Here is a 72,089-nt window from a genome sequence, read left to right on the forward strand (position 1 = left end):
GACTTCTTAGCAACTTGGATTTAAATAAGATTAAGCCTTTCATTGCCTGCAAGAAAGAACTAATGAATTAGTAAATAGATCATCAAAGCTGCATTTAGTTAATTGATCAAACCACTGTAACAGTAGAGTATTCCTAGAACAAATGGAATCCAGGGTGATTCAGAGTAAGATAAAAAAGAGAAGAATCCAATGACAGAGCACTGTCCAGGTGAGGAAACCTGTCATAGTCAGGAACTAAGAGTAAACAAGGGCAAACATGGGAATATGGTGTGATTGTTTACAGTATTGAGAAGAAAATTCCAACAAGGGTAAAGAATGCATAAAGGAAGGGCAGAGAAGACCTAAGTGTGAGCTTGAACACTTTTATACCATTTTGCCTCTAGCTTACAGTTAAATTGCTCTGAAAATAAGTATCCTGTGCTCCTTGCAGATTAGAGGAGGCAATCATGGAAACATACAAGATAGGAGGATGTTTGCATGACATAGTTAATATCTATTCCCTGACCAGCCCAATATTTGCCTGGCTTAGAACTCACTCTCCCTTTTCCTCTCATCTGTAGTTCACATGTGTGTGGACACCAAGCCCCAGGGATTAAACTGGGTTCAAACCCGTCCTGGCCACTCCTCAGGCAGAGTCCACAAACCTGCAGCCTCAGAGGTACTGTTGACAGGGAATTTTGGAACCCTGCGTTCTCAAACCTAGTAGAGAAGGATCTGGGCCCAGGAGGACGTCCTTTGGCCATGTGAACTCCTCTCATGGGGAAGGACAGGGCAGGGAAAGGAGGGCCAGAGCTACTCCTCATCTCTTTCTCCCACAGTGAAGAAACACATTGAGCAAGCTCACAGCATTCATAACTAGTGTTGAAGGGCACTTTGTAAAATCATTCACATTCCCATGATCTGTCTGTATCTACAACAAAAACATTTCTACAGGCCAGGAGGCAGCCTGGTGGGGTTGCAAGACAGCGGCGCTCAGCTCCCACCGCTAGGCGGTCAAAAAGCGCGGGCTTGGCGGACCGGGCGGCTCCCAGAGACCAAGAGGCCACCTGCAGCAGCTGGGCCCGGTGGCGCGCCCCTCGGCCGGCGGGGAGCCGCGCCGGTCGGAGTCCCAGGCCCAGCACCTTCTGCCTCGCTCCCAGCGTCCACCTGTCCCGAGTGCAGCCAGCGGGCATGACCGATCACCCGGGCGACGCCGGCGCTCGTGAAGAATGTCGGTCCCCGCTCCACGCGGAGCCAGAAAGTGAGCCCGGCCGAGGAGGTGACCCAGGCGGAGGAGGCGGCCCTGACAGAAGAGGTGACCCGAACCCAGGAAATGGCGGCAGCCGAGCTCGGCGTGACCATCACCCACAACCGTGTTGTGTCCGACCTTCAAGTTACCCCACGGCAAGGCAGCAGTGAGCTAGTTGTCCAGGACCCGGCCCAGGTTGTGGAAGAGGCCATAGGGGTTCCACTGACTTTTCAGGAACTCATATTTAAGGGAAGATCTTTGAAGGAAATGGAGACACCGTTGTCAGCACTTGGAATACAAAATGGTTACCGGGTCACGTTAATGGGAGAAAAGAACAGACCAGAGGGAGATGAACTGAAGAAGCTGAAAGATTTGGAGAAGTCAGTGGAGAAGACAGCTGACCACCTGGAAGATCTGAATAAAGAACTCACTGGAATCCAGCAGAGTTTTCTGGCCAAGGATTTGCAGCTGAAGCTCTCTGCAAACCTGATAGGAGAGTAAGAGCCACAACTGAACAGTTTATGAAGATCTTAGAGGAGATTGACACCATGACCCTACCAGAAAATTTCAAAGACAGTAAGCTAAAAAGGAAGGGTTTGGTGAAAAAGTTCAGGCGTTCCTAGCTGAGTGTGACACAGTGGAGCACAACATCTGCCAGGAGACAGACTGGCTGCATTCGACAAACTTGGCCCTTGTTGAGTGAGGAGCAGTGGAGAAAGGTGCTGACTGAAGAACAGCTCTTTCCTTTCTGGAACAGAAGTTGCCGGTTTCTCCAGGGCTGTTAAAGGCAACTGGCCAATTATCAATTTTCCTACTCCCACACCACTTCTCAATGAAAAAGTACTATCTTTGCGATCTTAAGTAGAGCTCCTGTTTTTTTGTTTTTGTTTTTGTTTTTGTTTTTGTTTTCTGTTTCTGTGTGGCTATACAATCCAGCAGGTGCTCTTTTGACCTTCAGGTGCTTACTTTAGGCTGGTAAGAGCTCTTGGGTGTACTGAGTAGGTCCAGGTTTATAGGGCACCCTGGTCTTCAGACACTTAAGGACTTTCTTGACCTTATAATTCCAGAGTCACATAGATGTAAAACCAGAATTATTAGTCAGGAATGTTGAAAATGTCTTGGAACAGGTGTTTTACACACAGGTAATCCACAGTGTCCCTTGTGACCTAATTCCAGAACATCTGACTGGATTGTTGGTTTAAAGACCCTGTCCTCACTTCCCAGTGACCCTGCCCAACCACAGGTCTTGAGATACTAGGGATCCATTCCTGGTTGGGTTGGTTGGTACATGGACTTCCTTGCCCCTCAGCATATCTTCAGTGTGCTAAAGTATTGACTTGAGTCTTTGCTTGAAACCAGGCTAGAACCATGGCTCAGGAAGGGCAAGGACGGGGAGCCAGAATAAATCAAGTAGGAAGGGTAGAAGCTGAAAGCTTCTCAAGAGTGTCATGTGCCTCCTTCAAGGATGTTTCCATTAACCATACCCTTCTAAGATCTTCTAGGCTGTTCTCTTCATTTCATGAATTTCCTCCCACCACCATTGCTATTAAAACCATTATAACTGTTCTCAAAAGAATGTTTTTTCTACATTTCAATCACATTACAACATGTGGCTGTCGCCATTGATTACTGCACAGTAGTCCCGCTGTTCATCATCTCCTTATAGTTATTTGGTCTTGGAAAGTGGGAGAAACAGAAGAGTAGGTGGGATCAAATCTAAGCATCTTTCAAAAATAGCAAATTATCTCATCTCCCATTTATTAAGAGAGAAGGAGTTTTCAGCCATTTTAGAATCATGACTTCATATCATAAATCGCCCAGTGCTGATCTCAGTTGGTGACCTTGTGTAGTGTTATACTCACCTACTCACCCTCACAATTTTCACACTTAACATTACTTCAAATTTAGTTTATGTATGAGACTTTATTAACACCAAGCTGCTTATAAAAATGAAACATCTCATTAAGAAAGAATTGTACTGAAAGATATGCAAATATGGATGAAAATTTTTATTTCTTTGGGAGAAATTTACTCTATTAGTCAAATGTGTTAATCTCTGCTCTGTGGATCATAGAAGAACTTCATGTTTAGAGCCTCAAATTCGTGTTTCATTTTACAGATGAGAAAACAGATAAAATGAGTTTAGATCTCTGGACAGTACCTTGCATTGGTATTTGCTTAAATTATTTGTTGACTGAAAGAAATAGAATTCAAGGTCAGAGCTAGTAGCAGAGTCAGAGATAGAAGCCAGAAGGATTCCTGAAGAGTTGCTTTTCCAGTACTCATTATACATTTTCCCTAAGTATGTTCAGCAATACATAGAGACATAATCCATGTAGGTCTCATGGGTCCACTATTCAATCTGTGGAGGGAGTGGGAGAAGCAAAAATAAAAGCCCAAAGAATGTACTGCCAATCACAGAAATATGTCCCTGTGCACTTCTAGGTAAGGTAACTAAAATGCCAGTTCTTTTAAGGGGCATAATATAATGTCCTTGCTTGATGTGGTATGGGCACAAGACCCTGGCAAACAGGAAGTCATTCTTACATTCGGCTCAAATGGGATCAGAGGAAGTGTTTCAGCCACGTTAGCACAGATGCACACCTCCCCACCAAAAAAAATGTACTACAGTATATGTAAGTAAACCTAAAACTTTTCGCCTTTAAAGAATAACTAAACAGTCTGGAATATTAAAACTACCTAGACACCTCAGCAAATGGTCTAAGCCGATTTTATTTTATAGTATCAAATATTTTATGTAACTACAGTAGTTACTTGAGACAGAGAACTGGATTAAATGAATCTTTTATTAAAAGCTCATTTAAAAAAAAAAATACAACTGCAGAGCTGCTAAAAGCATAGAGCCATTCCCTACCAAACCAGTGCTCCAAATGTAATTCCATCTGCCTGGTACTTTGACATTTTAGGTCTGGAAAATCACAGGGTGAAAGATGGCAAAGAGGAGGAAAATTTTAGTTCATAAGTGCAACAGCTCACTTAGAACTCAGCTTTAGGAAAACAGAATCCAAACCACTGTGACTAATACATTTTTCAGATTTAAGTAGAAAGGCTCAGAGGCAAAAGAGAAACAAGAAGCAAGCAGAATTGGCTCTTGAGCCAGCTCTTCAGGATTCTGGTATGATGCCCTACAATTATTTTCATAGCTGGATAAGAATAATAGGTTGTAAATGTATAATTCACTGGCAAGAAAATACTTTCTGAAAATAGTATTTTCTATTGAGATATCAACAACCAAAAAATGGATCTTAGGGTTACACCAACTGTTTCTTGAGTGAGAATGCACCTGTTTTAAAAAGAAAAAAGTCTAGAGAATTTATTCTCCTATTTCACATCTCTCGACCTTTTCAACCATTAATTTCACAATACTAATAAGTGACAAACCAATTTTACATGAATCTGTGTTTTGGAAGTATACTGGATATTTAATCACCCAGCCAAATACAATTCAGTTCTCTTCAAAACATAGTCTACAGTTTCACCCGACTTTGCTCAGGTGTAACTGGAAACCACATGCTGAAAGCGTTGGATAATTCAAATTAAAAATGTGCAAACTTCACTCGTAAAAAATACTTTTATTGGTAATAGCTTTATGAAAATATAATGCACATTTATGCAACTCACAAATTTGGAATGTATAATACTTTAGGACATTTACAGACTTATGCAATTAATTAATATAATTAGTTATAGAACATTTTTATCAACCCCTCAAATAAAGCTAAAAATAGTAGATAACTTTTGCATGCCTGTTAGTATATCTTTTTTTTTTTTTTTTTGAGAAATATCTCTTAATAGGCTTTACCCATTTTTAACTGGGTTATTTGTCTTTTTATTATTTTAATTGTAGGAGTTTTCCTAGATTCTAGATACACTCTCCTTAATAGATATATGGTTTGCTAATAATTTCTTTCATTCTGAACTTTGCTTTTTAACTTCTTTGGTAGTAGCATTTGAAGCACAAAAGTTTAAAATTTTGATAAAATCCATTTAACCTATTTTTTCTTCGGATGCTCATGCTTTTGGTAATGTATCTAGGAAACCATTGCCAAATCTGTGGTCATGAAGACTTACCTTTGGGTTTTCTTCTAAGAGTTGTATATTTTTATCTTTTGTACTTAGTTTCTTGATACATTTTGAGTTTTATTTTCATATGGGGTATGTCCAACTTCATTCTTTTTTCCTGTGGCTTCCCAGTTATCCTAGAACCATTTATTGAAAAGATTTCTTTCTTCTTTCAGTGGTTTTGATACCCTTATTGGAAATCAGCTGGTCACATCATATGGATTTGTTCTAGACTCTGAAGGCTACTCTATTTATTCCAGCACCACACGGTTCTGATTACTATTATTTTGTAGTAAGTTTGGAAATTAGGGAGTACTAGTCCTCCAACTTTGTTCTATTTAAAAATTGCTTTGGCTGATATAGATCCCTTCATTTCTGTATGCATTTTAGGATCTGTATCTATAAAGAAACCAGTTGGGCTACTGGTAGGAATGGTGTTGAATATCTACATCGATTTGGGGAATCTTGCCATTTTAACAATACTAAGTCTTCCTATGAATAAGCACAGGATATATTTTTGTCTATACAGATCTTTACTTTCTTTCAACAATGTAGTGCAGTTTTCCAAGTATTAATTTTGTGCTTCCTTTAACAAAGAAAGCATTTTATTCACTTTGGTATTATTGCGAATGAGACTTTCTCAGTGTTTTTTGGACTATTCATTGCAAATGTGTAGAAATATGATTGATTTTATATTTTGATCTTGCATGCCACAATCTGCCTGGAGTTGTTGTTCTAATAGTTTTTCCATGGGTTTCTTAGGATTGTCTAACTGTACAACCAAATCATCTCAAATAAATATAGCTTTACTTCTTAATAATGCTTTTTATAAAAAGAAATACTTCATAAAACTTTAGGTTTAAATGAAACAATTAAGTGTATGATATTCAGATGTGAGAAATTAGACACTTATGTGGATTTTTTTCACCTTGATGAAAATCTAATTTTGTTAATATCTGATTATCTGTGACAAAACATGCCTTTTCTCTTCTTTTTGTTTTCTGTTGTTTAATGCAAATTGCTTTGACAATTATTTCCTTTGTCTACTTTACTTCCCCACAGTGAAAATGCTACCTTTCTGCTTAAGATGTTAAAAAAGTGTATTATCTAACAAATCTTAGAGTCAGTAGTCTTTGATTCAATAAAATTTTCAAAGGCCAATTAAGTTCTTATTGTACATGTGCCCACATCATAGAATGTAAATACTTGCCAGGTATGGCTACTTTTTTCCTCTACATGGAAAACTGCTCCCAAAATCACTTTGTAACACATTAAATTTAAAATAATTTTTAAAAAACTACCAACATCTGGTACAAGTCTGATAGCAAAGTAATAAAAATTAGTCAAGTATTATATAATGACTCTGGGAGCACTATAAAGCTTTCAACATGTCTTTCTGTTTCTATCCAAAAATCCATCTATCATCCACATCTGGTTGTCTTCATTGGAGTTTTGTTTCTGAGGCACTCATTAAGCAGCTCAGCTGACTGCCAGTGTTTTACTACAGAGGGGACTGAGTGCAGGGGCAACCTCTTGACCTCGTACTATAGCCTCCAGAAGCCAGGGCATGTTACATGGAATATGGCCACGAAATTTCTCTGACAAAATACTGTCTCTTTTAATGGGTTTTATCACTGACAAAGAAAGACTGAGATACAGAAAGAGACAAAAAGAGGTGCTACTCTTAGGAAAATGTTAAACCCTTCACCAAAAGAAATGGATTAGTCTGTGACACAGCGTCCGGTCTGTTTCTTGACACTTCACAGTATGTGCTACTGTAAAGGAAATGTGTGGAATCATGGGAAAACTGAAACCATTAGCCTTTTAGCCTGGCATTTCATATTTTTTAACAATTACCCACTCATGCATATTTTTAGGACCAACTTTTTAACTGTTATAAAAACAGTTATTGGATGTATATTAAAATTTGGCAGAGTCGATAGCCCAAGTTATCATTAATTCATAATAAGGCAAACCACAAGAATTTTTTTTACAAGTGACTTATCCTAACATGCCCATTTAAATGGTGTTTAAATACTGCTGATTTTAATCTCAAGCACTGGAGCATCCATATAGTCGAGTTAGGAAAATCAATGTAGAATTGACTTCCAGACCTATTAACCAGGATGATTTGGATTTAAATGTTAAATCTGCAATTCTATGGCTGAGTCATATTGGGCAAAGCACAAAATTTCCCATGAGCCTCTTCTCTTATTTATAAACTGGGAGTAATAAAAGTACCTAACTTAGAAGGTGTTTTAGAAAGTTAAATGAGAAATTGTACGCCACATCAATGTTTATAGCAGCTCAATTCACAATAGCTAGATTGTGGAACCAACCTAGATGCCCTTCAAGGATGAATGGATAAAGAAACTGTGGTATATATACACAATGGAATATTATTCAGCCATAAAGTATAATAATATTATGGCATTTGCAGATAAATGCATGGAGTTGGAGAATATCATGCTAAGTGAAATAAGCCAATCCCGAAAAACCAAAGGCCAAATGTTTTCCCTGATAAGTGGATGATGATATATAATGTGAGGGGGTGGGGAGGTGAGAAAAGAATGGAGGAACTTTAGATTCTGTAGAGGGAAATCAGAGGGGGGGCATATGAAAAATGGTGGAATGAGACAGACATCATTACTCTATGTACATGTATGATTGCATGAATGGTATGAATCTACATTGTACACAACCATATAAATGAAAAGATGTGCCCCATTTGTGTTCAATGAATCAAAATGTAGTCTGTAAAAATTTTTAAAAACTTTTTTTAAATTTAGCACAGTGCTTGGCATATAATAAGTTCTCAAATAGATTTTGAATTCTATTTACCTGAAAATATTAACTAATAATTTATATGTATTGTTCTCATTAATTTTAATTATAATTGAGATCCAATAAGAATATACTATAATTTCATCATTTATAACATATTCCTTGATAATGTCAACTAGTGGTATCAATGAAACATTTTAATTTAGTATATAAATACATCTGCATACACACGTATATGCATACATATATAATCTTCAATCTTTTCTACCATAACATTTGGTTTATTTCCTCCTTTACTTCCAGGAAGATGGTACTCTCTGGATAGAGGACAAGAAGACAACAAACAGCCTACATCGAACCATATGCCCACATTAATTTAACAGTTGCTCTTATGTTTAGGCTGTGTCTTTTTCAGAGGCACTTGGCACACACAAGATGACATATGACAATCCTACTTAATGTATCACCTAGCATAGTACCTAGGACACAGTAAGTACTCAAAAAATGTTCTGTGAGCAATACTTATATCTCCTGATGAAAGAAGAGAAGGTAAATTGCAAAGCTGACTATTGCAAGAGAAACATCCTATTGGACATGCTATAAGCTAATATTAAATATTTTACATTGTTCTAATATATTTTGGTAATAATTATATATTGCTACAGTGATACTTACATATAATTTATAAATAAATACATCAAGTTGGGATGTAGATCTAAATAACTTTTTATTATTAGGATTAACTTTAAAGGGTATGGAGACTCATCTGCCCATCTATTGATCAATCCATCTTGTCTTTTTTTCAATTTTTTTCAGCTTGAAAGTTTTATTAACAACTAGATACGATGGAAGAAAGGCACACAGATGAGTGATGATTAGTGGACATAAAATAGATTCCGAGAGTCTCTTAGGTATACAATTTCCTACGTCCCATAAATACCACACAAATTATTTCATCAAAGTATTTGTCAAATTCTGACTATTTTATTTGAAGTACTTTACAACTCATAGTTGGAGAACTTGTCTTGAGATATGATTTACATCTCTTTTGAATAAAAGCAATCATCTTCTCCTTAAACTCTCAATAAGATTTGCAGGGGTGTTTGTTAGTTTGATATTTGGTCCATTTGTTTTTAAGGAAAGGACTATAGCTGCCTTTTCACATGAATGGACCAATTTTGTAATCCATCCACCTAGAATCTTTCTCTGTTACAAGATTCTGTCTTCCATTTTCCCCAGGAAAGGTGGTCTTCCTTTACAAACATGAAATTTCAACATGTATGCAATGTATGTAGCATATATTACATGTAATGTGTTATAAATATACATGAGATGGAAATTGAAAAAGATGATGGAAATGCAACTCATGTTTAAAAAAGTTGTTTCTAGTTATTAATAAGTTGAGATAATATTGCTCTCACTACTTATATAATTATTGAGAGCAATATGACTTTTTACTCTTGATTTAACCCTAAGTAGTACAATAATTGAGAACTATGTTTCCAAATTCAGATGTTTCAGCATTTAATCATTTATTTTCAGGTCCTAAGGTTAGAACCCAGAGGCATTTTACCCCCAGAGCTTTTTTTGTTTGTTTATTTTGTTTTGTTTTTGACAAGGCTTTGCATAGTTGCCCAGGTTAGCCCCAAACTTGAGATCCTCTTGCCTCAACTTCTCAGGGTGCTGGGATTACAAGTGTGTACCACCACACCCAGGCTTCATATGTGGTTTTAAATAACTGGGATAACAGAAAATTATACTTTACAAGCTGCATAGGTCTAAATGAGAGGTTTATGTAATGTAGGTTCTGCTTACTGAAATGCATTACCATTTTTCAATCTCATCTGCTAATTATGTAATTTTTTTAATCTAGAAAATAAATTTTCATCTTCTGTGAGAACAATCAGTTATTCTTTCATGCTTACTAGAAGGTTATGTGCGTTTTTATCTTGCCTCTGGTGCAGTACTTTCCAGTTCACCTTCTAGTGGTGGGCCATGTGACCACCTCCATGACCATGTTTTGGTTAAAGAGAAGGAAATGGTTTACTAAGGAGGCTAAAAATATATGCATGGTACTTATATACATGTATATATGCATATATACATGTGTGTATCAAGGTTCATCCAAATCACATGACTGAAAATTGGCATTTATTGATTGATCTGTGCTTCAACAAAAATAAAAGTTTACAAAAAACTTCAAAATGAGCTTTAGTTTAATAGTTGGAAATAGAGTAAGAGAGAAAGAAGAAAGGAAGGGTGAAAGAAGATGGGAAAAGAAAGAGATCTTTTATGCCACAGCAGAAGGAATATTTACAACATGAAACACAAGAGAGATAGAGGGGTAATAAAGATAGAGGCTATATCTGTCTCCTTCCTAAGTACTCCATTTAGAATCTCATCCTTCCAAACCCAGCAATTGAAACCAACTATGATGAATGGACTGTAATAATTGTGTGATACGCTTCATATGGTACCTTTCAGAATCACATACTATCTGGAGCATCATTTATGAGAGGAAAGGAATGTGCTGCTGTCAAGCCCCTCCCAGTCTTAGCTTCTAAGTTGGCTTCATAATAAAAAAGAGTCATGAAGTCAGATGTAGGCATTCTAACAGAAATCTAAAAATGCAGCTTGAGCAGAGTCTTACTTTCTGTGGGGAATTCCACTTCTTTCACAAAAATTTGATTTTAGAGGTAACTTAATGGGTTTCTTCTCTTTTATGATATTTACAATTGGAAGAAATAAAGTGGATCCTCACAGTTCACATGTGGACATAATTCTGACAATGTCTGCCTTTCCCTTAGAACATCGGTTTTAATTCATTGAAAAGTGGTAGGTTAACTTTTATAAATGAAAAGGCTAAAGAAAGGATACTCAAGGATCAAGATTTGTGGTACAGTAGACTACATGGTCTCATAATAAAATGTAAATATACAAATGGTCACTTTGCATGAAACAAAAGAATCTAGGAGTGTGACTTTTATTTCAGAGCTAGAGGAAGCTTATTGGGCAGTATAGATGAGGAAACAGGTGTGGGAGCATTTAAGCAATTTGATCCAATTTTGGAGCTTGTTAACGGCAAGGCAGGTGCTCCAACGTTGTTTTCCTCACTGAAACCACAGCTCTTACTGTGCACTTTACAGATCTCCCTTCACACAGAGAAGAGTAGCAAATGGGGACAGTGGACTTTGTTGTAGGATGGGCATCTCTACTCATGCGTGGGCACAAAAATTCTTGTAAAGGCTACATACTAGGTCCTCCTAGTAACAATGGCAGTAGTCTTGCATTCTGAAGAATCACCCCCCCTCCCCCCACTGAGACAGGAGCTCTCCAACTGAATAGAAGTTGTTGTTATCTAGTACTTAATTAAATCACGTTTTAAAGAAGCATCACTTTTTTTTCATACGATTTTAAATTTTGTGATGATCCAAGCCTTAAGTTCCTAAACAGTGATTCTCAGCCCAGTTCTCATTAGAGTCAGCTGAGGAACTCCTACCTGTATGGAAACCTGGCACACCATCTCAGGACAGTGAAAGAATTGATAGGAAGTGACATGGAATGGTACAGTGATGTGTCACAGGATAACATTCTGGTCAACAACAGACCATGTATATGACAGTGGTCTTCTAAGGTCATGATGGAACTGAAATGCTCCTATCACCTGGTGACATCATAGTGAGGTTGAAGCACAACATATAACTCATGTTTGTGATGGTGTTGGGGTAAACAAACCTATGGCACGGTCACTTGTATAAAGGTAGAGTATGTACCACTGTGTACAGTGTACAGCATTGGAGAATGATACTAAACAACTGTTCCTGTTTTATGTGTTAACTGGATTTTTATCCTCATTTTAGAATATACTCCTACTTATAAGAAAAGTTCACTGTAAAGCCACGTAATGCTAGCTGCAGCCTCATACATCCTGTTTATTTCATCTCTTGGTTGAGTCATTTTCTTTCTCTTCAGATTGATTTAATCTCATCCTGACTTGCTCATCATGGCCTTAGAAGCAATAGGTCTCTCTCTCTGTGTCTCTCTGTCTCTCTCTCTCTCTCTCCCTCTATTTCTCTTTCTATTGCTCTCTCTTCACACACACACATACACACACATACCATATAGTCTGGTTGTAAAGTGAACTATACAATCTAGTTTTGTGTGAATATACTCTATGATGTTCACATATTGACAAAATTGCCTAATGACACATTTTTCAGAACTATCAGTATCTCTTTCGTTAAGCGATACATGTCTGTATTTACTACTGTAGTTTTAGAAAAAAGAAACACACCAGAATGGTATTTGTTAAAGCACCTCCATGTGATTCTACTGTGCAGTCAGGGTTGAATGTTACCACTTTCCAGAAGAAAATTGCCTGGAGTTTTCTTTTTGTCTTTCTGCTGGTTTAATGTTCTTATAAAAGACTCTACTAGGAGTGGTAGACTAGAATTACAGCTAAAGTCTTAATTCAATGCCCTTTCTAATCTTTTTTTTTAAATATTTTGTTTTAGTTGTAGGTGGACACAATATCTTTATTTTATTTTTATGTGATGCCAAGTATCAAACCCTGGGCCTCACACATGCTAGGCAAGCACTCTGCCTCTGAGCCACAACCCCAGTCCCTTTTCTAACCTTTTTGATACTCTCTTTAAAACATTAACTCTAAGATCAGTTTCTCCATTTTTCTCTTCATCAGAATCCACTGGAGGACTTACTAAAAGCAAATTTCTGGGCCTCCTCTCTAAAGTTTCTGTTTCAGTAAACCTGGAATGAGACCAGAGAATTTGCGTTTCTGACAAGATCTCAGGTGCTGCTACTGCTGATTCTGGTATGGCAATTTGAGAACTCTGAACAATTGATAAAAGCTCACCAGGTTCCTTCTTCCATAATGATTTTTTTTCAATGGGAGGCAAAACTCTTCGATAACTAACACTTCCAGTCCCTGCGTACTTCCCTCCTCATGGGTGCCCAACCTCTAGCAAATGTATCCATCCAAAGCATCTGTAAGCTGTCAGACTGTACTGGTCAGACTCTGCCGTTTGCTCTTAGTTTTTTGGGACTAAATCTCTATTCCTCAAAACATCTCAAATGCATTTGAAATGAATGATTTTCTAAAGGCCTACTGTTTTCTAATGTAACACCATTGTGGTTACCCTATAGTGTCTCTTCCCTGTGCTGTATGCACATGGGTAGGCCAGCACAATCATGTTATATTTTGCTTCTTCACACAGTATAAATAAATGGGTAAAAAACACCCCTGACCTTCTTCTTTCTGAATTCATTAATTCAAGGAAACTGCTGCTGGTCAATGGAAACTGAAACCCAAAGCTTATCCCAGGATAAGCTTCAATCAGGAAAGTACATGGAACATTAGAGGTTTACAGTAAAAAGAGGAACTAACATTTACTGAATTCCTACCATGAGTCAAAGCATTACATTGTGAATTTTTAATTCACAAGACAGTGATCTGCGTTCTATCAAGCCCTCCCAGTGATTCTTAGCAGACTGTACTTTGAGAACCACTGTTCTAAGAAAGTAAGTATTCAAATGTTGATGTTTCAGAAGGAAAAAATAAACACACACTAAGGTTTTAACTGAGTTGGTGAAATCTTTCGTGAATGAGAAATACACAGTAAGGGAAGCAAGCCGACTGGGAACTTGAGAAGAATAACCCTAGGGGATGGGAACAATGCCCAAGAAGAAATGGAGCGGCCCCTGTATCAGGCACGCTGCACGTGTGCAAATACCCTACCCTGGGCCTGTCCAGGCAGAATAAGCAAGGAGACTCCTTCAGGGAGGTGGAGGTGTGTTTTCAGACTCAGCCTGATTGTGACTTTCAGGATCCCTTACACCACAGGGGTTCCACTATTCTAAATGTTTCTAGTCCTACCTCAAAACGTAAGTGAATTTGTAGATAAAGTTAAGGAAGAAATCTAGGGGGAAGGGAATACAGCAGGAGATGGAAGGAGAAGCCTGAGTCAGACAGATTTAGACTTAATCCTGATAGTCACTTCCTAGCTGGTGATCTCAGGCAAATTACTTAATCTAACTCAGGTTTTGTCCTTATCTATAAAAGGGGATAATCATACCTACCTCAGAGAATTGTTGTGAGGATTAAAAGAGATAATGACATGCTTGGCACCCAGTAGGAACGCAATTGTCCAAAAGCAGCTGGCAGCCCCAGCTCTCCCTCAGGCTTAATGGAAGTCATCCTACCTTTTTTCTTTAAGTAGAAGCTTTTTTCCGCTGAGTTTTTGCTTTTCATTACCTGCTTTGTGTGAATAGAAATAACCAGAGAGAAGAGTGTTGACCTCCCAGTGTTGGTGACTATCAGCCTGGTGCCTTCAACCTGCTCCCAAACTTCCAGGTTTTTCCCTCCAGCTCTGTGGGGGTGGCTGAAGGCGGGGGTGCTGCCCCAGGCATGTTAAGTACCCCTCCAACATTCAGTCAGCTCTGCTTGGAGAATCAGTCTTAATTAGTCATTTACCTAGCATAACTCAGCAATTCTGTATTTGAAGCAGAAGTATCTTATGTAGATTTTAATTTCCTTATTTTCTATTTCACCTCCAAAAAGGGCAAAAGATGTAGTTAAGTTAGAGAGAAGGCATTAGGTCTCTCTCTTTTTCCCATCTGCCTGTTTTGGATTTGTGGATTTTAAGAGTAAATACCTCTTAGACATGGATGAAGTCTGCATGCCAGCTATCTGTCAAGTGTAGCAAGTACTCAGCCAGCTACTGCATTAGGTTTTGGTTTAAAGCCACTCTAAATGATTTATTGTTTTTAAATTATTTACATGGCATTATTCCTTTCTTGTAAAATGCTGAAGTGCTGTCAGGAACAGCACGGCAGCAAGGTTATGAATGGTACTACAAGTAAATCAAGGTAATTAGGCTTCAAGTTGCAAATACTGACAAGTTCTCCACCAGCCACCACTTCACTGACGATAATAAAATTTGCATGATTTCCTGACATTATATTCACCACATATTTTCACTGCATGCTCACTGTAATTACTTAGGGCATGATCTCACGCTCAGAGCAAGCAGAACTCTCACTGAACCCAGCCGTGACTATTACAGATGCTTAGAAATGAAGCGGATGGAATTAAGGGGAGAGTTCCCTACATAGCTTTAGGGATCTGTGATGTATCAACTGAATCTTTGACAGCTAAGTAAAAGGGAATATTTTCAACAATTCCTAAATAAGATCAGGTCAAATTATAATGAGACTAAGGTATCTCAAAGATACCATTTGGGTCTTGGGTTTCGTGGTGATTGATTCCTGCAATTTGTTTTCTGGTTCTTTGATGTCAAAAGGAAAAAAAAAAAAAGGTAATTTTAATCTGTGATATGAAATCACACCTAGGCATAGCTCTAGGTGTAACTTTGGAAAATTCTGTTATTTTTCAAAAATCAGAATAAGTTAATATTAATTAATATACCAAAAAGTCAGTGGACACATTTGGAAGGACAGGATAACTAAAACAGTTTGACCTCAATGTATAATCTATTTCCAGGCTCTCATTTAATCAGTATTCCTCAGCACTGGGTGCATCTTTCATATACACCAGTGCACAAACCATTCATTTTCCATGTCTAGGCTCAGCAAACCAAATTTACATCTGAACCCTAACGCACCCCCATTGCTATCTCAAAACAGAGGGAAAAATTAGGTTTTGAACTATATAAAATGTAGTTTTAAGGATGAACATAATGTAGAAACTAAAACTTATTAATAATAACCTTCTGTCTGGCATTGAACTAGGAGACAGGATAAAACAACAACTCAGTTTGACTCTCAGCTTTACCTTGTGATCCTGGGAGGTTTATAGAATGTCTCAGCTTCCTCATCCTTAAAAAGAGGGAAATTACTATAAATGTGCAGTGGTTGTGCAGGATGAAGAGATGATGTGAAAGGGCTCGGCACAGTATCTGGCACATAAGAAATACTGATTGACAGGAAAAAAATGGAGTAAAATCAATTCCATGCATGTATGATTATGTCAAAGTGAACCAAACTATTATATATAACTATAATGCACTAATAAAAGAAAAAAGTATGAAGATCAATACATATCATTGTTGGATTTCAACTATCTAAAAAATATAAAGAACGGCATGGACTTCAGCTATAAAATAAATCAGGAATGAACACTAAAAAATAAAAGAAATACTGGTTGAATGTAAAAGAAAACATTATAAATTACACAAAAATGTCCTATGCTGTTCCATGAGTCTTTTAGTAAGTCCACATAGAACTGAAAGTTTTCCCATGGAAAATAGTGTTTGAGTTACAGCACGTTAGGAGACAGCAAGAAAAGAAGCCTTATTTTCTAAAATTTAAAAACACTGTCAGACCTGAAGAGAAGGAGAATTTTAGGAATGAATCATCTCTCTCTCCACCAGGGAAAGCAGCTGGTAGCAGGGCAATAAAAACAACCTAGTTGCAGCAATCAGATCTCGGGCATTGGATTGCTCCAGATCATAGCACTCCCACACCCAGAGGTATCTACTGGTGAATCCTTAAAATAATGAACTTCAGGTAGGATTCCCACATCTTGAACTGGCTCTAATCACAGTTAACAACCATAGTTATTCCTCCAGATCTGTTACAATGCAGCTATCTCCTGTCTTTGTCTGAATATGTTGGGGAGCAGATCGTTTTTGTGATGGCAAAGGTCTATGAACTTGTAGTAACGTATGTGCAACCTTTAGAAACGTGGAATAGAAGTCTGTTGTAAACAGTTTGTGTTAATTAGCTTAAAGATTACATCAAGCACTGCGGTAGGTTTACTCATCGTTAATTATATCCATTTTTAGACCAGTAGTAACTTATGAGATTTGTGGAATGTGTTTAGTAATCCACTGAGGAGACTGACTCAGAGTCATAGAAGAAAGATATCCAGTGTGTCCAATTGCCATGTCTGTTGACTTGTATCATTTGTTCCCCACAATTCAACATGAATAGGGAATGCATCAAAAGTACATAGTTCAATTAGCACAATAGCAAGTATGAGCCTATTATGTAGAAGTGACACACTTTACACTGAATCATATAAGTGGTCATAACTTCTGCTAAAAATACACGTCATTTTTCCAATGCCCTTTCTTTGGCCCTTGATGGTATTTTGAAGACAAAACAAATCGTCTTTTGTAGAACTCAGCAGTCTGTTTGTTTGGTTGTTGTTGAGGATGGTGTTCTCATTTCTCCTACTCAAGATGTGAGGGAAATCAGTCTTATCAAACCTCTTAGAAACAAGATCAGAAACTTTCTGAATAAAGGAGTACCTTGTTATTGAATGTGTGGCATATCACCAAAATATTGAAGAACATTGCTAAGATTCTAAGTGCTATTACCATGGTGTTCCACTTTAGTAAGCTCTTGATCAAATGACTTACAATTAAAGTAGCAGCTGGCCAATCAGCATGTTTATGACAAGTGAGTATATTTTATGTATTCTTTCAAAAGCTTAGATTGGGATAGTGCCTTAGCAGCAATTTAGTTCAACTTCCTCTTCTTTATGTACACATTTACGTCTTTGCTTTGGTTTTTGTTGCATTTATAACGATCAGATTTTCCCCCTCTCCCTTTCTTTTCATTTGGAAAGAATTCATTCTGAGAAAGAAAGAGTTTTGGAAAAGAAGTGAACTTCTATATCAGAAATTAATGGGAGCCACACTAGGAAGAATGATCTATCTTAGAAGAGTCAAGTTGAAGCCAAATGATAAATTTAGTAGAAACAATGAAAGGTTTTGGTTACCTCTAAGATGGAATCATCCGTTGTCCCCACCTAGAGTGGAATAATGTTAAAACACCTTTGAGAACCGATGTATACCAGCAGAAGGAAATGTTCATTGATCTTTTCACTCATTCATTTAACTACACTGATTATAGTAGCCATGTTTTGTTGGCATCCTTCCCCACCCCCTCAGTAGTCTGTAACTATTAAATAGAACTTTTCTCACTGCAAAGCATTCAGTGTCTGGGTGTACTAGGAGAAGGCTTTCTCTTATTCTTGTCTATCCACAGGGTCTTTCTGAAGGGAGCCTGCAGCCATCAACAGAGTTATGGTGGAGGAACAAAGAGTTCTCCACAGTCTGAAAAGAGGGATCAGTCCTAAATGCATACAATTTGGAAACTGGCTGGAGGGAAAACAGCAAAAAACACACATCACATTGCTAGGGAATTTTAAGAAGTTATCAGGCTAAACCCCAATAAGACGTCTAAGGACTTCCAGCTAATTCGTGGTAAGCCTAAGTGCAGGATACAGATCCCTATCTGCCAGCAGGTCTTCCCAGTATAGAGAGAGCATCGAAATACCACCCCCTTTACAGAACTTATATGACCAAAGAGGCAAGACGGACATACATGAAGAATAAGTCTTCTCTCATTATTTTTACATATCTGTGTATAGTAAATTTGATAAATATTATCTGATAAAAAAGTATGGCTTCTTAAAGTCATATTTTACATGGTTATTTATGTATTAATGGACTTTATTTTAAATTGCTGCTGACCTATGTGATTTGCAACTGATATTACATAATAATTAACGTATGTATGCCCTAGAAATAAAATGAGGCATGCAACAAGAGATTGTCAACTCAACTTAGTGAGCCCAGTAACAATAATATACCATTTCAAAACTTGAATCTAGAATGTATTGTTAATCATAGACTTTGAACCTAAGTGATCTAAGCCATATTTTCATTTCTTTTTGTCAAGGTAAATATAAACACAAAAGAAACTTACTTTGAATATGATCAAATTAAAACTGTCTAGTAACAGTTAAAAATAAGAGTTAATATCATAAAATGCATGACAGAAGTATATTTGGCACAGTAAGGAACACATGGTGGCTTACACCTAACACTTCAATCTTCTGTTTCATCTATACAGTGAGAATAAATCTAGCTCACTGAATTTTTGTAAGAATAAAAGACAGTCATTTCTGCTATAACCCCACACACATTTCTAAAGATCATTACTGTATGTAAAATTGTTTAATAAAAACCATGGGCCCCATGGGGAAATTGAGTTAAAAGAATAACACTCAAATAAAAAAGGATCGGAAAGAAATAAAAATACCAGGGCAGTTTTACACATGTCAAATGATTAAGAAATATATGAAGAGTATGATAAGTAGGAGCTGTTGTCTTTAAAAAGGGCTGAAGTTGGCTTGCATGTAAGCTTCTAGTATATTCTGGGTAAAAGAGAAAGAGAAGAAAAGATAGAAGTGAGACAAAACTTTTATTAAAGAGAAAAAGAGTGACAAAGCGGAGAATTGAGAGGAAAGATTCAAAAAGTTTGAAAGAGAGGAAAATTAAAAGGTTGGAGGGTATTGGGCCTTGTGTCCAGGGTGGCAGTGGAAAGAGGGTGATAGCCTGTGAGATGTTCTCAGGTGGTTTTCATTCATCTGCTTGAGTGACCATAACAAAATTCCACCCTCTGGGTGAGTTGAGCAACTAGTTTCTCTTCTCACAGTTCTAGTGACTGGAAGTCCCAGATCAACTTGCCAACAGAGGCAGTTTCTGGTAAGGGTTCTCCTGCTGGTCTGCAAACAGTTACCTTCTGGCTTTGTCGTTACACGGCCTTCTCTGCACCCTGGCGGAAAGAGAGCTATGGTGTATCTTCCTCTGCTTTTAAGGACTACTGGACAATTTTATGACATTATCTAACCTTAATTACTTCTGTAAAGCCCCTATCTCCAAATACAGTTGCACTGGGGTTAGGGCTTTGACATATGAATTTTAGAGGGAGACACAATTCAGTCCATAACATGACTGAAGGAGAGTTATCACAAAGCAGGTGGGAAGTTATACTACCAGGAGTAGATAAGCTGATCCTGGAAGGTGTGTGTTTGTATATATTGTGTATTCACAGTTCAGTCCAGTAGAAACAGCTTCTCACAGATGAGATTGCATAAAAGCCAACACAAAGTTCACATTATGCTCAAACTGCTCCATAGTTTATCAAAAGTGTTGGAAGAAATTCATATTTTCAAAAAAGTTTTGTAACCAAACTGATGTTCTCATTCATTCAACCAGTAACTTTGGGGTGTCTCCTTTGTGGCTTGCACTGGCCATACTGCAGTGAATAAGGCAAACAAAGTGTGTCCATTTTACTGGGGGAGACAGGCCATTTACATGCCCCTGGGGAAACCAGTAAACACAGAAGTATATAAGATTGATTAGGGAGTGCAAAAAAGGCTCTGATGAAAATCAGGAAAGGACACCTCAGACTGCCACCAGGGAAGGTTTCTCTGAGTAGTTGGTGAAGGATCAGAGGAAAGGTAAGGCAGACTTCCTGAGGCTGGAGAGAGTAGGAAATATAAGAGTGAAGAAAGGACTGGATTCATTCCATTGAGCTTCAAAGCTACTGAAGAGTTCTAAGCAGGAACATGACAGGATTTGTTTTCAAAATTTCACTCTGACTCTTCTGTAAAATCCACCACAATGAGAAGAAGGGAAGCTATTTAAATAGACCAAACTAAAGGTGAGGGTGGTGTGGACTAAGGTATGGAGTCCTGAGAGGGAGAAGTGATAAAACTCAGGATTTATTTTGGGGGGTTGCTGGTAGATTGGATGAGGGATATGAGAAAAAGAGAAGATGCAAGGATAATTCTTAGATGTTTGGCTCAAGTGGCTGAATAAATCATTATGCTGTTTATTCAACTGCAGAAGGCTGGAAGCTTAACTGGTTTGGGAACAAAGGTTAAGCTAGAGACATACTAGGTTTGAGATTCCCGTTAGACATTCGAGCAATTTAGAGCAAACAGTTGATAATATGAACTTGGAGCACAGGGAGAGGCTGAGGCTAGAGATTTGCACTTGGGAGTCATCAGCCCACACATGGTACTTAAAGTGAAAATGAGATCACAGCGAAGTGAGTCTAAAGAGCGAATAGAAAAGTGGCAGAAACTGAACCCTGGGGTCTCAGAGTTAGAGGTCAGGTAGAAGAGGCACTAGCTAAAGAGATAAGGAAGGAGTAGAGAGCAGAAAGACCAGGGACATGGGCCTTTTTTTTTTTTTTTTTTTTGGAAGACAAGTAAAAGTTGTATTTCATGAAGAAAGGAGTGATTCACTTTTTTGGAGATTTTCAGAAATGTTGGCAATAAGTCAGATTGGTGACATGCTTTGTATATTTGAGGAAAATACAGTCCATATGCTCCAAGATAATACATATGAGCACATGCTCCCAGCTAATGTTCGGGGAGATGGAGCAAGGAGTTCATGCTTCAAAACCGTGCTTTGGATAGATGGCATTGTAGAATTTTACAGTTTCTTATAGCCACTGCATTTTTTTAAATTTGGCATTGCATAAAGTTCTTTATGCCCATGAGAATGTTGAACTCTGTCCCCTTCACAAATATAAAAATAAGGTCCTTTTCTTACTGTGCTTGAAGTTGTCAATCCAGGGGAGTCCCTTGTTTTTACTGACCATATCTATAATACCTATTTCTAAAGAACAGATTCCCTAGGAACAGGAGGCTGAATGTAGAACAGTGAGGTTTACAGGGGAGTGCTCTTGTGGATGATACTTGTAACAAGGATTGTCAGATTCAGCAAATAAAAATTCGGGCTTCTCATGCAATATTTGTAATATGCTTAGGATAAAAATTAATTAATTATCTGGAATTCAAATTTAACTGGAATTATGGTAGTCTACCTGAGTCACTCACTACCCATAAGAAAGTGAGTGATAAGGACAGGGCAGAGGAGGAAGGTGAGCTTGTATGGTTGCAATGGAGACCTTGGCTATTCCTGGTGTTTTAAAGCTGGGATAGCCCTTCATAGTTAGTGAAAAGAGTGATAATACGGTCAGGCCACTGTATCTCTGAATCAGCCAGTGACCTCATTGCCTCCAGTGTGGGTGTAACCATGGCCAGGGCAGTTCCCTAAGATGAATAAGCACACCCTCAGCAGCTGCATTTTCAGCAGCTGGGGAATGGAGTGTCACATGATGAAGAGGAAGTCTGAACCAAGCTCCAGAGTATCTCAGGTTTAAATGCCAACACCTTAGAAGTTATTCATTTCCTCTCAGATGACTTACCTCTACATCTAATTAGATAAAGTAGCTACCTATATTCAGAAACCTAAGTGCTGAATTTAGAAGGGCAGTCGAAATGTAAAGTGGTAGTCATAATCATAGTAGTCAAGTTACTAATACAAGTTTTATGGACATAAATCCCAGCCCCTCCACTGGAGAATAGAGCTTACTTGTATCACTGTCCATATTCCAATCTAGCACTTAAACTTCTTGAGGGAAGAAATCATGGCGTCTCATTTATCTCCTTGTACTCAATATTTCATGCTGTATTTGACATATAATAGGGATTCAACCAATGTTTATGGAAAACAGACAGAGAATAACTAAACAAGTCATTCCAACTATAATTGACAAATGTTAAAACTACCCTTTTTCAGAATGGTGGGGAGCTGATATTAGGCCCCCAAATCCATTCGAAACACATTTTCATTTTTCTTCTTACTTTCTTAAGAGTTACAAAACTGGTTCTACTCTCCTCCGCCTCTGAGGTTCTTTACTAGGCAATTAGATTATTGACCAGTCCCTGAATCATTCACTTCATTAGATGTTCATTTAATGCATTATTGTTTTGATGAGTTAAGAAGAAAAGGACCTTTTCCTACTTGGAGCCCCTTTGGAAACTTTTGGAAACTTTGAGAATCTTCTTCCTAAAGGGAAGAAGACTTTCTGCACTGTCTTGTGAGAAGTACAAGAGGCCTCTATTTTTCTCTCAACCTGCAACCTCACCTCTTATGAATGCTTCCTTGCATTAACCCTTGAGTGAGTCACGCTGATGCTTGATGATAATCCTCTGGTGGACATGCTTCTCTTCCCAGAATGAGTGTTGACATGAAGTAGGCTCCAGATTCCCTAAAGCCAGACCAGTGATCCCAAATTTTAACCACACTGGATCCTGCCCGCACATCCTGCCTCTGGCTCCACACCCACCTTTACGCCTACGGCCTGAAGCTGTGACCACAGACGCAGACACTTGCAGGGTGGTCCTCTGAGCACACCCTCAGGGAAAAAGACATGAAATATTTATTGACTGTAGGCCAACGTTACAGGAACGCTGGCTGAAACCACTGCAAGGGTGCCTCTAACACCCAGGGTAGACACAGCAACATTTGCCAGCCCCTCAAATGTCCTGGGGGAGGTTGCTTTGCACTAATCCTAGCAGTCCAAAGAGCAGCAGCTGTTCTCAAAGGGAGTCTGATATATAATCCTTTGCTTAAGACCAATAGTGGGAGGTGATGTTTTATTTAAAAAAAAAAAAAAAAGAATGTACTAAATTGTTAAAATTTTTCTTGTTTCCAGCAATCAGGTAGAAAAAGAACTGGAAATTTAAGTCAGAAACAGGGCCACATGCATGTCTTGATTTTTAAAATTCATGATCTGTTTCTATGCTGTAGGCATCCTTGTTTTGGAAAATAAATAAGAGTCTGGAAAGCACAGGTCAGTTTCTGAGAAATCCTGAAATCAGATGGTTATTGATTTACCATTTCTAGCTATCAGGTCAATGTTGTTTATAATAAATGGAATTTGAGGTACTCTTTTGAAAAGCCTCCATATCATTTTCCTATGCTCTGATGGATTCTTAGTTATCTTTAAATGAACATAGATAAAAAAAATCTTGCACCCTTGACAACATCCTATAAGTCAATAAGCATGGAAAACATACTATAAGTTCCCAAATGGAGCACCAAAGGAACTTGTAAATTAGTAACCTATAACATAATTTTTGGTCTATTATGGTAAACAGTGTTCTAACATATTAAATTTCTTTGACAAGAGTAAGTGCCATTTTTGACCTACTGAGAACTGGATAACATTCAAAAGATATGATTCATTGGCCTGATAATATAAGCAAGACTGTAAGTTTCCCTCAAAATGGGTATTATAGTATGGTGTATGGGCATATACCTATAATCCCAGTGGTCCAGGAGGCTGAGACAAGAGGATCTTAAATTTGAGGCTAGTTTGAGCAACTTAGTGAGACACTGTCTCAAAATAGAATTAAAAAGGTCAGGGATATAGCTCAGTGATAAAGTGCTTGCCTAGCATTCATGAGGCCCTGGGTTCAATTCCCAAGACTAAGGGTAGTGTGTGTTGGGGGTACGTAATTGTATTTAATTCTAACCCCAGAACCCTAGCACAATGCCAGGCACAAGGAGCTAAATGAACATTAAATGTGTTTAATAGAAATGTATTAGTGGTTTCTTTCATGCATTATTAGTGACCAATAAATCATTATTCTTTTAGTTTGAGGTCACACCTCAGAGTTTTGCTAGACCAAGTTGATTTTGCATCATTGAACATTAGACTCCCTTAACTAGTAGAGAAATCTTGTTTTTTGTGCCCCGCACCAGCAAGCTGGGAGGTATGTGTTATTTCTCTCATTTGCTCTCTTATTCTCCAGACAGTAAAGGCTAAGATTCCTAGACAACATGATTTCTAAGGTGGAAACAAATGATCTCAGACTGACCCAATTTTATTACACAGTAATATCACTAATGTCAGAACTTAAATGAGCATGACTTTCCCTCCTAATTATACCTTGCAGGAAGTCCAGCCCTCAGAAGGGGTTTATAATAGCCATTGTGATAACTGTTGTTCTTTCACTATTTAAACAGAAAAGCATGCTTTTAGCCCTTTTAAGGCGTCCTTTATGTAAAAAAGAAAAGCGAAAAAGAATTAACTGAGAGCCTACTACTTTTAAAATTTTTTTGTTGTTGTTGTTGTAGATGGGCACAATACCTTTATGTTATTTATTTATTTATTTATTTTTATGTGGTGCTGAGGATTGGACCCAGGGCCTCACATGTGCTAGGCAAGCGCTCTACCACTGAGCTACAACCCCAGCCCCAAGTCTGCTACTTTTATGCTGCTTTTCCTTCCAAAATTTAAACTCATTTTCTCGCATGCTGTTAGGATGGGGACTATTATGATAGTCATTGTATATTCTCCTTATACATTTAATATGCTTGTATACAGATACACTTACTCTCAGGGGCCTGCTATTGAGGCGAATGTAGGACAACTAGCAAACTTTTAAAAATGTAAATATATAACTCGTGTCAGAGTGTGGAAACAGGCTACGGAATGCACACATCCTAAAAAGACAGCCCTATCATAAAATGAAGTACTGCTGTTGGAAGCACAGCCATAATTGCTCTCTGGAGAGTAAAAGACATTGTGTTGCCTCCTCAGCAGAAATTCACCTCCCCATATGAAAATCTGATAAATTTTCCAGTTTCCCACAGAGGGAACGACAGAGAATTTAATGAGAAACACATTGGAACGGGATCTGTCACTGTGTGATTATGTATTCACTAATCTCTCTGTAGGGTACAGAAAAAGTCCATCTTCCCTGAGAGAGTTTATCTGAGGAAAGGGGAAAAAAACACATCTAGAAATAAATTACCAAAAAGAAATGTCTTCACTCTCCCACTGACACCTACTGACATCCCACTGGACTACTTGTTTGGCCTACAAATAGCAAAACCATGAGGATTTGCATAGTAACCTATTTTTATGATTGCCAATGAAATTTGAGTGTTGTAAAATGACTAATTTACTGATATGTAAATGCAGCTTGCAAGTGCTTCATATTTTTGGTTTGGTCTCAGAATTTGTGTTTCAGAAATCTAAGTATAGTGAGGGGGCAGTGGATATTCTTATTGTAGGAGCTATCTCATGCCTAACATGAAACTCTCCTACCTGTCATCCATCATGTTCATCAAATAAATCTAATTCAGCAATTCTATCCATCCTAAAGGCTTTTTTGAGCAACTGAATTTTGCCAGGGACCTAGAAATATAAGTATGTATACTAAGTTCTAGGAATGAGTGGAATATCCAATAGCCTCAACAAAGTGTTTAAGTCAAAGGGACACATAACTCAAAATTGCTATCAATTAAGAGCATGTCTAAGCTTGAGTTTAGGTTGGGCAAACTGCAATGAGAGCAGATATACTCCCTCCAGAAATTCAAAATATGAGCGTACGCTGATGTAAATATTATAAACGATATACTGAACAAGTATCAAGCAAATAAAAGATGTCTCTAGTTGTGTGCCTTGTGTATGGCACGGTCTTAGAAAAAGTTTTCTGAATTATTTGGGAAGGCAAGAAAAAGGCAATAGAAAGTTGTGTCATCAGCTATTCTTATTTGGAGGAGTGATGTCAAGAAGAGATTTAACATATTTCTTCATAAATTTCTGGAAGGCTTCTAGAATTTTAATCACAGAAGAGGTGTTCAAAAATTACATGTTTAATTAAGGTTCTAGATCTATTTGTTACCTGCATGCAATGATACTACACTCACCATTCCTTTCTGGATTAATTCAAATTTTTGTTGTCCTTCATAAAATGCTAAGCTTAGGATTGATCCCAATTTTGTAAATCTCTGATCCAGTCTCACACTTACTCAGTCGTGTTTGTGCTGGGGATCAAGTTCAGGACATCGCACTAAGTAAATGCTGAACCACTGAGCTATATCCCACCCCTGATCCTATTGTCATTCTAACCAAAACCAACATCTTTTTAAAATAACTGTATTACTTCATTGGAAGTTTATTTCAGGTGGTTGTCTAGTTTCATCTGTACATACAGTATTAGTTTCATCGGGGGAAGAACTATGTCCCTATTTTGGACAGTAATAACTGTCAACATTTTAAAACTCAAACAATCATTGATAGAAAACTAGGAATGATGCTAGAGATCAAATGATGGAATCCAAAATTAGGACTACAGAGTGACTTGTAATATCTATGGCAGAGTCAAGACAGAAAATAATTTAATAGATTAAAAAATATATTAGCCCTTGATTTATAACTTAAGATACAAAGGCATTTTTTGTAATCTAAAATTGCTTAAATGCTGTTTGATGATTCATAACTCACTTGACTGATTTCATGCTTTGTGTGATTCCTGGTTGTGAAAGGCCTCCAGTGACTTTCATCCTTTCTCTCTCCTGAGACTTTCAAATAGAGCAAAGAGTCCAATGAAGAAGGAAACTTTTTCTCTGTGAATACTTCATCATATGGAAATCTTATTTCAAAAACTGACTAGTACAACTGGACTGACTACTGAAAGAAAAATAAGTGAGCAATATTCATGTATCTAAAAGTTCCTATCTTTTAAATTTTTTTAAAAAAAATCATTGACTTAAAAATCAATTTTACATGATCAGAATTTAGATGTAGCAAGTAAATCTTTATTATAGAATTCCATTGATAAGTCATTTTTAATTGCATTGCAGCAATGTCTACAGTATTCTTTTCATTATTAAAATTTCCCTATAGACAATTTGCTGCAACTATAAAAATGGTGCAAGAATTTGAGTTTTTAGGCAGTGCCATACTTTCATTTTGTTATTAAAAATATGAGAAGTCTTGTCTTTGTTATTCCCTCCTTTTGAAAGGTAAGAAATATTAATGGTAAGAAAATCATTGTTTTCTCTTTCAAACTCAATTTTATAGTAAATTTACCTATGTGATTTATGGTGTTTTATAAATATATTTATTACATATATGTGTATGTATCTTTATGTACATATATTATGTGGAAATAATTTGTGATTTAAGGTGTTTTATAAATATACATATACATATATAAATATACATAACATTGTATGTGTTTATTTAACATAATATGTACATTTATATATTTATATATTTATTTAATATACTTTTATATACACATATATCATGTGGAAATAACTTTGCCTGTATTCCTTATTAGATCAAACTGCTATATTACTATAACTAAGCTAAAAGAACTTAGATAATTTTGTATACACCATACACACAAATTAGTTTCTTTAGAAGAAAGTAAAGGTGGATTTTATGAAGTGAAATCCACAGTGTTGTTACATCTTATTGGAAAGCTCTGTTTATCTCTATAGATGTTCCAAATAAAGAATATCTTAAATTAAAAATTATATATAATACAATTAATAAAATTGAAATGTCAGTCTGAAGATGTTTGTCATCTGTCTTTGAAGTAAATTAGGTTCTTAAATATTTTGTGTAAAATTCATTATTTTTATATTAAAATAATGACTAATAACTTTATTTGATGATGGTTAGGTCTAGTTACTTAAAAAACATCAAAAACTACATAACCATGAACTCTTAGAAAGTTGTGTAAGGAGTTATATTTGCACATGCTACCTGTGCATGAGTTCATTTAATTAATTAATTTAGGTGACTTTATGCTTCAGTGAGCATTAATTAAATATAATTGTATATGACCAGTAAACTTAAGAGTAATTTAATTTTCTTAAACCTTAGTTTGACTTTCAATTTTGAAATTAATGAGTCCTCACTTGCATAATACATATTTGGTAGCTATCCTATTTTAACCTTCACATGTTAATCAAATCAAACAAGGAGGACCAGATAATCTACTCATCTTTAACTTGGCATAAACGGTGAGTAGCATTTAGCCTTATGCATGCATTAATTTAATTTAGTTTGCTGTTAATCATTATTATCATCATCTTTTCCTTGCTCATCTACAAACATGTTCATAAGTCTCCTGTTTTACAACCTAAATTCTCCATGTATCCTAAGAACTTGATATGCAGTGTACAATATTTAATCATAGATAGTATTTGTAGCTTTATACTGTGTACCTAAGACGAGATGCCAGTTGAAAAGGAGGTAAACATATCTTTGTTTGCAAAACTTCACTGTTTTGTTTAACTTAGGGATATTCTAAAGTATAAACTAATTAAAACATTTGTAGCATTTCATTTTCTATTTTTTTAAAAAATACATTAAATACAAGGAACATTTAAACAGATTGATGGCTTTATAATAAGTGATTAAAAGTACATGTATAAGTACATGCATGATGTTTTGGCTCATGAGTTGATTTTTATATGCTACATATAATATATATATAAATAAGGGGATCTGTGTGTGTGGTATGAAGTTCAATTTTGGTAATTACATGCTATTTATGCACCAAAATAAACTGAAATTTGTTTTGGAAAATACATTTAACATTATTATTAGTGTTTGTATGCTGGGGAACAAACCCAAGGCCTTGATAATGCTAGGTGAGCACTCTACAACTGAACTATACTCCCAGCCTTATCCATATTCTGTAAACACACTTCAGTGCACACCACAAACTTCCTATGAACTCTCTGGCTCTTATTATGAAAGACATACTTCTAACCATTAACTATACCTTCTTTATTGCAACATTTCCAAATGTAAGATGAACATTTGTATTTCATAGAACTTGATAAAAATGATTATCCAAGAAAATAAATTTGGTAAATTGTCATAAGTTATATTTTCTGTGATTTATGTTCAGCATTCAGTATTTGGGTTGGGAATGAAGTGCCATTTTCAACTCATCAAGTTCCCAGCTTTCCCATATCACCAGTTTTAAAATATATATATATATTTTAAATATATATCAGATATATATAGATAGATAATGTAAATATATCTATATATATATCAGAAAGTTTCCTTATAAACGGGCAGATCTATTCTCTGGAATGGTTACTGTTAGGATAGGAAGCTCAAAGAGCGTTTGAATAATAAGAAATTTTTGACAACCGGACTTGACATAGAAAACTGTTCAGCGATTCATCTCCTTCCGTTCTCCATCGTTTCCCTCTAAGTGCTTACTCCCTGTGGATCTATACAACAAGGATTACAGAGGGTCACAGAAGTATTTTTAAGCACTCCAATTTCATAGTGTATGCTTGATGGACAGAATAAAATGTATTCCTTCAGCTGTTCCAGAATGAGGGCAGGGGTAGATAAAAGGAGAAGCAAAGGCAAGACAGAATTAGATCTCAATAAATGTTGCAAACTTAGAGTACTTTTACCTCTAATTCTTTTCCTTACCTCCAACTTTTAATTCCATTAAAATGCCCTTATATTTATTTTCTCCTTACTTCTAACCAGAATAGCCCAGCCATTAAAGGGATAGGTTTTCACATAATGTCATGAATTTACACACGCATACACACAAATCCAAGCTGAGCCTTTGATGCTGTGGAAGAAAATTTAAACATTTTAAAGTGTCAAACTAATTTTACATTAACTGAGGTATGGCTAAAAAATAAAAATAGTGCAGTGAATAGAAAATTGCAAAAGAAATCCACATTACAAATTAGCTATAAACACATTTATAATTCATAAACAGCATTAAAATGATTGCTTATGTCATATTAATTAAAATAATAAAAGTAAGAAAATATGCTCAATGCAGAGGTAATTAAAAAAACAAAAGTTAATAAAATATTTTATCTGCATCAAAATATTCTTTGGAAACCCAAAATAAAAGTGTACCATGTATGTTCTTTCAGGCTGACCTGTAAAAATCAGAAAAATACATAGTCCAGGCTATTTGACTTTCTGAAAATGTGGAATTCTAAATATCCCCTAGGCATAAAGCAAAAGTCTTTCTGAACTGAAGCACTGCGCTCCTTGTACCAGTACAAAGAATTCCAGTTCCATTCCTATCAAAAAACTTTTTTGCTTCAGTCAAACTGAAACAAATGACCTGACTTTTCATACAGTGTGAGTACAGCCAAAGCTGTGTCCGAAGATTTTGCTCCAGAGCTCTGAAGACACCTGTAGAAACTCCTGAGGGAAAAGAACACTCTCTTAAGAGGCCCAGATCAGAGTTATCCGAAGCGAAACTTGAGTCTGTATTTCACTGTATTGGGACTTTTGCGAGGTGTAGATAGGGGAACCTTTGGCTTGACATGAGTAGGTGGCTTTTTCTTTTCAGGAACAGTAACGGTGAAAGAAAGTTCCGGCTGCTCAGACTGCTTGAATCTTGGTAGAAAGTGGGTGGAGACGTGCTGAGGTTTGACCCGAGGGCTGCAGCCACGTTTAGCTTTCCCTCGTTTATTCAGGGCCACGTACCACTCCCTGCCTGTCCTTTCAGTTCTGTGGGTCGCTGAAGCATAGGTGTTATAGCTGTTTTCTTGAAATCGCTCCCTGAACTTGCAGTCATCTGTAAATTTGGCCTAAATGGGGGGAAAAGAGAAAATTTAACTTGGAATATTTTCAGCATGTAATAAAATATGATGTCTCATACCAAAAAGGAAAAACCAAGAATTCTATTGATCCCTGGCTCTCCTACTTTATTCCCTTACAAAAACATCTGCTTCTTTTATAGTTGCTTTAAAATTCTGTTTTTATTTCTATATTCCTACTTTATTCATCTTTGCAACTATGATTTCGGTTCACCATGTACTTAGTGACAGTGTTCATTTATATATATATATATATATATATATATATATACATACATATTATCATTGGTATATATACCAATGATAATTGGAACTCTTCATTTAAACACTAAGGACTCCTAATACATTTAAATGCTGTTACTATATTAACAGTACTTTGACATTTATAGTTGAATTTTTTAAAAATCATAAAGATAAAATCTATAGATAAGATTTTCCCTTTCTAGGTCACCAAGAAAATAAATAGAACTATATTACTAAGAAACAATTGCCTAGTAAAACATGAATTTATGTTTGAAGAAATGGGGTCAAAATATTCCTTTGAAATAAGCATACATTTTCATTGTTATCAGTGTAATTCATGCTGCTGAGAGAGGAGAAGCATGTGGGCCTATTAATATTGCTTGTGTTAAGAGATCTTTAGGAAAAATATATCTTTACAATGTGATACACTAGAGTGTAGGAAAAAAAACATACTGGAGTCATTAACACCCTAGCCCCCCCCCACCCCTCTCTCTCTCATACATGCACACACACACACACACACACACACACACACACACACAAATCTGCCCTTGAAATGTTCACACAATAGTGGAAAAGCAGACAAGCAGACATCATCATGGTGCAGCTTAATAAGTGAAAATATGAATAGGAGTCTTCAGAGGTTACAATGACAACTTAGAGGAAAGGGTAGAGGTGGAAGAGAGGAGGGCAGAAAGTCTTCCTGAAAAGCTGACATCACGCAAGCAGGTGAAATGAGAAAGAATTTTCCGGGAGCAGGGACGGTATGTTCAAGGGTCAGGGTCACACTTTGAGTACCTACAAGTCCTTTGGTGTGACTTCCATGTGGGGGGTATGAGGGAAAGAACAAGAGACAAGGCTGACAAAATAGAGCAATACCAGACCAGAAAGGGCTTGGTTTGCTGTATTAGGGTTTGAAAGAACATGATAAGGGGAAGAGTGTGAGTGTGGGGCCAGACGAGCTACTGGACATCAATTCTGCCACTGGAGCTCTTAGCCTTAAGCCCCTTATCCACAAGCCTTAACCCACAGGGCTACTATGAGAATCAAAACATTTTTGTAGGAAAGGGATCTTTAGCTTTCATCAAACTCAAAAGTCCATACCTTCAAGGAATTAAGAGTGTCTCTACCAGTCCAGATTCCCACATTTTACAATTCAGGGAGCTCCATGGCATAGAATACCTGGAGTTAGAAATACCAAATATTTTGTTCCCCATATAAAAAAAAAACCACTAACAACTATGTATTTCTATTCAGACAAGATGTTATATACAGGAATAAAATGGCCCTTGGCTCTTGTTTTTTCTAGTAATGTCAAATTTTTATCTGCAATATAGATCACAACACCGTAACCTGAAAGTTCGGATAATGCAAAGCAATTTACTAGACATACTGTTGAGATGCATATGGAATTTTTGACTTGTGCCAAGTACTGACAATAACAGAAGACAACCTGGATCAGAGCATTTACAATAGCACATTTAATTATTTACATTTAAGTGCAATCAAGCTCCTTATTTGGGGGCTATGAAGCTATATATATACCCAGATCTCCCCCAAGTCTTCTGGTGAATCTCTGGATTTGATCTCTAGCAGGTTAGAAGCAGGTGTGTTAAAGAACCACCTCAATGTGTGGCATTTCTCTCTTCCTGCCTCACAATGTGCTAGCCTAGGCCTAGGCCAAGAGTACAGTGATGATATCACTTTAGAAATAACAGTTATTGTTCCTATTTTTTATTTAAAAGATCTTCTTACAAGTTAAATATATATCTGTCTATAGCTGTTTAGCTCTTCAAACAACTCTTCCATTTAATTAGATAATCCTAAAGTTTTATTTTAAAATAATACCAAAAAGCTATCTGAAAAATTGGAGCTATCTGAAAAATTTCTGGCTCCCCAAGAGAACAAGCATTTTAGAAAGGCAGGGAGCATTTCATTCAAAAGAGTAAAAGGGCCTGGGACTGTCGCTTAGAGGTTTAAAGGGATGTGTGGGGGTGAAGTTTTTCTTAAAAGATATTTGGATAACTTTTCTCTATATGTATAGATAATACATTATATTATGTTCTACATATATAGACAACATTATAACTTGACCTGATTTTTACCTCTATTTCATAAAAATAACAGTAATTGCTTTATCCAATTCTGACAGATTTTAAAAGGTATTTAAAGGTATTATTTAACCTTGTTTATCCTTAAAGAACATGTAATTTTTCAGTTAATGTGGATGATGGGCATGCATGCACACAAACACACACACACACATACACACACACCATCACATATTTTCAAAAAATCTCAATTCCAGGCTGGGGTTGTGGCTCAGTGCTGAGTGCTTGCCCAGCATGTGTGAGGCACTGGGTTTGCTCCTCAGCACCACCTTAAAAACTAAATAAATAAAATAAAGTTATTGTGTCCATCTACAACTAAAATATATATTTTTCAAAATCTCAATTCCATCTTAAAGTGTCTCATAACAGCGAAAATCTACCACTTCACCCACTAAAATTACTCTATCTAAAAATGTTCTCCTTTTCTCCGCAAGATTCTTATTCTTAAGTTCTTTTGTAAAAAGGAGACTTTTCAGGGGGTGATTTTTCAGGTTGTCAATTTTTCAAGGGTCATCTAATTGTCCCACGGAGTAGAGATGTTTGGAACTCTAAGGACCCACACACCACACAGCCCCTCAGCCACTCAAAAATCTAAGTGAAAACAGGAGTAAAGCAGTCAGACTGTTTTGGCTTTCTTAATTGACTTCTAATTTAATGTTTTGTCTGAAAAAGTCTTCTAGCTCTGATGGAACAGAACCATTTGACGCAACCACTTCAGCAAATTTTTTTGCACCAGGAGATCTAGTTTCTTCTTGAAGGATTGACTGCTCTTGCGAGCATTCCCAGCCTTGCTGTAGTAAGACGGTGACCTTCAGCAGTACATCTCTGTATGTAATGTCATGCCTGGAGCATCTTTATTGCAGAGTCACCAAGGAGCATAGGTCTTAGGTGGAAGTATTAAAATATATACATTTACCATTATACAATTTTGGACAAAAATTTTCCAGGCTAATTCTCATGCTTAAATTCTCCTTTGACTTTCATAAAAAGTTATTTAATAAACCATATGCTTTTAAATAATAGAACTGCATTATTTCCATAGTAAAATAAAGATGCCATACAAACTTTTTCTATAATTGAGGTGTGAAGTAAGGAGATGAATTAAATTTCAAATAAGCTACTGAAATCAGAACTCCCATCATTTCACTGCCCTACCACCATCAGCCACTATAACAATACAATCATTAGAATGTTTGTTAAAAAAACCCTATCTTTGTGTCAAATATATTTTGAATAAATTTAAGTAATGAACTCAATAGATATTTATTGACTGTGTAACATCATGTAAGCACTGTGGTGATTGCTACCCTTACAGAGGCACGGTCCTTCTCAGGTTCTTTGATGACTTAAATTATCTGTGTTTTCTCTTTAATTTTTCCTTCATCTCACAAATTACCTTCAATAAGCCATGCTTGTAAAATTAAAATAAAATGTCAAAAATCAACAAAGTTTATGTAGTTTACTATACTCCTAATTATCAAAACAAATAAAACTTAGACACATTAAACTATGTTTGCTTGAATATCCAAATTATTTCAAGGAATTAATTTTAATTTTGTAGGTAGAATTATTTCTACCTACATCTCCAGCCCCTTCTTATTTATACTTTGAGACAGGGTTACACTGTTGCTAAAGCTGGCCTCAAATTTGTGATCCTCCTTCCTCAGTCTCCTGAGTCACTGAGATTACAGCCATGGCCCATCGTGCCCAAGCCAAGAGGCACTTTCTTGACTCTAAATATCTCTTCACAGTGAAGAATACATTTGAAACAATGAATGTTTTTAGAAAGTCCAAATTCAGTTCGAAGAAAGCAAAACTTAGATTACCTGGAATATTCCAGAAAAGACTAGTTCTACCAAATTGGAATTAAACAGAGGGTCAATTAAACCAAGTAGGAAATCTCTCTAAAACAACATTGTTTTTAAAAAAAACTCCCCTAAACCTTAACATAGTTTTGTTCCTTAGAAATACCATATTCTGTGATGATTGAGAATCTTACGAAGAATGAATGGAGTCTATGCAAATACCAATTCTTATTATGTACAACTACAGAAATAAACAGGCAGTATATGAAAGTGGAAGAGAGATAGGAGTGAATTTCTTTTGATGCCAGTATAAACCATGAAGAGTGTGAGGTTTTCTATTTCACCATTTTTTCTTTGATTTGCCTCTTTCTCCTGAAAAACCTTATAAAGTTAAAAAATAATCAGCTAAATCTAAACAATTAAAATGTTATGGACTAACATTATTCGCTAATTCAAATATTATTATACAATGCAATAAAAGCAACCATTGTACTCTAAGTGAACTTTCCTTGCAGCATGCATTCCTAGTTCTGGTTCTTACATCTGCATCACTGCTCCTTGGCTTCCACCCCTAACCCCACTAATGAGGCTGTCCTGAACAGGTGCCCAAAGTCTACTCCATTTTGTATGGTTTTGCCCTGAGCGTTATGTACTCTCGGGGCTGCCTTTTACTCTTTAACACCTAAGCTCCACATGGTTCAGTTGTAGCCCTATCCTACCATGATATCTCCAGAGCATGGCCATCATTCCTGCTTGACATTAGACATCTGCCCATAGTACCTCTCAGTTTTTCCTACTTGACGACCAAACAAATATAAAACCTGGTATAAATAACAACCAACATGGTAATATAGTGAGGAATACCAACCACAGGATCTTTCTTCCAAACTTCATAAAGTACCCTAAAATTATTCAAGAATACAGTTCAAAATGTAGATTCTCTGAGATCTAACTCCAAAAATTATGTTTCAGTAACTGTGAGAGCCTGGACTCTTATGGTCAAACAGCATCCCTACTGATTTTGATGCAGGTGAGGTAAGAACCATACCAGGAGACACATGGTAGAAGATGGGACTTTTCTTTCTGATGTCTTTAATAGCTCTATAAATCTGGGCTATTGAAGGTTACTATGTGTCAAACGGCTTACCTATATTACTTAACTCTTCCAATAATTCATGACTATTAAAATTCTATTATCCGATTGTCAATCAGAGAAGTAAAGAAAATGGTCCACTTAAAGCCCACATTTATCCAGTGCCAGATTGGACCTATGAATTAAATTTCATCTTCTAATTCCTGTACTAAACTTCTTTCTATAACACTCTACAAACCAAGGCTGTCTCCCTTTTATTCGGTTTTATTGGCTCTGAAGTTGTTTCATGTTAAAACACTTATAAATAAAAAGTGCCACTCCCCAAATCATCAGAGAAATGTAACACCATCCCTTGCTATAGGCAAACTTCCTCAGTAAGGTAGGCCCTTTCTTCAGACTTCACAGTGCAAATTTAAAGAAAGGGAAGAACATTAAATGGCAAAGGCAGAGCCTCATACTCATTAAAGGCCTGAATTACTAGGCATTTGATTTTACTATGTGAAGTGAAAGTCTTATAGGGCAAAGGAAATCTCTAGGCAAATGTCTTGATATAGCTCATGGTCTTGACTGGAAGAGAGAAACTTATGAGGTTATTTTTTAATGATGATGATAAGTATTGCTCAACCCTCCATTTCCCCTTTCAGCGAACATACCCAACTTTAGGGGCTACTAACTCCTCCTCACTCTGCCCCCAGCGCAGGAAGTCCAGCCCAGATTCTCCTCCTGACAAGCCAGCTGGCACCCTCCGAAATCAGGAAAGGAGGATGTTCTAGTCCTTGCTCAGGGCTGATCAAGCACACATTCCATGCCTGTTTCGTAAACTCTGCAATTAGCTTTCCTTCCAAACATGATCCCCTAAAACCCTGCGAAACAAAAATAATTCCAATGCATGCTTGCTTCTCTCTGTATCTTTAAAACAAGCTGACATGTTTTCCCCCAATAGAAAATGAACTAGCACACATAATTTATGAAAATGTTGAAGAATACACAATAACCACCTTTCACAGTATTTCATATTTTTTAGGGGGGAAAAGAGAAGATGGATTCTAGGCTCTAAAAGAATTACAAGATTATGACCCTTAGGAAATCCTTGCTTTTTAAGAGCAAAAAGATGAGAATTTGGCTTTCAAATTAAGTTCCTTGGAAAAAAGAAAACTTAGTAGATAGCTAAGGGGTTACTGTATGCACACAAAGTCTAGATCCAATGGGAATATCTTCCATGATAAATAGAATTTGGGTCTTTTCTAAATAATTGACCTCAAAATCAGAAAAAAAGAGATGGACGATCATCCACCAGCTTCAAATTCAGGAAGATCTGTTTTAACTTTAAAGCACTGAACACTTGAGTGGCACTACCCTTAAGTGTTCTATACATATTATTTCATTTACAACACTTAACCATTCCATAGATTGCTATTATAATTTTTCTACATTTATTGGTTGATAAAGTCAAAAAATAGAAAGAGTAAATACAAGGACACAGTAAAGTGGTGGAGTGGGATTCGGCCTTGGGTGATCTAACCACACATTCAAGAGCTTTCATCTGGACCCGCCCTCAAAAGAATCCAGAAAGACTCTCTGAGGATCTTTCAGTAAGTATCCCAATCCTGAGAGAGAGCAGAAACAGACAGGGAATGGCACTCAGACTCAGGAAGTACCTCAGCATGGACATGTGTTGAGAGAAGGCGCAGAGGCCACAGCAATGGCTCTGACTAACCCTCATGGCTCTCTGGGAAGTAAATACCTCCTCCTACTCTCTGATTTCTGACACATTTTGACAAGGAGAAGACCATACACCTTCCTCCTGTAAAGAATGTTGAAAAAACCTGCATGGTAGAAATTTGACTGTGTTGTATATTTAGAGTAAATCAAAAGTTTCAAGGAAAGTTACATGTGAATGAGAGGCTTGAATGAGCAGTGAAGCCAGCTCATTTATTCAACAGAAGTTCAAATGAAACTACTCTCAAAGAATTAAAAAACTCAGTGCAAAAATGAAATCAATGTCACCTTAATCTACTGACTCTGGACTGTTTCAGTTTGACATCTCTGGGTCCACTGATGATGGATGAAGCATTTACTAAAAGATTTCTGTGGACAAAACCAATCTTTTCTGTTTTCAGATTTCATCCTGAGATTTCCCTAAGCAACACATCATCACATTGGATAACCAACATTTGTAAAAGCCTTTGATTCATTCTGTGGCAGACACATCCCTTCCTCTCTGGACTCTAAAATCAAGTAGAGAAGACAGAAGTAAAGGGGACAGGAATGGAGGGGAGTCAGTAAAATAAAAGCATTCTGAATCAGAAAGAGAAAGCTAGGAGGAAATTTGTAACTTTACATATTTAAAATTGTTCACTCATTTAGGTATTGAAGTGCTATAAATATTCCAAGGATGTGCCATAGTATTCATTTTTTCATATTATGTGAAAATATTATTAAATCATGGACTTACTAATTCCTATAAATACATGAAAACAACACAATTGTTTCCAAAATATAAAATCTTGCTTCAAGCTAACTTTTATGTGCCAAGTACTATAGTGTTTAAAGAGAGACAGAAAATTGTAAGAGGATACAGTTCTGGCTCAATAACTTGTTAACTGTTTCACCTTAGGAAAATAATTTAACATCTCAGGTTCTTTCCTCACCTCATTATCTAATGAGATAATGTGAGTGAAAGAGCTTTTACAGGACTCTGAAAGTCCATTATCCCTGCCTGGTAACTAATTTTTTTTTTTTTTGTACCAGGAATTGAACCCAGGGGTGCTTAACCACTGAGCAACATCCCCAGCCCTTTTTTATATTTTTTTATTTAAAAACAGGGTCTGGCTGAGTTGCTCAGGGCCTTTATAAGTTGCTAAGGCTGACTTTGAACTCATGATCCTCCTGCCTTAGCCTCCTGAGGCGCTGGATTGGTAATTAATTTTTAATACTCTGATTGTTACTATGAAAACCAACTTGAAATCTACAACTACCCATGAATATTTCTCAAAGAAGTGGGAGACTACTTTCCCCAGGATGATAGGAATACTTTACATTTCTACACTTACTCTCTACATTTACCCTTTAGATAAATTTAAATGCTTCTGCACAATTATTAATTTAAAGTAACTCACAAATTACACTTCTAATCCTTAAAGTATGAGCTTTTGGCCTTTTGGGTGATGATGTAATTTTATAAAAATCAAAACTAAATCAAATGATCATATTTAAGTTATGAAAACAATTTTTTAACATGTTTACCTAGAAACAGAAAACAGGAAAGAAATCAGCTGGGCATAAAAGTGATAATTGCTAGGATTAATACTATTTCTAAATTCAACTTCTTTAAAAACAAATCACTTTATAATTTAATTAGGTTTCCATATAGAGAGAAAGTATACTAATAAAAGCTCAAATAAGACAAAGTGGGATTGAACAATTGGTTTAAAAAGAATCCACATAATCATAGGGCTTAATTTTTTTTTATCTACAATTCAGCTCAAAGTCATCAGAATGACTTTTATATCAAAGAGCTTCAGTGAGTGACAAGAGCAAGACTTGCTTTGTACTGTTTAAAAGTCATTATTCCATGAAATAACTTTAGCCTGCCAAGATGAAAAAGAATAACAGATGCTGTTTTTGCATTATCTGCATTATTTCCACCAGTCATCCTTAGACATTTGGGTCAAATTTCTAGAAATTTGTTACTTGCATTTGACAGAGGAATCATGTATCCTAACCTCTCAGTTTGACCTTTCTAATTGGCATCCATTTATAATACTTTGCTTTCTATGGCAATTATCCTTAAGCTGGTCCAAGTTGAATCTATTTTTTGCATGTACCAGTGTATAAATCAGAATGTTTTCAAAGGGAAAATTTTCATGCACAACAAACAAACCAATGAGAGAAATTTTCTTTATATACATCATATATTATTATGATGCTTAGATTTTGAAGGTGTTTCAATCTATTACAAACCTTAAAGTAGACTGGGGAAAAGTTACTCTGTTCTGATATGTTTAATCAGTATTTTCTAATCTGTATGTGGAGTTTTAAAAAGTCATGTTATTTTTTAATAAAATGAAATGTTTGACTTTTTTCCACAGTTATGCAGAATTTTGTCCCTTAAAATACATAAGTGAAAAAAATCAAAGATTTTTAATTGCTCAATCAGATCAATTATTTTATAAATACTATATTGTAGCTTGCTCTAGAGTATAATAATGAGTCTAAAATATGAAATAGGTGAATCATTTTATAATTTTTGCACTGAATGATTAAAAAGTTTAAAACAAAGGAGTTTTCCACATATCTTAATAAACTGAGATTTTAGTAGTTTATTATGGTTATACTACATTTAGTTTACTACATATACTAATAGGCAATATTTATTCATTACAATAATACCAACATATGAATACTGTTCTAAGTACTTTATATGTATTATTTCATTTAATCCTGAAGTAACTATAGAAATTGCTCCAACTCTACCGCATCCTTCAACATTATTAACAAATCATCTTTATCTAAAGGAAAGAAAAATTATAAAGGTCTTACACATTTAACCAAGTACAATTCTCAAAGGTCTAGATAAAATAAAAATAATAAATAGTAAATTTCAATTAACTGCATTCAAATAAAAGTTCCATACACTTTGAAAATTGGAAAGGTGATATTTCAGCAATTCATTTAAGGGTTAAAGGACTAACTTCAAAAAATATTTTTTTTAATTATTTGATGTGAGGTAAGTTAGTATACTACAGAGAAAATACAAATCACTTTTAAGGACCATGCATACACACTAATACAAATAAACAGAATCCGAGTGGAAAAGCTAAGCTATATATATTTTATTACCTTTAAAAGTTTTAATATTTACCACGTGATGGGCATTGTAATAACAAAGCAAAAAAAGGAGTAATTTATAAATTGATGACAAAATGTGTAAGTGGTGTGAAGAAATTTTTAAAGTGCAAAATTAGTCTTTATAGCATTAAGAAGTAATTATATTTGATGTAAAAAAATTCAAAAAAGATCTCAAATTCATCAAGTAAAATTTTTCTATGGATGGTTAAAGACTTCTCATTACTGGCTTCTTCCCTTCCTACTTGTTAATATGAAAATATGTTACACTACTTAGACTCAGTTTTTAACATTGTGAATAGTTTGTAAAATTAAACAAGAAATTCATTTACTGAACACACATCATCACCACAAACATTAAAATTTAAAATGTTATGCAATGTTTTCAGACTACTCTGCGTTTGCGCCCTTTTAAGAAATAAACAATGGCAACCACTTTGAAAAGGTTTTTCCCAAATACATTTACCTTTAAAACTTTTTATAGACTCTAGTATCTTTTTAAATCAATAAAACAGTAAATGACTAGAGACACACATACAAATCTCTTGGATTTATGTGCTTATAATTTTACCCAAAACAAATTTTCTAAGCAGGTCATTTGTCTTTTCTACCAACTCGGAAGATCATTTTATTCTGTGTTACAAATATAAAATCTCCATAACACCTTTAACAAGTATAAAGTGGTTCTACTTACACTTGCATGGAGTTTTCCTTTTTTTGACATCGCTAAAAATTTGTTGCTGAAAACTCCTCGTATTCCTACAATCCCCTGAGACACAGCAAATATTTCCAAAATACCTAGGATGACAGAAATCCCAAAATAAAACACAGACTCTTCTACATATCATTGCGAAGAATTAAATTTCTAAATAGATTCTTGCCATTCTTTATTACTGCTGTTGAAAAAAGAATTTAATATTTAACATTCTTATTACTTGTGACACTCACTTTGTTTAAAAAACTAGCTAGTGTATAATTATAATGCACCAATGAAAATATGGAAAAAACAATTATTATTCAAGTATTCAATTCAAAAAATCTGATTCTGTGTCATCAGTAATCCTTATTATTATTTTTTTTTTTGCAAATGCAAACTGCTTTTAGTATACAATGTTTGGCAACATAATCTTTTCAAGTTCTAAAAGAATCAGAAAGGCACCTTCTGTGAATTTTTAAAAAAATAACTTCCATCCATTATTTTTCCATCAAAGATAATATGCTATTTTTTTAAATATTAAAGCATAACATGATCTCAAAATTAGCGTAAGCCATTGGAGCCTGGAAAATAATATTTATAAAAAGTAAATCCCTCTAATCATCACAATTCAAGTATAAATAAACATATACATACTCAATTATTTAGCAAGTAGCTCATTCAAAGACTACACATAACAAGATCCTGAAAACATTATAAATAACATTGGCTCAACACGTGCTTTATGGATTACATTTTTAAACATCTTGCACTTGAATCATTTCCTGGAAAAAACTAATGAGATATTTTATTACATTATTATTTATATTTTATATTTCATAACTAGTATTATCAAGTCAATGTCGCTATCTCTCCTATAATAATTTCAATTCCACTGAGTCAAGGGAATTGCTCATCACGGCTCACAGAGTATTTTAAGATGAAACCTATAATCTGCATCTAATTGAAAAGGCTGCCCATTTATCATAAACTTACATATAATGTCATACAGACATGAGAAAAACAGTGATTTTGTTGATTACCTACATCAAATTGCATAGAAACAAAGAAGACTGAAATAATATAGTCCACCAGAGCTAGAAAAGGATCCGTCCTAGAAAGGAACAAAGGAAAAAAAAAAAAGAGGGAAGCAAGGAAGGAAGAAGAGAGGAAATGACAACACCTTAACTCGCCAGTCTGTATTGTTCCAAGCATATATACTAATTTAGGATATCCAAAAAACTCTGCTAAGTAAAAGAGTTCACCTGATTTCTTGCAATAGCAGTCTTTCTCTGGAGTATTTGAAGAACATGTAAAATTATTAAATCTACAAAAAGGAGAATAAGCACATTCATATGAATAAATTTATTGAGCACTTACATTGCACAATGCAAGCTGAACCCCTCTAATTGTAACAAATACTGCTGCTTACTTATTCAACTTGGTTTCTTTAAAATACTTGATCAGAAAGCTCATCAGGAAAAGGGAATGCCTGAAAAACTATTTTTTGTTATAAACATTTTTAGCCCAGAGGAAATAAAACACATCTCAGAAAAACTGAAGCTACTGAATTATTAATGTTTCTTTTAATATATACAAATAGATCAGCTGAAAACTGTTTAAAAGGAAGTACTTTTGCTTTCAGGAAGAAACTGTTAAAGAAACTGGTGACCCATACATCATTTCCTTCCAAATGTTTTCTGCTATTTACAATAGATTTTTCTATAAAAAGTTTTTGACAGAAATACATACGCAAAGATTTACAAGCATTGTCATTTTATCAAATAGTAGCAAAGCACACAAATGCCTGGTAAGGGTAAATACACTACATGGAGAGCAGTGTGCGTAAATAAATATACTGCTATAGTATACAGGTAGTGTAAAAGTAGTGTATTTAACTTTACAAAGTTAAATCACAGAGATGCAATATGTTTTAATAATATTCTTACTAAAATATAACTGAATATTTTATAAAGTTTTTTTTTTCTAGCAGAATTACAGAATGATATTGAAAACATCATTAATGTATTTAGATATTGTTAGAAGCCTGCTTGTGAGTACTGTGTTCAAATAAAACAAGAAAGGGAAAATATGAGAAATAAAACATTTGGAGTGATAAATACAAAAGAGACAATTTGGAGTTGCTAGAGAGACTTGGTTTTGTTTCCCCCAATTTATTCAAGGTTTTGGAAAGTCAGAAATTCTTGATTCCGTTCTCTGTGACATTACCTGGTTTTATAAATGCAAACTGATTGTATACTAATGAAAAACATATGGTAGTATTAAAGATAAAATTATCAGAACAATATGTGTTTGAAGCCTAACTTTCAAGATGTTGAGATAAAAGAACTTTATAAATAATTACTGAATAAAAATACTACTGCTTTGCTTAAGTAAACTATTGCTGTCTGACAGCTAGTATACTCTATTATTTAAGAAAGACCCATTTTGACTCATTTAATTTTTATCTCAACACAGTATACATTCTGCATGCATGCTATGCACAATTTGCATTGCAATGAATTTTAAATATGGGGAAGATGAAATAATACATGTCAAAGTTATTATTTTATTACTCCATGGTTTATTTTCTTACAAAATGAGGTGTTGCCTGAGAATGGAAAGATTTTATCATTTTAAGAAAATTTAACTGGAAGCTTAAAAATACACTTTCACATATATCATTCTATTCAATATAATGAAGAACAGAAGAAAGAGAAAAGATGAAATTAGGTGGAATAATTATTTTTCAAACAGGCAACTTTGGTTGACCTTTTAAATCTGAATGTAATTAAGGACTAACATTGGGGACATGTTAAGATTATAATTTCCACAGTAATGTCAGCAGTGATTTTTACAATGCCTTATCTCCTAGAACACTGGAGCAAATTCTATAGGCATTGCTTACAATTCAGTGTCCTGCTTCCCATCCCCAAGAGGTCACAGGCCTATTTTATCTATTTTACTATGCCAAATCTTAGTAACTATGTAAAGAATTCTACATATTTTATACCTATGTGCATTAAATCACATATAGATAAAATCCCAGGAAACATTTCTCTAACATTGACTTTAAAAAAAAAAATTCAGTGATTTCTAGACCTTTGTCATTAGGAGTCTGTGATCATAAACTTTATGTAAACTTATGGATACCAAAACAGTATCCTCACACAAAATTGTGGGAAACAAAACTTGTGTCACAGATCATAATCAATGATTGTCTGTCACATTGAATTGTCTTCTTTGACCTACTGGCTACCTCTTTTTTCCCATGATAAAGGACTTTCTGCTCATGGAGGGACACAGGTTTTAGTATTCACTCTTCTGTATTGCAGCCCTCTCCTGCAATACAGGGGTGGGGTGGGGAGATGCTCAACATAAATTAACTCACATTAAAGTACTAGTGGATGGTGGGTTATCTTTCCACTACAGTGTTCCTATTTAAGGGGATTAAAAGAAGAGGGCAATGCTTAAAAGAAGGAAGTAGTCTTTCTTGGTAGAATTTCATGGTTGACATCCAGGTTGAAGGAAGCAAGAATTTCTTGGTATCTCTCAGATCCACTTACCTACTGGGATAGTTATTACTAAAGAAGTCTATCTCAATGAGAAAACACCTATCTAGATTTTTTAACTCATTTCTTTATAGATTTTTTTAAAATAAAATAGTGCTCTATTGATGGTGGTAATACAAGTATTATAGATTTGGCGAATAAAATATAGAAAAACACAGATATCCCATGTATTCAGAAGCTTTCAACAACCCATCAGAAAATTCCTAAGGAAAAATATTTAAAACTGAAGTTTCTCTACTTGTATCCGTATGGCAACAGATATGCTGTGCAAAGTAATTAGTGTGAATCTTGAAATATTCAATTTAGCAGTCTTTGTTGATTAAATTTGCAACAAAATCTCCACTTGATTTTTCTGCACAGAAGATACAGTTTCTGGTTTATCTAGAGTTGATCGATCATCTAGTATGTATGACTACATGACACCAAAATTGATAGTTAATTCAGATTTTAAATAATCAGTTAAATTGAGGGTTCAATTAGTCAAAATATGTGATTAGAACTTTCATATTTTATGTGAGTGCTTTGGTTTTGTGTAGCCTTAAACTTTTCCTTCTTGAATTGATTTCTTATTCTTCGGTGGCCCAAGATAAGTCAACAGAAGCATTGTTTTAAAACTAAATTTGCAAACATAAAAATTAAAGCAGATCCATGTTTCTATGTACTGTTTGTCTCTTATCATTTGTCTTCTCTTTTCCATCTTTCTTCATCTTTCCCCAGTATTTCCTTATAATAATGTTTCTATATAGTGAACTTGATTCCATTACCTGTCTTCAAAACTTGGAATTACTATCATGTAAGAGGAACTAAGACTATTAATTGATACACCTAAAGAAATTATGTTTCAAAATCTATGGCCACAGTGTGCTTCTGATAGTTAAACTAGGAAATATTCACAATTTCCAAAAGTATTTATTATCAAATGAAAATTTCGAAATATATATATATGTTCTATCTAACAAATCTTACTGGATTTAAAAAAACTCATTAAAATGAAGTTTCATGTCAAAACTTTGGCTTTCTTTTGAAGTAATTGACTTATAGTAAAAATAATGTTTTTCTATCATTGCCAACTCACAGACAATAGAATTAAAGAAAAGAGATGTATCCTATATGTCCTTGATGCAACTCAGTCTGTCTTGTGAGACTTAGACAAATGTTCTAAACAACAGTCCAGGACCAACACCTTAGTTTATATAAATATCAGGAACCATCAAGTGCTGCCTTCAAAGAAGTAAATGATCAACTGCAATTAGCAAACTGCTGCTTCTCTTTCATAGCTATGTAACGGCAGAGACCTGCTTTAAATTTCCAAATTACATGTCATCCTACAAAACATGGGACATTCTATATACATTCTTAATTGAACAGTGGTAGCAAATTTTACAAAGTAGAATTAACATGACAAAGCATCCAATCAATATGACATGAAGTTTAAGTTGTGCTTTCATCTGTGAGAAAAATCTATGGAAGGCAAAACAAAAGAATAACAACGAAACTGCACAAAAGTAACCAAAATATCCTGCTTAGTGAGTTCAGCATACCATATTGGGTGCATAAATGAATGAATAAGTGAATGAAACTAAGTGAAAGACACAGAGACTAAAACTCTGAAGGGCTGTTTAAAACTGGCATAAATTAGGAATTGTTACATTGTGTTATTTAGGCACTGTTTAGAAAATATCTCTGCTCTTTTGTAGATATCTTTTGATATGGATTTTTAAATAAATTGTACCTTGGAAATAACAGGTAGTGGTCAATTTCTTCAGCTGAATGCATTCTTTGTTGATCTGTTCTCCTTTCCCTTCCTACAACTTCCTCCACTAGCAGGGCCTAAACTGCAAAAATCTTTGACTCCTATCTTGTCTGAGGAGAACAGGGTGATTATCAAGGGAATGAGTATTGCTCTCAGAGATCTCAAGCACACCCAAAACCACCCTAGATACACTTTTTAGCTCCCTGGGCTCCAACTTATTGCTTGCTGCCTACTATTTTTTGGGTCTTCCCTTGAGCACACAAAGATTATCCAGTTGGTGCTGATTTCCTAGAAAAACCAAGAGAACAGAATAGAAAGAAGTATTCCTGTTGAGAGAGAGAGAGAGAGAGAGAGAGAGAGAGAGAGAGAGAGAGAGAGAGAGAGAGAGAGAAGGGAAGATTGCTGGGAGTGGAGAATAAGCTCTGATGTCTGAAGAAGCAGAGTTGAATGGGATCACATGAGAAGCATAAATAGAAATACTGAAACAGGTATAACTCTGGCTGACCCTGAAATTTCAGAAAATTTACTTTCACTCCAATAGACCGGACCTCGATCACCAAAAGTGGGCGTTACTTGATGATCCCTAAAATACGAACATAGGCTCCTTGGAAGAGCATGCAGGAGGCGCTGGTCTCCCTGGGGTGTGTGTGTGTAGGACCCTCTTTGACTAGGTGCATCAGACAACTCACCACATTCGCTACAGTCAGCTGGAGTCCACTCGAAAAGATTAAAGAGGCTCAGGGGTCAGGTGTGGAATCGAGCCTGTCCTGGAGCAAACCACCAGGTTTTACACACCGGGCCCTCTTAAGCCCACTGGAGGAAGCTTTTCAACCAGCCACCCGCTGATATCTGCACTTTCAATCCGGCTTCACAGGCCCCTGCCAGATTGTCAGCCCGGCAGTGAAGTATGAGCTCCTCCAGCGCCTGGAGGAGTTTCCTGGCCCGTGGGGTTTTAGGTCTGAGGCAGAACAAGTCAGATACACCGGAGGGCGACCAGACTGACTCCAGGGCCAGGTGACTACGCAGCACTATCTCCTGGTCACTTTTCAGCTCTTCCTGGATACTCAGAGGTGGATTTATCTGTTGAACTAACCCCCTCTGGAAAAGGGATCAGAACCTACCGCGGAAAAACCTCCCAGAGGATTGCCCTAATCCTGTGCACAGCCTCAAATCACTTCTCTTAGATGCCTAGAGGCGGGGAGGGGAATACATGGAGCGCCTGCCATGGTCTAGAAACTCAGGAGCGGAAGGGAAGAATAGAAAAGAAGGAAGAGAGAACGCTAATGAAGAAAAAACTCATAAAGAAAATTTAGAACTTGTTTTAAAAAAAAAATCCTGCACAATTTGTACCCATAACAAATGAAACCTTTTCTGTGTTTCTTTTAAAATACTTTCCCCTAATTTTTCTTGGAGTCCAAGGATGTCCATACTCCTAAAGAGGTATTGCATGGTCTGAAGACACTAAACTGTTAAACGTCACTAGCGTTAATACTTGCAATGTCCATCACATCTCTCTCTCTCCAAACGTGTCCAGTTTTCCAGATAGCTGCCTTCTTCCAAGGAGAATCTCTGCGCTCTCTTTCTCTCCCCCTCCCGTATATACTTCTATACACGTATACATGTGCATATGTATATACATATGTGCAATATATACATATACTATATTAATTGAGGATTTATAGTAACGGTTGGAGAAGGGAAGTATTTGAGATTTGATTCCTCTAAAAAAAATAACTTCAACTATGTACAGGAAAAAGGGGACGTACTTTGATGCCTAATAAAAAATGCCAACATAGTTCATAAGTACAAGGTAAAGAGAAATTAAACAAGCAAAAGTTAAGAAAATTGGCGGGGGGGGGGGGATTTTCTGCAGGTATGGCTGGAGGATCATCTTTGGGGCCCGGCATCCTGGAAACAAGGTGCCTGTCTGGCTCCCGTCTCTGGGTAACCTACACCTCAGGAATCGCCATTCCTCATGCCCAGCCCAGGAGAGGAGTGCGTATGAGTGCGCCTCGTAGATGCACGTACACTCAACCCACCCGGCTGTTCCCAGGACCAGCTGCATGCCAGGAGATGGGGCTCCAGAAGAAGCTCCTGTGGCCCAAGGAACACCGACTCTCCCTCTGGAACCTACCATGGTCCGCCTAGGACATGTTTTGTAGGCGATCGAGCAACTTACTTAACATATTGGCTTCGTGGGAACCATTGACTTTGCCATCCGGGTAGATCTGCAGATGAAAACCGATGCCCACTCTGCAGTAGAGGCTGCCAGTCCGGCGCCCCGAGGGGCTCCACTGGAAACTGCTCTGCTCCAAGCCGCTTCCTTGGTTGCCCAGAGAAGCCGCGGGGGAAGAGGAGGAGGAGACAGAAAAAGACCTGGAAGACGTCGTGCCACTACTGCTCTGGCGGCTGCCGGAGTCTCCCGGGTTCCTATCTGTGGTAGCGGGTCCGGATTGCCCTTTGGAGGCAAGATGCTTCTCCCCGTGAGCCCAAGCGCTGAAGATCAGGTGGCTGAGGAAGAGGAGGAAGAGGAAGGACAAGCTCATTCTTCCAGCCGCGGGGGTCCTAAGTGCATCTTGTGGGGCTGCTCCTGGGCTCTGTAGCCCCCGCGCGGCTGCGTGCCTCTGGCGCTGCCCCCCTCGCCGCACTGGGTGGACATAGCCTCGGGGAAGAGAGAGGGAGTGGGGGAGAGAGAGAGGCCACCCGAGCGGATCTCGGCGCTGGCACCGGGATATTTATAACGCCAGTGATCTCACTGCTCTGTGCACGCCTGCGAAGCTTCCCCTCACCCGCCGCTTTGTGTACTCACTGGCCGGTGCGGGGAGGGAGCCCAGCCGTCCCGGGGGCGGGGGGTTGAAGGAGGGAGGAGATGGGAGAGAATGAGTGGGAGGAGAAGCCGGGCGGAGAGAAGCTGCACCCCGGACGCTGGGTGCGCCCACACCAGGGCAGAGCACCCCAGCAGTTCTCACGCGCCTCACCGCCCCCCCGCCAACTGGGGCCAACGCCGCGCAGGATTCAGCTCCCGGGCTGCAGTTGAGTCCTTCAGGGACACCGACGGGAAGCCGGGGTCGAAACGTGGAAATGGTTTTCATCCTCTCCCATCTCTACAGCGCACTTGTGCCCAGTAAGGCACTCAAGCCTACCCATGATCCGAATTCCAGGTTCCTCACCTTTGTCTAGTAGATCCCATGAGATGACCTCTCCCCGGGGAACCCTTCGGACCGCTTAGAGTGCTTTAGGCGGGAATCCAACGGGGATTCGCAGCACAACTTGGAAAGGCTTTGGTGTGGCGCGGTTGGGAGAAAAAGTCGGTTAGTGATTCATTGAAGAGCTAAGGAATGGGTTTATACAGCATTTAAAAAGCCACCCTGAATCATTAAGCCACGACTTGAACTGCTCTTCAGTTGCAAACTCTCCGTCGCGCTGAACATTATGCCAAATTTGTTTTTCCTCCTGGTTCTGTACTCTGGTAGGTAGCCGAGCTGTCACAGGTACGCGCTCGCGCGCGCACTCGGACCCAGGGTAGAGGCACTGGGTCTGGGCACCAATACATGTGACTGACTGCCCAGTTGTCCTCTCTCGCCCCAGGATCCCCTTGGCAGGAAGGATTAGCTAAAGGCTCGCTTCAGCTTACTCAGAGCTGCCATTGACTGAAGGACCGACCCCAATGAATGATTAATGACGCGCGCGCTGTATTTCAACCCCAGGAAACCTGAGAACAGAGAATTTCCCTGTACGCAATGCCCCGACTTTTATTTATCTGAGAAATATACCTGACTTGCATTCTTGGAATATTTCTGTCTGAAAACATATCTGAAGCTTTAACCTAAGTTGATACATTATTCATTGGTCATTTTAATGAAAAGGCAGTGATACTGACCAATAAGGTCGATTTTGCATAAGCCAAGCTGATGCTAAGATATGGCCTTATATCCATTATTAAGTATCCGCTTAAGATTTCCTGTCTCAGTAATGAAAAGCATATCAAATATATGTAGATTTTTTCGGAATTGGAAATTTTCCATGTTCAGAGTACTTAATATTAAGGAAGCTGTAAAACAGACCAGAGGGAAGCCACTGTGGGGAAGAAAGGGCACATAACATGCATATGTACATAACATGGGGGCACAGTGTCCCTGACATGCTATATAAATCCTGTCCAAGAGTGAACATTCTTTCTGCTGTTCCAAGTGCAAGCTGTATGCTTTTGGCTTAACGAGGGTGGGAAGATCTTTAAGGCAACCCTAAAGTGGATATTGAGAACAGTAACATGGTCCCTGAGGATGGTCCACTTGACTGAAGGCACCTCTTTCTAGGATGAATGATCTATTATAGGATGCCAAATTTGGGTGCTGTGCCTTCTGAAAATGATGTCCTTGGGTCTGTGATAAGGCTGTCCGGGTTTAAGGCATGTTGGTGCTTCTGAGTGCCATCAGTAAGTTCCCTTGTGCATCACAGTCTCATGCATGTGTCTAAAGTGGCAAAGATTTTCCAGAGTATATCTGGTCTCTCGTTTCTCCCCTTCCTCCTGTTGAATGAATAGGAGAGTGACTCCTGTCCCAGATACTGGATCAGTGCCCTCTCTAAAAGTATAGTGGAGTGGAGGAGCAAGAGAGCTCTGGGATACAGGTTTCCAGAGTGACATTGGCCTCTTATCTTTTCTCCAGTCTCAGCTGCACCAAAGCCACAGTCTTTGTATTGTTGAGGGTCAAATTCTTGTCTGTGGCTGGGAGTATTGCTCGTCTAGCATGACAAGTTCCTAGGTTCCGTCCCCAGCACTGAAAAACAAAAACAAAGTCCTTGTCTAGGATAACCCTGGAAGTCCAAGACACCTGCTCAGGCTTTAGTCTACCTCAATCTGGAAGGTGAAAGATACACTCTTTGGGTCCCAGGAGGAGCCACAGCAGAGGGGATGGGGAAGATGTTGTGGGCAGTGATTAAATTTGGCAAACCAGATCTCAACACTCAGTTCTTCTATATGCACTTAGAAGTGAACCTCATCAAGCACACAAGCAAGTAGGATGAATGCCATTCAACTTCCAAAATTTTTTACTGTGAGTGTAATGCAAATGTTTGTAAATCACTGCTCTAATTTATCTGATGCCTCCCAAGAAATAATTAAGCAAGTTAATCTGATGGATTTTGCATATTTTATTCTTGTTATAGTAAGAGGGTGAACATGAATTGGGGTCATATAAAAGCCCTGCAAAAGCTGAACAGTGGAACTGAGGAAGAAAACAGCGCGCCTGTTAGTCATCTGAGCTGCCAATCCTCTCCCTTCGCAGCTCCGCAGAAATAGGAAGCAGTTGCCCCTGCGTTCCCGAGCTGCGCCTGCGGTGGCCTACCCCCTGCCTAACCTCGGTAGCTGGTCTCCGCCCAACGTGCATTCACAGCCAGTCTGTAGTGGGGTATGTGTGAAGGAGATCTCATTTCACTGTCTCTTCTTTTCCAGGCTTTACTCCCATAAGTTCCACCCAAAAGAGAGCGCAAACCTCTGCCACATTTTCTCTGGTGACTTTCCGAAAGGGGAATCACGCAAAGCCCCCTACTGGGGACATTCGGGTAGTCCACTCACAAGTCGCAGAATCTAGTCAAGGTCCACAGGACAACCGGATGCGCACCCATAAAGCAAGTGCACAGCGCCGTTTCCTGATTTTCACTCGTCCAGCGCGGCAAGCAAGGTCATGGAGAAGGAGCATGCTCCTTGCTATCTGCTGAGATAAAGTTAAAGGTCCTCAAAGACAAGTGTGCACTCATCACCACCTAATAGGGTATCCCAAAACTACCAGAGAGGATAATGGGTTTCACCTGTCTTCCAGGAGTCAGTTTGGTCTCTATTTCCTCAGGTTTACTTTCTCCAGTTCCATCCCCTTGGACTCACCTGCCTCAGTCACATGATTCCCTGGTCTCACATTCCATAGCACCATCACCTCAGGTTCTTCTTTCTTCCCAGCATCTGAGCTTTCTTTCTTATCAGGCCTTTCTAATTCTGTGAGAAAAACATGGACATGAATTTTGCTTACTTTTTCCATAGCTACAACTGTGATCTGGTTACTAGCAAAAGGAATTAATTCAAAGGAAGACAGAATTGCCATATCCTCAGGCTGTCACCTAAAACCTTAAGGAGAGAGAGGTCAGTGTGAGAGAGTCAGTGCCCACACTTTCCTTCACCTAAGGGACAAGCTCACTCTTAACAACCTTCCTTTTGGACTTAAGCTGAAGCCTGGACTTGTACATCCTATAGTACATCATGCTGGGATCAAGAGGAGGGCAAGAGGTTCTTCTTGGGGTAGGAATAGCAACCTGTGCAGTGAAGCCAGTCCTGGGAGACTCTGCAGACTGTGAAAGCAGCTGCTGCTGTGTCAGGTGGATCTTGCATAGGCTTTTGTTCAAGAAAGTCTCAATCAGGCCAAATCTCTGCTCCTGGAGATAAAATCACTCTGTGAGATTTGTCTGTCATAGGTTTGTTATGTTGTACACTTGGAAGGCCAGGCCTGGTTTTCTTGTTTGATCCAAATAAACAAAAGCCCAAAGGTTTTCAGAATGTTCTGAACAAGTTGCTTCAGACCTGATTTTAAAGGACTCTATGACCCTCCATTTCCTTTCCTGCCACCTTTATATGCTCTGGGAGGCCATGTCCAGATAACAATATGTACCACTTTTTACTGACCAAGTTCCTGGGGGACCCACCATAACCTCTAATGTTAGACCATTTTTAATGGAGGCTATTATGGACTGAATGCTGTGTTGTTCCAAAAATCATGTTGAAACTCCATCTCCTATGTGATGGTATGTGGAGATGGAAATTTGGGAGGTAATTAGGTCACAAGTGTGGAGTCTTCATAATGAAATTAGTGCCTTATAAGAAGAGACAGGAAAGACATGGCTTCACACACCCCTCCCCCACCCTCATGTGAGGAAATCAGAAAGAAGCTTCTCATCAGAGCCTGTCTGTGCTACTGCCCTCATCTCAGATGTGCCAGTCTCCAGAACTGAGGTATACATTTTTTTTAAGCACCCAATCTTTGGTGTTCTTGTTACAGCAACCTGAGTTGCCTAAGACAAAAACCTGTAGCCTTGTGAGAGGAGCAGGAGCTGATCTGTGAGACCCGAAGTCCATGTTCCTGCCAGGACCCTCTACTTCCTCCAGGCCTGGCATTCCACCAGCCCAGTTGGCAGCAACTACAACAGCAAATAGCCTGTGGCTAAAGGAGCAGGCTGAGCAGGTTGAGAAGATGGGAAGGGTGGGAAGGGCCTGCTGTGTGAGAAGAAATCAGACTAAGAGGGGTAGGAGAGGACACATGCAGGTGATGACGACGGTGTGGTTTAAAGGGCACATCCTGAGCTTAGGACTCTTTCACTTTCTCCCGGGTCTATTACCTTCCCCTGAGGAGGGAACTCTGGAAAGAGCCACCAGTAACTTCTCTCTTCTACATTTGTGGAGTAAAACGAGATCTTTTACGCTACTAAAAAGAGATCTTTTATGACCTGAATGAACCCAATGAAACCAGTCATTTGTCCCCCAAAAGCTCAGCTCCTGTGCTTTCCAACTAGCCTAGTGACTACATAGCCAACCAGAAGACAGAGCTCCCTGTGCTTGTTACACAGGGGTGCTGAATCATGATTTAAGATCATACCACCAGTCCTCCCCCAGAGCCCACTCTACTTTTTGTAATGGGTTTTGCCAATTGCATAGTCTGTTTCTAATAATATCAATATGAATATTCTGAGTATATGAGGAGAATCCCTGTATTTCCAGTCCTAATATCCTATAAGTAGGTGCCTTGGGAAGTAACTAGGAGGAGAGGAGGGTCTGTTAATCAAACAGCTCTAGCATCCTGGATGTTTGGTTTGTATTTAGAGAGACAGGTCATAAGCAAGTAGGCATTCATTCAAAAAAATGCATGGGTGGAGAATAAAGAGAAAGGAAACACAGTGTCCTCTTCTAGGCATCATTTTTATGCCAAATAGGAAAGGCGGGAAGAAAACAGAAGTGAGACCAAGCCTGGTACCAACAATAAACAGATAGGAAGCTACTGAAACAGCAATGCAAGTACTCTCCATTCACCAACCCATTCAAAGGCCATTTGTTCAGAAAGTAATTTGGTCAAAGCTGACCTCTCAGACAGTCTGAGAGCCAGTACACACAAACTGGGTTTTATTTTTTCCCCTGGTAAGGTACTTATTTTTCTTCAGTGTTAGCAGTGTTAAATGAGAAGAACAAAACTTGGAGATGCCGCTGTTAGGGCACAAAACTTGAAAGATGTCTTCAACAAAAGCACATTGATTTTTGCTTTGGTTTAGTTTCCCAACCCCCGCCTCACCCAAGGAAAGCCAAGAGAAATATTCCTTATATACATTTTCTGGGAAGTCAAAAAAGTGATTTTGGCTTAACCGAAAGAAAAGAAAGAAGAAAGAAAAGCACCCCCTTACTGTGGTCCCCATGAAGAGAATCATTTGTGAACAGTCAGTCCTTTTTGTTTCTTTCCATTTTTTTCCTAATTTCAAAATTATTAGCTAGAAAAATCTTGGACTGTTCATTCAGTAGTAATATAAAAATGTTTGATAAATCATAGTAAATAGGAACTAGAATTGAATTTTCCAAAATGCCACCACACAAATACACACAAAATAATATCTAAAATGGTGCACAGGGACCTAACACATAACTTATTTTGATCTTATATACACAATATGAAAATAATTTTGTTAAAGCTCATGATTTCCTATATTTGTTTTAACTCCAGTAAGTGACTCAGATTAGAGCAATGAAAAGACCTTCACTTAAATGAGATTTGAATGAGAAGTGGGTGGCTAGTATACATTCACAGATTTTGTTTTTTAAGGAAGAATTACCTAATGCAAACCATCCTGCAATCTGCCCTATCTTTGAAGCTCCTGTGTAAGCCTTAAGAGGAGGACTGAAGAAGACACAACATATAATTAAGAACTTTTTTGGTTGTAAATGAAGCAATTTCCTGCAGAGAACCACAGGGACATGCAATGAAACTCAGTCATAAGGGTCATCACTAAATGTAGTATTGTGACTTGATTATTGCTTAGTTGCTACCTTGTTTCTCATGGGTATATAGGGTTTCAAGTAAACCATGAGATCTTCAAAGGCAATCTTTTTCAGCATGTGCTGCCTTATAATCTCCTAATGCACAATGATGTAAATCCTAGATGAGGATCTTTATTAGGAATGGCTTCAAAAGATGCTTAATAGTTATTTAAATTTCTCCCAGAAGATATGCAAAGTTTAACCTTGAAAAGTATGTTGTAGTGCTGGCTGATTTGCTGTCTGTCATTTCCTCAATCAAGGGGCCAGAGCATTCCAGAAAGTGTGCTCGTGAGTTGGGAGAGTATGTGTGTGTATGTGTTTTCATCGTTTGCATTACCATAGCTCTTAATTACAGTAATCATTTTTGCAAATGGGCTTTGTTTTCTACTCCAGATCCCTGGTTTTTGGCAGGCTGCACCGGGCAAACACCTGTTGTCTGGTTATACAGAGAAACACCTGTCAATGGAGCCACTAAGTGCTGACATAGGGGCTGTCATCCGGGTCTTGGGAACCTTTGCGATTGTCAGAAGAAAGGAAGAGCACCTGCCTAGGGCCCAGGAGGGCCAAATGACAGCTTATTGACTTCTGACAGAAGATGTCGATGAATCCGTTCTCCTTCCTCTGCCTACTCCAGAGAAATGCAGCCTGGGGCCACAACATCTGTTAATGAGTGAATGAATGTGGTCTGATTCCAGGAAAATTGTTTTTTTTTTTTTTAAATAGACTGTAGTTGAATAGATATGAGCACTTTTCTGTGTGAATATGCAGCTGATAAGAGTGGAGAAGAGGGCGCAAGAAAAAGGAGAAGAAGCAAAGAGATGTTGACATGAAAAATGAGATAAAGAAGTATATTTTTTGCATAATAAATTCAGAAAATAACCATTTTGAGTGCATTGGTGGTACTTGTACTGGCACTGTGTAGAGGCAGGTAGATTTGGTTTAGTCTCACTGGAAAAGTCAGAATTGATTCCTGAAGTAATCAGTTTTTCTGTGACAGCTTAGATATTTGGATATGGCTTATATCCACATATGGAGAAAGAAGAGAACAAAATGGAAAATAGACTTGGGAAGGAGAAAGAGCAAAAATAAGAACCTCATATTTTTTTCAAAGATAGACTTTAGCAGCACCATTTATTTGTAGATGTCCTAACCTGTTATTCCCCAGGCTCAAGATGTATAGAAATCCATACAGGCTCAGGGAAACTTCTGGAACCTGTCTTATTCTGTGAAAGATTACCCACTCAGCTTGGTACCATAAGGATCCATCTGCATCTCTTTCCAGTTGGAACTGCTCTCGTGGTACTCTGTGGGAGGACCTGCCAGCCTGCCTTCTTCCTCAGGATGGATGCTGCTGCTCTCTTCTGCACCATTATCTTTCATACGACCATTCTCCCTTCCTCCTATTATGATTTTTTTCTATCTTGGGATGCTCTTGGCTTTAAAGACAAATAGGAAATGGGGATGGATGAAGAAAAAAAAAATCTCAACAGGAAGAAGGACTGAGAGGAGAAATTATTAAGGGAACTTTTAATCTTGGATTCATCCTCGATTTTCTTTTTCTTGTATTCCCTATATTCAATTAATCAGGAACTCCTTTTGGCTTTACCTTCCAAATATATCCAGGGTGCATATCTTTTTTACCATCTCCACTGCAATCACCCAGGTTTAAGCCACCATCACCTCTCACATGGTTCACTGCAATTATGTATCTCCTTGCTTTTGGCCTTGGCCTCTTACAATTTATTCTCAACACAGCAGTCAAAGCCATCTTTTTAAAAGATGAAAGTCAGTTTATACCACTCCTTAAAACCATTCATTACTTCTCATTTCACTCAAAATAAAAGCTGGACTTTTCCTAGTGACCTTCAAGCCCCTACCTGGTCCCAGCCCCCCCCTCTCAAGCCATGCTGGCTTCTCTGCAGTTCTTCCAGCTCAGCAGTCACTCTCACTTCCAGTGTTCACAGAATCCACTTCCTCTGCTGGGACTGCTCTTCCCCTATATATTTGACTGACTCCTTCACCTCCTTTAAGTCTTCATTCAAACATTTTCTTCTCAAATATCACCTGAGCATGCACTATAGAATTACACCTTCAATACAATCCTTCATCCATGGTACTTTTCTTTTACATTTTTTTCTGCAATGATTTTTTTAGACTAACAAGCTTTACATTTATAAAGAACTTCATTTCAGCATTTTAAAAATGCTTTTAAATTTTTAGATGGACACCATACCTTTATTTATTTATTTTTATGTGGTACTGAGAATCAAACCCAGTGCCTCACACATGCTAGGCGAGCATGTTACCCCTGAGCCCCAACCCCAGCCCCTGCAAAGATTATTTTTTAATAAAGTTATAGAGCCTCTTTTATAAACCAGGCATTCTAACCAGGTATGAATTCATTTAATGCTCATAACATCTTAGGAAATAGGCACTATCATCTTTTCTCTTTTTGTTCTTTTAAAAATGAGGCACTCTTGCAACTTCACTGCACTTTATCACCTCCTAACCTACTATAGCTTATAATTCTATATTGTGAGTACTGTGTATTATCTTATCTGTTTTGTCCTACTAGCATATAAACTCAATGGGTGTAAGAATCTTTCCTCTGTTCACAAGTATTTACCAAACCCCTTGAATGGTGCTTGATACATTGTTGGTTCCCAATATTTGTTGAGTGGATAAATGAACTTGATAATGAAGAGTCTGTTCCCTGACTTGTGATACATTATTTCAGGCTCATGGCCAAAATATCCACTTCTCAGGTACCTCAGTGTATACTCTATGAAACTTTAGGCAGAATGGAACAGGGAGAAATGGCATTTCGATGAAATAATAAATTTAAAAATTATTTCACACTATAGTTTTTGAATGTGCGAAACTGCTGCAGAGGTGCTGATTTGATTCCCCTCTGTTTTTGTTAAGTTCCTTTATAACTGCCCCCACTCCCTCCACCCCATAAGTGAAGAAGGCAAATGTGAGAGGAACCTGGGAAGGAAAGGACAGGTGGGGCATGGAGTGTTCACTCTCGTTCTTGGTCACTCATACCAAACACCACTTAGCCCATGAAACCCTACTTCCTGTGTGAATTTGATAGTAACAACACACAGAGAGGGGAATTTGGAGCTAGAAGATAGGGACTATTTGAGAGAAGTGTAGCTGGTTCTTTGAAAACAAAACAAAGAAAATAAGATCTCTTTAAAATGCCAGCAAAGTAGAAGCCCACACTGCTTTATTCAAAATTTACTTTTTAAACACAGCAGCAGTAAGGTTGGAAAGGATAGCCTAATAAAAACCACTGAGCCTGGATACTAGTTCTACAGCCCACTCCCCTGTATAAACATGCAAGCAGGTTTACACATGTGCACCTCCATCAAACCCCAAAGCCTTATGCTCACCTCTGTAAAAATGGGGATAATATTTTCTATTCTTATGTCCTTTGTTTTTAGAAGGAAGCTAGCTCAGGTGTTACTGTAAAATGTAAAATAATTACACAAGTATAATTTTAATATTAAGTATGTCAAAATCACATATTTTCCCAAAGTCTTACTAGTGTGCAAGTATAAAAGTATTTTAACCAGTTCATTTTGCCTTCAAGAAATGCAGACAGTAAAACAAATAAAATTAGTGATCTTTTATACTATAATTGTGTCAGGAAGGCTTTAGTCCAATAGCTTTTTACAATATTGGATTATGAATCTCCAGGTATTTAAGCAGCTGAAAGACAATTGCAGTGAACATTGATAGTATATAGAATGTTGGAGACTTATCTTCCTTATTCTGGAGAACAACACTAAAGGAAAGGAAGGTAACTGCATTTTGAACCATCTTCAGATAGTGATCATTTTTGTTGCCAAAACTATATACAGGCAGCAAGTCTTTGGTGTATCATCTTTTCTCACTCTTAGGCCTTCAGCAGGTGCAGCAATTTGCAGTGCATGTGGCTTCAGGGAGATAACTCGTCCACTCTTTAAAAGAAAAGGATTTTGCTTCAGGTTTCCATGTCAAAATATCTTTGTAGAAACTATGCTTGTGTCATGGTAGTTAAAGCTATGTGTTTTAAAATAAAACAGAACTTCACATCGACTGAGTTGAATAACTCCACAATGGAGAAGAGTGAATTCTAACTCATCTTCACCCCTTTCTATTAGAAGAACCAAGAAATTAACTTGCAACTTTAAAAGTTGCCCTCATATATGATTAATTTTTAGTTGTTTTTTTTTTAAGATTTTTTTAGGGCCTCTCACTGGATTGTTTGATCTGTAATGCAGTTTGAATTGTGTTTGATTTGTTTGGAGAAAGATGCACAATAGGGCCGGTTCACGATAGTGAAAGTTTTGATCACATTGAATATAAAAGTTTAAAATAGTGTGTTGTAACACAAAAAAAAAATCATAAAGTAATTGTTCATTTCAATGTTAAACCTTGCCATTGGTTTGTTACTAACATTTGAAATTATTATTAAGAACCTTAATATTACCCTAAGGGTCTTTTATTTATTAATAAGAAGGGGGAAACTTTGCACTGTACTTTTGTAATTGTTTCATATGTAATATATTACCATTGAAAGCAGGATTGTTTACTAAGCAAAACCCTAGGGAACTCCTTGGTTTTGTTTATCTTCTTAAAAGGGATCACAGGAAGCTGTTGTCTATGTGAATGCTGGCAAGCAGAAATACTGAGGTCTTAATATGAACTGACACAAGATTCAGTCATCTAACAGGAAGAAATTAGCATGTAAGCATCAGCATTAGACGCTTCTTGGGTGAGCTACCCAGCATCATCCCTTACCACCAACACACCTGACATGGGAACTCTCTTTAAATTCTAGGCTCTGCAATCTGGACCAGATTTTTTAACCTCTCTGAGTCATGATTGCCTCATTTGCTAAATGGAGACAACAATAACTTCTGCCTCATTATACTGTTTCAATTATTGTTGTGAAGATTAAGAAGTAAATGCACATAAATGAATCAATATTGTCCATTCCTGGCACATTGTAAGTATCAATACCATTGACCACCAAAACATAACCCATTTACTCCATTAGTAGATTTTTTTTCAAGAAATCATTCTAGAGGAGAGGGACTTTCACATTTTGATGCAAGTCAACAAATGCATCTAAATAGACTTCCCTAAGTCAGATTTCTTTACTTCTGTGAAAGGTAAAGAAAATGTATTTAACCTGAATGGTAAAAATCACAAGTGATTTCTTTTGTCATAAATACTAGAGATAATGCCATCAGATGACATGCAGAGAAATGACAGTCCTCCAATTTAACAACAATAGTACATGAGTTTTGCAGGATATGAAATAGTGATCTCCCCTGTCTTCTTGTTACTGGATCAATGACATCCAGGCACCTATATCATGTGTTCTTCCAGTGAGTGTAGTCATATCTCTGCTAGATAACAAAGGCACCTGTCACAAAGTGACACCCCATTTGTCAAATCAGTATATCATAAAACACATTGTTCTTCTGGGCATTCCCTTAGCTGGTCTACATATTAAAGCCATATTAAAGAGACCCTCTTGAGTTGGAAACATAAAACAATTGGACAAACAAAAACAAGAGCAAACATTCCATTCATCAGGGAAAGATTCAAGTTTCCTGGAAGCACACATAATCCCATGGCACTTACATATTACTTGTTACCTTACAACTCCAAGCTGAAAGAGCAACTGGAAAACAGTATTCAAAGTCCTTTGTATTTTGTGTTTATTTCTCTTTAAAATTTGCATACAGTAAAATTCATTCTTTTCGATATACTTATTTGAGTTTTGACAAATGCATGGTCATGTAACTGTCGCAATTAGAGATATGTAATACAATTTAAATGACTAAGTGAATAAAACTCCACCCTTTAAGCGGAAAACAAGAAATATCTGGGAAAATATTAGAGGAAGGATCCTTGTACTTCTGTCTTCTAAAATGAATCTTCCACTTCCCACAAACTCTCCTTTTACTTACTTATTTTTCTAATATTTCAGCTTAAAATCTGCTTTCTCAAAGAGCTTTCCCCAACTCATCTCCCACCCCAAATCATAATGGGTTTTCAAAGTATTTACCTTTTTAAAGTATCTCTACTTACCACAATGGTACCCACATAGTGTTTTTTCTACATAATTTTTATTGGTTAATTTGTATAACGTTTGTCTCCCCACTGCCTCTGCTAAGAAAAAGTTGAGTGTGTGATTGGTATGTGAGTCTCTCCCAAAACCCACATTTGTTTTAACATTTTTTTTCTCAGACACTAGATTAAAATAAGCCTTTTTAAATTAAATTCTTATCTACAACTTACAAACTCATATCTATGATTAGACAAAAGCTTTGTGAATAAGGGTCAGTGTGTCCAACAGAAAATCGGTTGTCTAATTTATGAGGTACATAAGGAAGATAAATGTGGAAGGTTTAATTTTTGTATGAACTTATTTCCCAAACAACAAATGACACAAGGCCTGATGCCAGTCTTACTCTGCCTGGGGTTAGACTCCATTGTGAGCTACAATTCATAGTAGCTTATATTGGACAATAAGCTCTAAACTAGGCTGGTTCACAAAGTGGATCTGATTTTGAAAACTTGCAAGGAACACAAGCCTGGCACTAACAAAATTTGTCTTCACTTTACATTACTATAGAACCAGCAAATAAGGAGAGGAAAGGGGCTGTACCCCAAGAGGTGGCCTGGAAGTGCAGGTGCTTCCTGGTCCCTCAGGCTTGTGCCTGCAAAGTATGCAGGCCTACTCAGGCCTTTAAAGAACCCACCAGGTAAGAGGACCCAAAATACCATGGCTAACTGCCTTTTATATATACCTTTAGGCTAGTGGGGAGGGCCACATTACTGCTCAAGGTTCTACATACTAAGAATTCTTGCTATTCCATAATTAAAGTCTCCCAAATTCTCTTTCTTATGTCATCATGGGATATATGGTAGTCCAACCATAGCCTAGGATGAGCTTCATAGGAATGGGGACCTCTGCCTATTTTTGGTCCCTAGTGAATCAAATTTCCAGTACCCAGAATGACTCTTGCAGCAGAAAATGTACTCAGAAAGTACCTACTGCATAGGTGAGTAAATGAATGAGACTTTTAAAGTATCCCCACTTACCACAATGGCACCCATATTGTGTTTTCTCTACATAATTTTTATTGGCTAATAAAACAGAGTTTGGTTCTGACTCTGTCATTTATTAATCATTTGATCAAGTAAGTTGCTTGTCTTTTCCATGTTTTAGTCTCCTTTTTTCTGTAAAATGTAAAATCCATAAAGATGATAATATTAGATGATCAATAAGATACATAGAATAAAGTGGACAGATGTCAAATGTGGGATCAATAAGAAAAAGTCACTTATATGTATCTGTCTCAGGCTTTATTGCCATATTATAGCCTGCTTCAATCAAAGTACATTAAACAACAGAGTATGTTTTAGTTCTGATGATGCAAAGTATTGGTATGTGACTTTCTGTATATCACTGGTGCTATGTAGACCTTCATTTTCTTACGTATAAGCTTAGGAGAATAATGAAGGTATTTTAAAATCTTCTCCAGCATCAACATGCAATTATTCTAGATTCTTTTACCAGTTTTATTTAAAGTTGTGCTTTTTTATGAAAATCCTTAAATTGATGTGCTTTCAATGTCAAGTTTCCAATGATCTCTTTACACTTAAGTCAAATTCATGAGTCTCTAAAGTTAATAAAATCCATAGGAAAAGAGTTATTTATGAAAAAGACAATGATGGAGAGTAGGTATAAAACTAGGAGAAATAAATTATAGGGAAAATAATATCCAGGAGATGGGGTTCATGGTGCTTATAGAAAGGTTCATATAAGGAAGCAAGGTCACAGCATTCTTTACAAAGAGGAAGAATGCTCTAACATACAAGACTAGATTACTCCCATGTCATCTGCCAAGCTTTTTAAATTTTTTTATCTTTTTTTTATTGTAAACAAATGGGATACATGGTGTTTCTCTATTTGTACATGGAGTCAAGGCATACCATTTGTGTAATCATAAATTCACATAGGGTAATGTTGTTTGATTCATTCTGTTATTTTTTTCCCTTACCCCCACCCCTTCCACCCTTCTTTTCCCTCTATACAGTCCTTCCTTCCTCCATTCTTACCACCCGCCTTAACCCTAACCCTAACCCTCACGCTAACTGTTCCCACCCAGCATTATATGTCCTCATCTGCTTATCAGCGAGATCATTCGTCCTTTAGTTTTTTGAGATTGGCTTATCTCTCTTAGCATAATATTCTCCAATTTCATCCATTTGCCTGCAAAAGCCATAATTTTATCATTCTTCATGGTGGAATAATATTCCATTGTATATATATGCCACAGTTTCTTTATCCACTCATTAATAGAAGGGCATCTAGGTTGGTTCCACAATCTGGCTATGGTGAACTGAGCAGCTATGAACATTGATGTGGCTGTATCTCTGTAGTATGCTGATTTTAAGTCCCTTGGGTATAGGCCAAGGAGTGGGATAGCTGGGTCAAATGGTGGTTCCATTCCAAGCTTTCTGAGATATCGCCATACTGCTTTTCAGAGTGGCTGCACTAATTTACAAACTCACCAGAAAAGTATGAGTGTACCTTTTTCCCCACATCCTCGCCAACACCTATTGTTGCTTGTGTTCTTGATAATCGCCATTCTAATTGGGGTGAGATGAAATCTTAGGGTAGTTTTGATTTGCATTTCTCTTATTACTAGAGGTGTTGAACATTTTTTCATATATCTGTTGATTGCTTGTACATCTTCTTCTGTGAAGTGTCTGTTGGTTTCCTTAGCCCATTTATTGGTTGGATTATTTGTATTCTTGGTGTAGAGTTTTTTGAGTTCTTTATAAATTCTGGAAATTAGTGCTCTATCTGAAGTATGAGTGGCAAAGATATTCTCCCACTCTGTAGGCTCTCTTCACATTACTGATAGTTTCCTTTTCTGAGAGAAAGCTTTTTAGTTTGAATCTATCCCAGTTGTTGATTCTTGCTTATATTTCTTGTGCTATGGGAGTCCTGTTAAGGAAATCTAATCCTAAGCCAACAAGCTGAAGATTTGGACCTACTTTTTCTTCTATAAGATGCAGGGTCTCAGGCTGGGGAGATAGCTCAGCACAAGGCCCTGGGTTCGATCCTCAGCACCGCAGGGAAAAAAACAAAAAAAGAAGAAGAAGATGCAGGGTCTCTGGTCTGATTCTGAGGTCCTTGATCCATTTTGAGTTGAGTTTTGTGCAGGGTGAGAGATAGGGATTTAATTTCATTCTGTTGCATATGGTTTTCCAGTTTTCCCAGCACCATTTGTTGAAGAGGCTATCTTTTCTCCATTGCATATTTTTGAAACCTTTGTCTAGTATGAGAAAATTGTATCTATTTGGGTTCATGTCCGTGTCCTCTATTCTCTACTATTAATCTACCTGTCTATTTTGGTACCAATACCATGCCGTTTTTTTTACTATTGCTCTGTAATAGAGTTGAAGATCTGGTATTGCGATACCCCCTGCTTTGCTATTTCTACTGAGGATTGCCTTAGCTATTCTGGGTTTTTTATTCTTCCAGATGAATTTCATAATTGCTTGCTCTATTTCTGTAAGGTACATCATTGGGATTTTAATTGGAATTGCATTGAATCTGTATAGCACTTTAGGTAGTATGGCCATTTTGACAATATTAATTCTGCCTATCCAAGAACATGGAAGATCTTTCCATCTTCTAAGGTTTTCTTTAATTTCTTTCTTTAGTATTCTGTAGTTCTCATTGTAGAGGTCTTTCACCTCTTTTGTGAGATGGATTCCCAAGTATTTTATTTTATTTTTTTTGATGCTATTGTGAATGGGGTAGTTTTCCTAACTTCTCTTTCTGAAGATTCATCACTTATGTATAAAAAAAATCATTGGATTTATGAGCATTGATCTTGTAACCTGCTACTTTACTGAATTCACTTATGAGTTCTAAAAGTTTTCTGGTGGAATTTCCAGATTACTCTAAATATATAATCATGTCATCAGCGAGCAGGGATAGTTTGAGTTCTTCTTTTCCAATTCGTATCCCTTTAATTTCTTTGGTTTGTCTAATTTCTCTGGCTAGAGTCTCAAGGACGATGTTGAATAGAAGTGGTGAAAGAGGGCATCCCTGCTTTGTTCCAGTTTTTAGGGGGAATGCTTTCAGTTTTACACCATTTAGAATGACATTGGCCATGGGCATAGCATAGATGGCCTTTACAATGTTAAGGAATGTTCCCACTACCCCAATTTTTTCTAGTGTTTTGAGCATGAAGGGATGCTATATTTTATCAAATGCCTTTTCTGCATCTATCGAAATAATCATGTGATTCTTAACTTTAAGTCTGTTGATATGGTGAATGACATTTATTGATTTCCGGATGTTGAACCAACCTTGCATCCCTGGGATAAAACCCACTTGATCGTGATGCACTATCTTTTTAATATATTTTTGTATGCGATTTGCTAAAATTTTGTTGAGAATTTTTGCGTCGATGTTCATTAAGGATATTGGTCTGAAATTTTCTTTCCTTGATGTGTCTGTGTCTGGTTTAGGTATCAGGGTGATATTGGCTTCATAGAATGAGTTTGGGAGGGTTCCCTCCTCTTCTATTTCATGGAATACTTTGAGGAGTATTAGAATGAGCTCTTCTTTAAAGGTTTTGTAGAACTCGGCTGAGAACCCATCTGGTCCCGGACTTTTCTTTGTTGGTAGGCTTTTGATGACCTCTTCTATTTCATTGCTTGAAACTGATTTATTTAAGTTGTGTATGTCCTCCTCGTTCAGTTTAGGTAATTCATATGTCTCTAGAAACTTTTTGATGTCTTCGAGGTTTTCTGTTTTGTTGGAGTATAGATTTTCAAAATAGCTTCTAATTATGTTTTGTATTTCACTCGTGTCTGTATTGATATTTCCTTGTTCATTCCAAATTTTAATAATTTGAGTTTCCTCCCTCTTTCTCTTTGTCAGTGTGGCTAAGGGTTTATCAATTTTGTTTATTTTTTCAAAGAACCAACTATTTATTTTGTTAATTTTTCCGATTGTTTCTTTTGTTTCAATTTCGTTGATTTTGTATCTGATTTTAACTATTTCCTGTCTTCTACTACTTTTGGTGTTGGTCTGCTCTTCTTTTTCTAGGGCTTTGAACTGTAGTGTTAAGTTGTTTATTTGTTGATTTCTACTTCTTTTGTTGAATGCGCCCCATGAAATAAATCTTCCTCTAAGTATCGCTTTCACAGTGTCCCAGAGATTTTGATATGATGTGTCTTTGTTCTCGTTTATGTCTAAGAATTTTTTTATTTTCCTCCTGATGTCTTCTGTTATCCATTCATCATATAATAGTGTATTATTTAATCTCCAGTTATTGGAGAAGTTTCTATTTTTTATTCTGTCATTTATTTCTAATTTCAATCCATTATGATCGGATAGAGTACAAGGTAGTATCTCTATCTTCTTGTATTTGCTAACAGTAGCTTTGTGGCATAAAATATGGTCTATTTTAGAGAAGGATTCATGTGCTGCTGAGAAGAAAGTGTATTCGTTCTTTGTTGGATGGTATATTCTGTATATGTCGGTTAAGTCTAAATTGTTGATTGTGTTATTGAGATCTATGGTTTCTTTATTCCATTTTTGTTTGGAAGATCTATCCAGTGGTGAGAGAGGTATGTTAAAATCACCTAGTATTATTGTGTTGTGTTCTATTTGATTTCTGGAATTGAGAAGGATTTGTTTGATGTACATGGATGAGCCAATGTTCGGCGCATAGATATTGATGATTGTTATGTCTTGCTGATTTATGCTTCCCTTAAGCAGTATGTAATGTCCTTCTTTATCCCTTCTGACTAGTTTTGGCTTGAAGTCCACATTATCTGAAATGAGGATGGATACTCCAGCTTTTTTGCTGTGTCCGTGTGCATGGTATGTTTTTTCCCATCCTTTCACCTTTAGTCTGTGGGTATCTCTTTCTATGAGATGAGTCTCTTGCAGGCAGCATATTGTTGGATTTTTCTTTTTAATCCAATCTGCCAGTCTATGTCTTTTGAATGATGAGTTCAGGCCATTAACATTCACGGTTATTATTGTGATATGATTAATATTCCCAGTCATTTGACTCATTTTTGTTTTTTGACATGATTTGGTTTCTCCTTTATTTGGCTATTCCTTTAGGCTAGTTTCTCCCGTTGCTGATTTGCATCGTTGTTTTTCATCTCCTCCTCATGAAATATTTTGCTGAGAATGTTCTGTAATGCCGGCTTTCTTTTTGTAAATTCCTTTAGCTTTTGTTTATCATGAAGGATCTTGTTTTGTCGTCAAATCTGAAAGTAAGTTTTGCTGGGTATAAGATTCTTGGTTGGCATCCGTTTTCTTTCAGGGCTTGGTAAATGTTGTTCCAGGTCCTTCTACCTTTTAGGGTCTGAATTGAAAAATCTGCTGATATTCTTATTGGTTTCCCCCTGAATGTAATTTGATTCTTTTCTCTTGCGGCCTTTAAAATTCTGTCTTTATTTTGTATGTTAGGTATTTTCATAATAATGTGCCTTGGTGTGGGTCTGTTGTAATTTTGTATATTTGGAGTCCTATAAGCCTCTTGTACTTGGTTTTCCATTTCATTCTTCAGGTTTGGGAAATTTTCTGATATTATTTCATTGAATAGATTGTTCATTCCTTTGGTTTGTTTCTCTAAGCCTTCCTCAATTCCAATAATTCTTAAATTTGGCCTTTTCATGAGATCCCATAATTTTTGTAGATTCTGTTCATGATTTCTTACCATCTTCTTTGTTTGGTCAACTTTGTTTTCAAGATTTATATTTTGTCTCAATGTCTGAGGTTCTGTCTTCCAGGTGTTCTATCCTATTGGTTATGCTTTCTATGGAGTTTTTAACTTGGTTTATTGTTTCCTTCATTTCAAGGATTTCTGTTTGTTTTTTTTTCAATATCCCTAACTCTTTATTGAAATGATCTCTTGCTTCCTGTATTTGCTCCTTTAACCGTTGATTGGTGTGATCATTTAATGCCTGCATTTGCTCTTTCATCTCCTTCTTCAATACCTGCATCTGCTCTTTCATCTCCTCGTTTGCTTCCCTGATTGTTTTAATTATATACATTCTGAACTCCCTTTCTGACATTTCTTCTGCTGTGCTGTCATTGGGTTTTATTGATATAATATCTAGGTTTGTTTGGGACATTTTCTTCCCTTATTTTCTCATATTGGTCAGATGTCAGTGGGACTCTGAGATATTGCAGATTTCCTCTATTAGCTTATAGTGTCTCTGTAGATTTCCAGTGTATCACCTCCCAGCCTTCAGTAGCCTGAAGTCTTGGAGGAACTTGATAATGAAGTGCTTCCAAAGAAAGCTGCTCCTAGCCCACTACTAGTTCCAGGGCTTGGAGCTGGCTCTGTGTGGAAAGGCTCTCACTGGGCGCTCTGCATCGAGAAGCTGGCTATGAAAGGAGCCTACTGCTGTAGGGAGCAGGGCTACTTGGGGAAGTCCCTGGCTGCCCTGTCCTGGTCCCTGAAGCTGCCTGCGGGTCGGAGCTCGCTGCTGGCTCCAGGACTTGGAGCTGGTTCTGTGCAGAAAGGCTCTCACTGGGGGGCCTGCTCTGAGAAGCTGGCCGTGTGGGAGGAGCCCACCGCCAGAGGGAGCAGGGCTACCTGGGGAAGACTCTAACTGTTCTGCTCTGATAAGCTGCCCTTATCTGGGCCTGCCACCCAGGCTGCGCTTCACCCAGTGGGGGAGACTCACCCCGTGGCTCTATTTTAGTCCGAGTCTCTCAATGCCTCTCCTTCTTGAATCCTGGGTTCTGGAGGGACTGAAGATGCAGTCACCCTCTAGTCCGTCATCTTGGATCGCCCCCATTTTTTTTATCTTTGAGAGAAGAATTTTGATTCAAGCAGAATGCTTTTACTTCTCTCAGGACACAAATAGCTTCCTTTTCTGTGAAGATTTCTTTTAACCTTTGGAAAAATGCCAAAGATCCTGGATTTCTTCAGATTTCAACCACATTTTTGATACTGTGCATCAAATAGGATATGACACCTGGATAGGATGGGTTCCTAGAGGTATTTTAAAAATTAAAAAGAAAGTAAGAAAACCCCACCTATTTGTTACAAGAGCAAACCTCTTTTAGACTGGCAAGACCAGGCAGAGTCAAAATACTTTTTATTATGGTCTCTCACATTCTATTTAAAGAATACTGTTTTGCATTTGATAAAATGAAGGTGGAGGGAAGATAGGGAAGATTCAGTATTCAAAGCAAGTAGGTTGAGAAACTCAAAAGGGACAGAAGACTCTGTAAAAAGAAACTGGAGTTTTTAACCATCACAATCTGTTTGAGAAAGAAAATATTAAAATTGTGTCTAGTAAACTTTCTTAAGATCTCAGACTTAAACAGTGAAATAAGATTAAGGGGTTCAGTAACGATGACAAACAGAAATAAGTGACAGAAAGAAGAGTTTCTGGAAGGCTGAAGAACAGAATGGATTCAAACAATGGAAAAGCCTGATACTTTTTAAAAATTTAAATTGAATTTATTTTTAACTGATAAAACATAAAAGTTGTATATAACTTATGGGCTCCTGTGTGATGTTTTGACATGTATACATTGTATAACATTCTTCTAATCATGCCTATTTTCTCAAATGTTTATCATTTTTGTAGTGAAAACATTCAAAATCTTTTCTTCATTGCCTGTAGTTACCCTACTGTGACATACTGAGTCAGTACTGTGCCGTACCGAGTCACCCTACTGTGCACACTAGCACGTCTCACTTCTGTCTGTGACTTAGCATCATGGAACAGCCTCTCCCTGCCCCTTCCCCTGCTGCCACCCCCAGCCTCTGGTAACCAATACTCTACTTTCAATTTCTATGAAATCAATTGTTTTATGTTCTATATGTGAATGATATCACACATACTTAAGACTGTCACCTTTAGGTGGCACTAATTAATTTCTGACTTTCTAAGGAACATCTTCAGCTAAATCTCTCAAAGACTCCTAAAGTTTTACATGTCCTAAATAGCAATTGGTATCTTTGTCTTACTTTTAAATCCTTTTTTTAGTTGTAGATGAACACAATACCTTTATTTTATTTATTTATTTTTATGTGGCGCTGAGGATCGAACTCAGTGCCTCACATGTGCTAGGCAAGCACTCTACCACTGAGCCACAACCCCAGCCCCTCTGTCTTACTGTTGATCTGAGCCCAAGAAAAAGATTTGGTGTAGCTTATTTGAAAGATAATCCAAGAATCAGAAAAGAGGTATTTTGGAGAAGGAAACCAAAAATAGGTGAAAATCCCAGTAAAGGGGGAGATATATTTTTGAGTTGGTTACCAGAATCAGCAACTGAGGCTCAGGACTACTGGGGACATACTGGGTGTCCTGAATAAACTGCCTCAAAATTATCTCACAGGAAGATGGGAAAGTTGGAGCAATGACCCACTGATTCCTCCTCTTCCCACATCCAGGCTATACCTGTGTGCTGGCTAAGGGTACCAAGGCCTTAGGAGAAAGCTCAAAGATGGAAAAGCAACTGTAACTGCTCCCATTGAGATGAGATGACAACAATATGCATGGAACTGCTTACACCTGCAATATTGAAAGCATTTAGGTAAGAAGAGCGGGTACAGAGCACCACAGTATCTATTATAATCTTTTCTCCCTCTTTTTTACTTGTTCGAATTAGTTATAAATGACAGTAGAATGCATTTTGACACATTATACATAAATGGAGTATAACTTCTCATTCATCTGGATG

General features: G+C 37.3%; 1 protein-coding gene and 1 pseudogene across 2 annotated transcripts; one reads left to right on the top strand and one right to left on the bottom strand.

Moving 5' to 3' along the window:
• Positions 1 to 1,234: 1,234 nt before the first annotated feature.
• On the top strand, positions 1,235 to 2,105 carry LOC306669453 (BAG family molecular chaperone regulator 1-like; annotated as a pseudogene). The gene has a single exon. The product of its transcript is annotated as a BAG family molecular chaperone regulator 1-like (transcript).
• Positions 2,106 to 30,410: 28,305 nt separating this feature from the next.
• FGF5 (fibroblast growth factor 5) lies at positions 30,411 to 50,043 on the bottom strand. The gene is made up of 3 exons (XM_079153522.1): positions 49,442 to 50,043; positions 41,938 to 42,041; positions 30,411 to 31,134 (listed from the first exon to the last, which is right to left on the bottom strand). Exons 1-3 carry the CDS (start codon positions 49,806 to 49,808, stop codon positions 30,787 to 30,789), a joined length of 819 nt encoding a protein of 272 aa, XP_079009648.1. The 5' UTR covers positions 49,809 to 50,043; the 3' UTR covers positions 30,411 to 30,786.
• Between the last annotated feature and the right edge of the window lie 22,046 nt (positions 50,044 to 72,089).

This window comes from Sciurus vulgaris (genome assembly GCF_902686455.1).
Source record: "Sciurus vulgaris genome assembly, chromosome: 9".
Classification (NCBI taxonomy): Eukaryota; Metazoa; Chordata; class Mammalia; order Rodentia; family Sciuridae; genus Sciurus; species Sciurus vulgaris.

Bases quoted from the DNA above. Each gene is read 5' to 3' on its own strand.
- FGF5 (XM_079153522.1), bottom strand. From the start codon at position 49,808: ATGAGCTTGTCCTTCCTCTTCCTCCTCTTCCTCAGCCACCTGATCTTC. The intron at 42,042-49,441 runs GTAAGTTGCTCG...CTGTCATCCTAG, and splicing joins CCACGAAGCCAATATGTTAA to GTATTTTGGAAATATTTGCT. The intron at 31,135-41,937 runs GTAAGTAGAACC...CCCCCCATTTAG, and splicing joins AAGGAAAACTCCATGCAAGT to GCCAAATTTACAGATGACTG.